This window comes from Magallana gigas, chromosome 9, assembly GCF_963853765.1.
Source record: "Magallana gigas chromosome 9, xbMagGiga1.1, whole genome shotgun sequence".
NCBI classification, from domain to species: domain Eukaryota; kingdom Metazoa; phylum Mollusca; class Bivalvia; order Ostreida; family Ostreidae; genus Magallana; species Magallana gigas.
In genome coordinates, this window is record NC_088861.1 from 43,739,676 (window position 1) to 43,811,764 (window position 72,089).

Sequence of the window (72,089 nt, forward strand, 5' to 3'; positions counted from 1 at the left end):
TATGCACGTTAACTTTAACTTCTTTTTAGATTTAGCATCTACAAAGCATACCCTTACCAACATAAAACGAAAAGTGGTGCAAATGGAACTGCTGCTCCAATAACTGTCCAAAACCAGTCCCTGGTGAAGTATGCGATCAGCTCCAGGTAAAGTCCACCTAATGGTGAAGTAAAACCTAGAACTAGACCTGCATTTGTTCTCTGTGATGGTCCAACCCACTCCATGGCTGTTGAGGCAATAACAAAGACTTGTTATTCATACCATAAGGCATTAATTCCTTATCTTATTTTATTTTTCATTTATGCTAGTATTGAAGTTGTATGATTCACGGGAATATGTACAGTATAAGTGCACAATGTACAGATACACCGTAAACAGAAAATTTAAAACATAACATATACATGTAGAAATGCAAACTATTGAAAAGTCGACCGACAATGAACGTTAGCGCTATCTACAATTATAAGAAAGTTGATACGCGGTAAATAAATTATTCGTGTTGTTCCCATGGTTTTTATTCGACCTATATCCTCTTAATGGTTTTCATAATTTGGTACGTTCCACTACTTGCCAAAGATCAATGCTTGCGAAGTACAACTAGCTAGCGCATTATTATGTCATTTCATCACACATTACAAGAGAGAGAGAGAGAGAGGAGAGAGAGAGAAATGACCTCACAATGCACTGGCTAGAAGTTGTTCTTGGCGGGAAAAGGTTTGAGGCACGTACTGTTTAAGTAGCAGTACGTTTCTAAACAAAGAAGCGTGTTTAAAAAATGTTTAATTATTTGTTGGGTTTATACTGAATAGTGTTATAGTTAAAATTAACGCAAATAAAGAGGAATTACAATGTAAAAACTGTCAAATTTAAATAAAGTCAACAAAAACAGTTTTTAAAAAGTTACATTTTTTAACTCCTTGAAAAGTGAATAATTCCACGACTTTTATTCTATCTTTTAAACCTATTTCCAAAAGAATTTTCCATAAAATTAATAAGACTCCCCACCAAGAGATAAAGACGGAGGAGGAAAAATTTAGTAAGTTGTTGATTAATTTTTTCGTTGTTAGTTTACAAAAATTAAGAATGTGGTTATGGCATGTGGTTATGGCATTTCTTTAACATCAGTTAAGCCTAGTTGAGAGAGTAACAGTTGAAAATGACACCCTTGAAAAAACCATGGTCAGCCAACTGCGTCGCAATCAATCAGTATTTAACATGAAAGTATAATAATTGGAAAATGTATTCAAATGGGAGATACTATTCACTCGTTGATTTATATTTAATGCCACATATTATTTTGAATTCATCATGAAAGGCTAGAAAGTCAACAATCTGGCCTTCAAAATATTTTGGATTTAAACTTTGAATTTTTTTAATTATTTGTATATTGGCCTCTTTATCCAAAGAAAATCAGAATATCCTAAAAATACTGATATTTACTCAAAAGAGTAGTTTGATAGTTATAATGAATTTAATTATGTACCTAGGACAAATGACGTCATGAATACACCAACACATGCTGCACCTGAACAGAAACTTAATACGACGTAGATCACGTAGTTGAAGGACCACGCCAGGGCCAGAGTGGATGCCAACTCAAAGGCTATACAAAACAATATAGTTTTCCGACGTCCGAACCTAAACATTGATTTAAATAAAAGTTAAATTCTTTATTCAAATGGTTGTTGTTTGGGTAAATCAAATCTATTTTGAAAAGCTAACTTTAAACAATTGTTTGACAGATATTCTGTTCCAACAGAGGATGTGCCTTTCATTTTCTTTCTAATAATAGTTCTTTGTTTCCGACTATTTTTTTTTATAATACAATCATCAGAAAACTTAACTTTCACACTGTGTACACGCAGGTATCGATAATTGAAGTGGTTGCAAAAGTGTGATAACACTTGAAGTATGAAAGTATAAACCAAGCTCCTTACAGGTCCGAACATATTCCAAAGAGAAAAGAGCCACTCAGAACGCCAGCAAAGAGTATGGTCTTAGATAGCGATACTTTGTATTTGTAGTCACACACCAGGTTTTCCTGAAACATAAACATTTTCAAGCAAATATTACCACAATTAGCTTAATATAACCACATGCACAGGGCGAAAAACCATCTTTAAGCAAGTCCTTACAGGTGGCTTAAAGGTGACTTAAAGGAGCTTAAAGGCTATACAACCTTTAAGCCGCCTTTAAGTCACCTTTAAGCAAGTGCTTATAGGTCCTTAATGTCCAAACTTCTTTAAGCCACCTTTAAGCATCTTTAAGTGGCATTTACGCTCTCTTTACACTGCCTTTACACTGTCTTTAAGTGGCCTTTAAGTCAATATTGATCAAGCTGAACAATAAAAACATATATTAAATGCAAAAGCTCTTTTATAGAGATGGGAGGGGGTCATCCGAGTGATAATATAATTTCCAAAGAAGGGGGGGTGTTCCAGGCGGTTTTAATCGTCGCTCCATTAAACACAGATCGCTATCATCAGCACCGCTCCGATGGACACAGATTGCCGTTATAAAATTCTTTATAATTTTTTGGGGGTTTCAAAATTATTGTAGGGATGAGCGCAGTCTCTGTATCTTAATATGTGCATAAAACTAATTAAAGTATGTTTGTTTTCTATTATAAATTAATCGTTGAAAAAATCTCTCTCTCTCTCTCTCTCTCTCTCTCTCTCTCTCTCTCTCTCTCTCTCTCTCTCTCTCAGTTCATCCGGTTATCAAACAAAATAAAGATAATGAACCAAAAATGCATGATTTAATTTGTTAATCGGTTTAAGGTTTGTATTTTTTTTTCAATTTTCATTATTTCTAACTCTAGATCTGCTAGATACATGTTAAAGATGAAAAGACTCTCAACTGCCTTTGTTATATCGGGCAGGATATTACTGCTTTGTTTGTCTAGACATAGTTTTGTTCGTTTGTGTATATCTAATTAGAGTCTATTGTTTGTCCAACTTAAGAAAACCCTTGGAACTAACACAGAATATACAAGATATACACAACAGTTGTGTCGTGTGCCCAGGTGCATGTTTGTGTATATCTAATTAGAGTCTATTGTTTGTCCAACTTAAGAAAACCCCTGGAACTAACACAGAATATACAAGATATACACAACAGGTGTGTCGTGTGCCCAGGTGCACGTCAGGGTTTCTAAAGGCGTTGAATCTTAGTATGTACGAGTATACGATAAGTCTAGTGAATAAAAGTTAATTTACATTTGTAATTCATTTTCAAAGTATTATTTCTAGCTCTGGGTTTCAAAGATGTTACGTCTACAAATTAACGATACATGTATATAAGAGTAAAATCTTGAGGCTCATTAATTAATGTACCGGTGATCATAAATAGGGGTTGATTATTTAAATATATGTATAAGGGTAAATATGTCAAATATACCCGGCCTGGCACATCATACAATTGTATGTACAAGTCATTTGCAATTGCCACATGCAGTAAATACGTCACCGGTAATTGGTAAATTTGTTTGTTATAGAATTGATAGTTTATAAATCATGTACATACAATTACATGTAAATATTTAAACATATTGGAACGGCGCCGCGATCATGAAAACCGGGAAATTGCGGGAAATTGAACAAATACCCTAATAGTATCAATGCATTTAATAAAAGAAATGATTTCATTTTCTTTCTTACATTTTTATAGCTATAAATAAGATGAACGTATATCTACTCGGTTTAAATTTATTAACTACATGTAAGAAAGCCTACTATAGTGAACCTAACGGTTTCCATTTAGGTATAATATATTTTTGTTCACTGAAGACCAAGTTCCGTATTTCATTCTAAATACATGCATGCATGTAATTTATAAATTAGATATAATTGATTGTCACAAACTGAATGGTTTGTCAAAATCTTATCAAGTAAACACATTCAATACAGTGATTCAATATCCACTGATATATAGGATATAAAAACGCTCTTATATATGTAAGTTGCCGTGGCGCAGAGGATGTGTGATGATGCTAGTTAACTAAGGGTCCCGGGTTCAATTCTCGCCGTGGCCGTTTTTTTTTGTGTTTTTTTTTTTCATTTTTCTTTCTAGAACAAAAACCGTTTTAATACCTTTTCTTTCATAAAGTTAATACATTTTGTTGGAAATTAAGCACAATATTGAATTAATTTTTTTTAATGGCTTAAAGGTGGCTTAAAGGTAGCTTAAAGGTGGCTTAAAGGTGGCTTAAAGAAGTTTGGACATTAAGGACCTATAAGTTGTCCTTAAAGGTGGCTTAAAGGTGGCTTAAAGATAGTCTTTAAGCTGCCTTTAAGCCATCTTTACGCTTTCTTTAAGCCACCTTTAAGCAATACATATAGCTTAAAGGTAGCTTAAAGGTGGCTTAAAGATCGTCTTTAAGCTACCTTTAAACACCTTTAAGCTATCTTTAAGGAGGACTTAAAGATGGTAATTCATCCTGTGATGCTACCATTATAATGAAACTTTAGATCCACCATTATAACAACTGTTGGTAATTTGGGTTTGCCATTATATAATCTCAATTTGAAGTACTGAAGATTATTGTAAATTTGTTCTTATTGATGTCAGAGTACCAATAAAAAGCATGACATGAGAGTTTCCTCCGTTCGTTATAACGTCGGCCTGCTAAGTTTCTTGCATATTATGAACATCAACTTTAAACAAAACTGTTGTATTACCTTCATTACGAATGTTTCGTGAAACAAAGTTTGGTCATAAACCCAGGCAGAACATTTTATTTTAGATGCATTGATTGGTCGGCTTTCGTTGTCAAACACTGTTTTTGATAGGTCGATGTTATACAGGTAGCATTGGTCATATTCCCCATCACTGTCCAGAGGAATAAACTTGTGAATGAGATCCGTGTGCTGTTTTCCTTGAACTGCATATGAATCATTTTGAAGACCAGGAATTTGGCATCTTAAAATAAAAAAAAGATAACATGTTATTATTTTTTTCATCTAGACACACCAATGAGACAGGGCACTTTATCACAGTCCATCCGGCTTTAATTGGGTACTGGCTTACGCTGGAGTTAACCCATATAGACTGGTGTTACTTTCAGGGGAAGTGATTTAATATCGGCAATCTTTAGCAATTATTCAAAAGAAATAATTGAATAACCAAGAACACATGCATACTCCATTCCAGTACCATTCAATAGAAATCAAATTGCTTTAATGTCACAAAACATTTTAAAAGGGTTGAATAGTCATTGCTAGTTTAATTTGACTATTTCAATCTCCTTCAGTAGAAATGATCTGTTTAGATATGAAAATATTAAAATTTCAAGTTTAGATTGTAATTTTATTTTCTAAATTGATACTCCATAGCTTTAAAATCATGTATAAAATATAAAAGTTTATTTTTTTCCCATGCAGCATTCATTAACACCTGATAGTAACACCTGTTATGGTTAAGTATATAGGTAGAAATATGATCCGTCATTAATTTTCCTTATATTTATATTTTCCAGTGTGTCATTGTAAACGATAAACTATAGATTAAATTTGTGTCCTATGGTTCAATCTATTTCATCACTGATTCAAATGACGTACCGTAGGCTCTCCTATGAAGGTGTTCGGAATGTTTTATTTATTGTTGCTAGTGAATTAATATAATATTTCCAGAATGAGGTAATCTATTGAAAATTTACGAGACTTCCCGGAGATTTCTTCAGTTTCTGTAATTTTTTAGCGGAAGTATAGGTGTTTGAATGATATTCTCAAAATACGTAAGTACCGCTTTGATTAATGTTAAAACATAAAAATCTATTGAGATGATTGACTTATTTCATCATTTAGTGGTTATTTAAATTAAACGATGTTATTCAGAACAGAATTATCGCCTGTGTTCAACCACTATACACGTGGTTGAAAATATAAACACTGGGTTGCTTAATGAAACCATTGCCATTTGTGTTGCTTCTGGCGTGCAATATCATGCTTTTTTTTTTAATAAACGGGTGCTTGATTTCTTTAAAAAGTATGTCGATCCATTCTCAAGGAACATTCTGCATAAAATAGTATTGTCTTTTTCACTATTGATGCTATTACTAGGTCAGGCGCGGATTGAAAACCGATCCTTAGGGGAATTGTTAGTAAGCTTGTTAATTGTTGCAACATCAAGAAAATAACGATATATAAAAAATAAATCGGCACAGTTTTAAATAATTGAAAAATAATAAATAAATATCCAGAATAAAATCACAAATTGATTCTATTTACCGCAAACGTTTTCGCCATTCCTGGCTCTTCAGGCAGTTATGTACAAAAATGTACAAAATTTTTGTAAAAAAAACTTGTTGTACATAACTGCCTGAAGAGCCAGGAATGGCGAAAACGTTTGCGGTTAATAGGATCAATTTGTGATTTTATTCTGGATATTTATTATTTTAAAATTATATATATATATATATATATATATATATATATATATATATATATATATATATAATATTGAGGTGGTTACATATACCATCGATCGTAATCGAATACATCATAAAACCATTCAGGCTTACTTGGATTTAATCACCTCTAGTCCGTGTTTGATCACCTCATGATTACTTGATAATACAATGAGTCCTTATTCCTTAAACATTTTAGCTAAAAAAGAGAGATAATATAAAAAGGGTTGATATCAACCTGATTACCACCCCTCCCCAATTTTAAAAATCATAACGGTCTGACAGGCATCTTCACATGTCTGACCAATCAGGGAAGGGCTTTCACTGCTTCAGAAAATCTACTGGAATTCTTCAAAGATATTGAAAAAATAATTCAAGTTTGTTTTCTATATAACTTCCAAGTTTGGAGAAGTTAAACCTATGTTGCAACCACTATTGAAATAAAACCACTATTGAAATAAATTATTTCAATAGTGGTTAGGAATGCATTTCATTAGAAAAATAACTTTGCAACCACTATTGAAATAAAACCAGTATTGAAATAAATTATATCAATACTGGTTGGGAATGTATTTCATTTGAAGAATCACTTTACAACTACTATTGGAATACAACCACTATTAAAATTAAATCTTTAAATAGTGTTCCGGGATGTATTCCATTTTGAAAATCAATTTACAGACACTGTTAAAGTACAACTACAATTAAAATTATTTTTTCAATCGTAGCTTAGAATGAATTTCTTTATTAATATTTCTTTGAAAATTTACATTTTTTCTTTAGATTTCTCTTTCTACAAACATATCATGTCCTATGATATCATTGTGAACATCTTGTTAATTGCCAGAACTATTATTCAAACCCCCTGTATATTGAATAATTATTTATTGATAACTATTATTATAAATATCACTATTAATATAAATTATTTCAATAGGGGTTGGGGACGTACTTTACTATGACCACTATTGAAATAAATAATTTCAATAGTGGTTAAAGATGCAATTCATTTCAACCACTATTGAAATAATTTATTTCAAAAGTGGTTGGAGATACCTTTCATTTCAACCACTATTGAAATAAAGTATTTCAATAGTGGTTGATGATGCATTTCAGTATTATGTCTATTATTATGTCTGTTTGTAACACTTTCCATTCTGCTAGCGGAGTTTCTTAAGAAAAGAAGTATGTCTTATGATATGATGAATTTCTTTTTGATTATGTTGTTCTTTGATTTACCTCTATATGGTCATGCTTTCCATACCACCTGTCATCTGGAACCGAAAGTGTTATACACAGTCGGAATAATAGGCATTTAAATAACATCCTACCACTATTGAAATATTTCATTTCAATAATGGTTGTAATGAACCGCATCCTTAACCACAATTGAAATTAATTATTTCAATAGTGGTTGTAATGAAATGCATACCTAACCACTATTGAAATAATTTATTTCAATAGTGGTTATAATGCAACGTATACCCAACCACTATTGAAATAATTTATTTCATTTAATATTGGTCTTTATGAAGTACATCCCCAAGCATTATTGAATTTTTTTTATCATAATAGTGATATTCATTATTACATTAATCTATAATGATATATAAGCTATAAATTATTTTTTAATATGCAGGGGTTTTGAATAGAAGTTCTGGCAATTTACAACGTTGTCTTCTAGTACAAATAATTTACAATTTCCAGAAAACATGATATATCTATAGAAAGAGGAAGGTAAAGAAAAAATATGTAAACAATTCTATATGTTAATCTGCGAGGATTGGTTATTTCTGCACAACAGTGGAAATCCTAAAATAAGTACATTTATATCTTAGTCTTAATTACTATTACCGTAAAATATGCAAGTCTTTAGTACCTTAATTGTGTATTTAAATTGTTTGTTAGATTAAAACAAATGTAAATGCATGTTTATCTGCGAGAATTGGTTATTTACTTCTACACAGCAGTGAAAATTGTAACATAATTGTGTATTTGATATTATTCGTTAGATTATTTGCATTTCAAAATAGATTGCAAATATGATATACAACTTCTTTCTTTCCAAATGTGTTACATAATAGTGATTACATAGTTATATTTATAAGTAATTCATTCCCATCTACGATTAAAAAAAATAAATTTAATAGTAGTTGAACTTTAATCATGAAATACATCCCCAACCTCTATTAAAATCATTACTTCAATAGTGGTTGTATTTCAATAGTGGTTGCAAAGTGATTTTTCTAATAAAATACGTCCCCAAACACTATTGAAATAATTTATTTCAATGGTGGTTTTATTTCAATAGTGGTTGCAAGGTGATTTTTCTAATGACATACATTCCCAACCACTATTGAAATAATTCATAATGGTTTTATTACAATAGTGGTCGCAACAAACCTATCATACAACAGATAAAAGCATGCAACTGTGTGATAAATGTAAAGGTCGTTTAAAGATAACCTCTCTTCAATTCCCTGCTAGACCCTGACAAGTGTAAAGAGAGGGGGTAGTTTGATCAGACTGGTTTGATATCACCTCATCAGTACAGTAGCTACAACGTTATTGTTGACATAAGACTTGCATGATTGTGATTCAGGAACGATCACGCACGATACACGAAATCTAACGATAAAAAACGCAAATGAACGCTGGCCTCGAGCAAATAAAAACACTCCGAACTATTCGCTGCACTATCGGGAAATATATTCTTGTCTTTTGACTGCTCAGGCATGCATATAAATAAATGTTTATTGGTTTAATATTAGTTTTTACCCAATTTTGAAGTCTTAGATACTACGAAGCAAATGTGTAAATTATAATATCCGAACACTCAGAACTGACTTCCGAGATTTGTTTTAAGTGCTTACATACGAGCTATTAACCGATCTCCGCTTGCCAATGTTTTCACGAGTCCAGTATCAACATCTGGTTTCCTTCGCTGGCAAACGATACAGACATGTTATTCACTTTCTTACCAAAATAATAAACAGTGTAGTTTAAATTTAACGACCAATGGTCAATTGGTTTGAGCTCATGAAACGTGTGCAGATTAAGCCCGCATGGTCAGAAATAATTCAGCTGTTGTGGTGTTGCATGCAGTGGGAATACTCAAATAACCAACCCACCATCCTCCTCGACTCAGATAATTGGAAATCCATATTGTGTATATATATCTTCTAAGATAATGTTCACCTTGTTTATGTTTTTTTCTGCACTTTTATTTAGATACTTGGTTGAAATTATTGTAAACCAACTTTTGTTCGCATGCGAGAAATTTTTGCAAGGTTCGCAAAGGCCTCATTGTCCTGAATATTTCTCGCCGAGGACCAGTATTTACCATATACATGTAGTTGTAATTAAAGAAGCAGGTGTCGATAAGGTTGAATTGCGAAAATTAGTCGCCGCGAACCAGTTCATCTCGGATAAATCGCGAAATAAAAGTTGGTTTACAGTATAATGTTACTTTTGATTCCGTAAAGAATTACGCAATGATTACATGTAATATGTTTTCATATATATGTATATTTTCTCTCCATATATGGCTACTTGACTAAAAAAATGTAAATCCATGTTTTCTTGCTAACCTTTTAAGCCCCTATTCAAATTATTCCATTTTCACTCTAAGGATATGTTTATTATATTTTAGATAAATTTGTCAAATGTATCTATTATCATAGATCATTTTAATGTTCAGTTTAAATATCAGCTAACCTGCCGCCCCCCCCCCCCCAGGTGCTGTTTTTTACCCTGCCAGGCTCCCCCACGGACGGAAAACTTTAGAAATTTGGAATTCTGTTAATATATTTACCGTTTATAAGTCACCTGCAAACCCGGGTTTGTTTCGTTTTCATCCTCAGTCATAAGATATGGCAGACCCTCGGGGTTTTCTCGCCATAGTTCTTAGAAAATCAAATTACTCGATCAGAACCTGTCGCTCCCTCCCCAAGGTTTCTTTGATATTATTTAGGTTTGTTGAGTGGCCCAAAGAAGCCAATTTAGTTTAAAAATAGAACATTTTGTTGTTGTTGTTTTGGGGGTTTTTGTGGGTTTTTTGTTTGTTTTTTTGTTTTTTAAATCATAATCGTATTTTACCTGTACATGTATTAATTAAGCAAAAGAATAATTAGTTCTTGTACTGTTTAGTTATAGTTTTATATGTAGCTATGTAGATTCACATGATGACAAATGACACGTGGCAATGCATGTTTCTATTAAATCTGGAAAGTTATGTGTATAAATTGTATAATATTTTTCTTTAATTGTATGGCGTACACGCGCTTGCAACAAAAATGGAAACACAACTATTTTTCTTTCTTAATTTTTTTTTTATTATTGATTTTTTTTTATTTAAGCATCTTTCGTATTTCATTCAATAACATTTTAATAAATAATCTTTGTAATTCATTACTTTTAATGGGAACAGTTTATGAGTTTATTTTTATTTATGTTTGTCATTATAAATTTAATAGGGAAATATTAGATTTAGAAAAATCAAAATATATTCAGTTTGCCAATTAGTTTTTGCCAACAAATACATCCTTTGTAGAAATTTGGTAATCACGGTAAACAAAAATTCAATGCTACCGCGGTCTAACCTGTAATTTTGAAAGCCCATGACGAACACAGGGAGAACCATTATCGGCCCTGTTATAATCCAGGCTAACAGTATATAAAAGTAGTTCCTTTTCTGGTACAGACCAAATTCGCCAAGCTCTTTAAAAATAGCATCAAACTCCATTGTATGTGTAGAAAAAAGGTTCGACTTAGGAAAAGTTTTCAATGCTGTTGGTTTTATACATTGTGATATCACATGACCTAAACAAAATGAAGTCTCTTAGTTAAAAAGGCATGTGCAACTCAAGCGGTTCTTTTATCTTGCTTGACAAAACTATGCATACCACTCAAGTCTTACAGATTTTGATCTATTTATCTTAATATCGAGTGATATCTCAAAACATTACGTATAAGTAATTAGAAATCAATTACTAAGCTCAATATTGCATTACACAATGAATGTTTATAAATCGTTTGAATCTATTCAATTTTGTTTTTGCTTTATTTGGGTTTTTCTTTGGGGATATAATCAGATTGGAATATTGATGAAGTGCTTGTTGAATTAATTTTTCTGCGTTGAGTTCGGATAAAAGTGTGCCTCGGTAGTGACCTAACAGTTTAACAAATATGAAAGGAAAACAGGTTCAGGATTTCAACTACGGAAATCAACTCATAACAAGGAGAAAGCTAAAGATATAAAGCAATAATCTTTATTTCATTGAAAATGGAATAAATCTATAAAAACTAATCATATAATTTCTCCTTAATCCTAAATCTCCCGTCGTTTTCAAGTAAACCAAAGATGGATAATATATCACACAGCTTTTTGTAATGACTTTGTGTACCAATATATAAATCAAAAGAGACAGAAAAAACGTTTGATAGCAACCAATATTTTAAAATTTGAATTAAAAAATTGCAGTTTGTTAAGACAATTCAGAACATTTACTTTCTTATGTAAAGATCACTAACTTACTGAATTTTCACGATACACGAACGATAACGATAAAACATGCAAACGAACGATTCTACACCATTAAACATGCAAAATCAAAATTAATATTATATATTCTAATACCTTTTTTTAAGATAAGGATTAGGAAAACGTATTGCTTTAATTTGTACTACAATATGCTTGTGTTTTATCAAAAAGCGGCATGTACAGTAGTCATGCACTGTTTTATTTTTTACGAGTAAACAAGACTATAAGATTCAAACACAATTTATTTTTATTTTTTTGTCTTCATAACGAATATTAATTTATATCATAAGTTAAAGAAAATAAGTGTAAAAAAAAAAAGATTATACATAAACTACACAAAATTATTTACATATGAGTCGATATTTATGTAATCCGATTCCCCAAAGTACTATGTTATCATGCGAAATACAGGTAAATGTGTTACCTTGTTCCAAAGAATTTCGATTTTACACATCCCATATTTTCATAATTTACGGTATATAATTAATTATAAGTTTTGAAAGATCTAAATATCTTGAATTTCTTCCAATTGTGTATACAATGTATCAGGGATTAATATGTATCGTATTCTTATTTGAAAGATTATCGAGGATAATTGTTTTGTTTTAAACGGGGAATGGGTAAGCTTGACCGCTTTCACTCAATGTGTCTCTCTTGCTATTATGATTAAAATTATGTGTCAAGATACAATATATGCTTGATATAGGCTGGTTACAAAAGTTGGCAAACTAACTCGACCCGAGAAAAGGATTGAATGAGTTGTTGAAATACTAACTAAATGTATTTAGCGACGAAAGAGAGAATAGTTTAAATAAAGCAGCAGTGATATGAAACATGAATGTTAACAATTGTCAATGTTCTTCTATAAAAAAAAGTTTTCAATTCTTGTTGCATTTAAATCCTGTCATTCCGTAAAAAAAAGTTTAAAAACTGCACCATCACGCACGGTAAAAAACGCAAACTAATTTTTCTGACACACGCACGATCCTGCACGTTACACGAACGATCACCCATGTTACACAAACTATTTAACACGATAAGCTTGTCAACAATAACGTTGTTACCACTGTATGCTGATATCTAAATTTGGTAAGATACATTTATTTAATAACATTAAATATGAAATATATTGGGAAGAAGTGTAATGTATAGTGTGACCAAATAATGCACATCCAGTAGTTTGACTAAAAATCTAGGTGTGTTGAGAGCGGAAATTGAACTTACGACCTGAGAACGATCAAGCTACATGTTTCCATCATGCCTTTACAGTCCTGAAACGATATACTTTACCATGTTTGTATTCGCTCAGAGTGCATTGTTTACAGTTCTGCGCTCTCCGCTCCGTTCAGCGTTCACAAAGCGTTCACCGAGCCACCCATTGCTTTCCGTGTGTGCTCTGCAGCCGTTCAGCGTTCACAAAGCATTCACCGATCCACACATTGCTTTCAGTGTGTGCTTGGCAGCCGTTCAGCGTTCACTCATCATGAACCAATGTGATTGTCATTTTAATTAAAAAATATTCAAATGTATGTAAATCTGTTCTGGCAGTTTATTTAATTATCCATAACAAAAAACAGGAAATTTACATGATGAAATTTATATTTTTTTTTCTAATATCGTGGAAAGTTTGATGTTTACAACTAAGCTTCAAAATAGGGTCTAAAGATGAAATATATACTAGTTATATTATAGATTAACATGGCATGTACATACAAACAATCATAGTGCATCAAATATGACCAAGGACTAAAGAGGATTAAGGGCTGTTGACAATAAGAAAATCATTTTTTGGAGGGTAAATTCTAAGAATTACTAGAATGACAAGCAGCGATTTTTTTTTCGTTTTCTATCAACACTGAGTTATAATAATTTCCTGGGTTCCTTGAAGATACTTCTTAGATTTTTCTTTATACTCTTTCCTGAAATCAAACAAAATGTTTCTATGAAAAAAATGAAATAAAACTTAAATAGAAAGCTTTAGATGTCGATATGGAAATGAAACCTAGTAATCAATCAGTCATTTATAAACACTAGATAAAACAAACGACAACACATAGAAAACAAGAGATTTTTGTGAAACAATAATGCCCCCCCCCCCCCCCGGAAACATCCACAAATAAAATAAACGTAAACTGCAAATATTTGGAATATTTCTAAGTCCACGGGGCATAACTCCGACGAAAATTGCTCTATCATTCTAAAATCAAACTTGACCTAGATATTATTAAGATAAACCTGAATACCAAATTTCATTTCAATATGTTTATCCCCTGCGAAGAAAATGAGCGAAAACTGCAAATAAATGGATTTTTTAAGTCCAGTGGTCATAACTCTGTCAAAAATAGTTCGATCGTACCCAATATCAAACATAACCTAGATATTATCATGATAAACCTGTATACCAAATTTCATTTCAATATATTCTCCCCCTGCAAAGAAATGAGCGGAAACTTCAAATAACTGAAATTTTTCTACGTTCAAGGGCCATAACTCTGTCGAAAATAGCTCGATCATTCCCAATATCGAAATTGACCTAGATATTATCATGATAAACCTGTATACCAAATTTCATTTCAATATGTTTATCCCCTGCGAAGAAAATGAGCGGAAAGTGCAAATAACTGGAATAATTTCAAAGGTCCAAAGGCCATAACTCTGTCGAAAAAAGCTTGTTCGTACCCAATATCGAACTTGACCTGGATATTATCATGATAAACCTGTATACCAAATTTCATTTCATATGATCATCCTTTGCAAAGAAAATGAACGGAAACTGTTGGTGGACCGACCGACAGACCGACCGACAGACAGCAACAAAGCAATATGTCCTCCCTTCTTTGAAGAAGAAATATAAAAATATGATAGACCTGCCATCTGTAGAATACTAAAATTCTGAATATATGATATTGAAAACTAAGAGATGCCTTACGTTGTGAAATTCTTTCCATCCTCAATAGTTTCTGGTAGCATCTGGTGAAGCGTTTCAGGAAGAATCAATGTTAGCACAGCGGCAAGGAGACAAGCTCCACCAAATATGGACAGAGGTATAGCTGTACCCGATGTTCCTCCCACCAAATCAGCCTACCAGTTGTATAAAACAATTGCATATTTCAAAACGACACATACGTCATTCAAAATGTTCTTTGAGTAAAAACAAAAATTGATGTTATATTTGATGTATGCAAGTCATGTAAAAACACCCAAGCCAACTACATTTTAAAAAAGCAAATTGTTGTAGCGTTGAAGAGCTGATTAGTTTATTATAAAATTTCTTAATTCTTTCATAAATCAAGCTGTAATATGTTTGCTCTCTGATGTTGACAATTTGAATTTAGCTCACCGTGTCAGCAATAAAGGGAGAGATCATTCCACCCACGCGAGCCCAGCAGGAGCTGGAGCCCATCCCAATGTTTCTGATAGCAGTAGGGAACAGCTCGGCAGACAGCACATAGATAGTGGCAAAGGCCGCAGTAGCAAACAGTTTCCCCAGCATCGCTAGAGCTGTAGTTATATACTGCAGGTCTGCAATAGGTGAAAAAGTTTAGAATCATATAAATAAAAGGTCTACAAGAATTTACAATTCAGCACATGCATAATACTGTCGTTGTTTTCTGTACGATAGCAATGTGGGTCATAGAATATGTAAATGTTTTGAGATTCATTACATCGAATACCACACGCATTTTAAATCAAGTGCAAAAACTACACGGAGGATCTGTAGGCCAACAAACTTAATTTTTAAAAAAAAACGTGCACTGTGGTGCAACAATAGCACAAAACGGACCTGGGGTCATTTTAACATTGGTACTCCGCGAAATGAGTCGTAAATACCGATATAATTTAGTATCGATCTACAGAGTCAGATAATCCAGACTTATATATACTGGAAATATGACAAACAATAGGTTTTTTATTACACTTTATGAGCATTTTTTGCATAGAACTACATGTTCAAAAGAAATTTAACTGGGGGACCCTTTTCGCATCCTGTGTCTTATGGTTCACGACAAAGGGGGTTTCTCGTGACACAATATGTAAAAACATCGTGGACTGAAGAACTTACAACGATTTTGATCTCCCATAAACAAATGGTAATCAAAGGTACGCAACATATCGTAAATAACAGCATTAAATTTGCTGAAATGTTAGCTACCTTTTCCGACATAGTTGACGGTAAGAATAGTGCTCAGACATGCTAGGCCACCAAATCCCATGTAGATAAAATGACTCTTTATCCTGCCGAGCCTCTCAATCATGGGTAAAGGTATTACATTTCCTGGGAACTCCACAAGGGTAACGAGAAGAAAGTTGATGTAATAATCTCCGTAGAGAATTCCGGTATTCAGCGATAAACCATAAAACACCATACTAGCTACCATCCTTAAAAATAACAAATACTCTTTACGGGATTAAAAATATTAATCTAACTAGAATTAGAAAGAAAAAAATCTACTTTCATTCAACTCTTTTATCAAATTTATGATTTGTCACAATATAAATGATATTTACTACATTTATGTTCCTTTATTTGGATGGTATTACCGATTTTATTCAATTATTTTATTTTTTATTTTTTTTTATTTGTTTATTTTTTTTGATTTTTTTTGGTTTGTTTGTTTGGTCATTTGGGATGGGTTTTTTTTTTACGAATATACATTATCCTTAGATTGTGTTAAATATTACAGGCGAAAAGGCTGTTTACCTGAGAATGTTTAAATGATTAAAGTTAAAGTAATTCGGGTTATATTAACATTGAATATCGAACAAGATAGCTAAATACAGACTGTTGTTTCTTCATTGATAGCTAATTTCCATTCTGCTTTCCTTAGACTTGAATTCATTTTTTTTTCTCACTTCATCATTTGATGTTTTTTTTTCTTTCTTGATGCATCATATGTCTTATTATCTTCTTTCTCATTGCATCATTTGATTTTATTTTATTTTCTTCCTACTTTATTTGAATTTACATTTCCTTGCATACTGTATCATTTGCTTCTTAACTAATTACATCAAAGCCAGTATACTATCTTACCAGTTATAGAAAATGATGACCGTTCGAACGCCCAGGCGTCGGTCAGAAAATAACATCCATACGTTTCCTGTCTGTTTTGGCCCCAAATCAACATCGTCAAAAAGTTTAGAAGAGATTTCTTTTCCGTTATATTTTGCAGCTTTCACCAACAATTTACACGCTTCTTCCTTTTTCCCTGCACCATACAACCAACGAGGAGACTCAGGAAGAAACCTTAATATATCAACGATGTGTGTATATAAGGGTCGTTTTCAACAAATCAAAACGAATATTTGAATACTTTTGGCAACTTTATTTTCAGGCTTCTAAGAATAAGCACTATTTTCATCCAGTGCACGATAGACGATTGTTAATAAAAGATTTTGACTTTTGATGAGATTGAGTAAACGGATATTTAGATAAAGAAGACAGACTTTAAACACGTTTAATTTTATCTTAATTTAACATCTACAAAGCATATCCATACCAATATAAAACGAAAAGTGGTGCGAATGGAACTGCTGATCCAATAACTGTCCAAAACCAGTCCCTCGTGAAGTATGCGATCAGCTCCAGGTAAAGTCCACCTAATGGTGAAGTAAAACCTAGAACTAGACCTGCATTTGTTCTCTGTGATGGTCCAACCCACTCCATTGCTGTTGAAGCAATAACAAAAACTTATTTTTCATACCAATGACTGCTAAAAAAAATTCACTTGATTGACAATCCCAATACTTCAATTTCCTACTGTATTTTTATCTCAATACCAATAGACAATGTACTGGTAAATCGTAAACGAACAATTTGGAACAAAATATACACCTGTAGAAATTCAAACAATTGAAAAGTCGAACGACAATAAACGATGGCTTTATCTACAGTCATAAGAAAGTTAATACGTTGTAAATTATTCATTTGAGTTGTTCCCCTGTTTTTTTTACCTACATTCTCTTAATTGTTTCATAATTTGGTACGTTCCACTACTTGCCAAAGACCACTGCTTGCAAAGGACCAGTAGCAAGTGCATTGTTACGTCATTTTAACGCACTTAACAATATATACAAAAAATAACACAACCATGCACTGGCTAGAAATAGTTCTTGTCGAAAAAACGTTTAAGGTTTGTACTTGATAGAGAAGCAGTACGTTTCTAAGCAAAGAAGTGCGTTTAAAAAATGTTTATTCATTTTATCAACACAAAAAAAGAATTGCAATGTAAAAACTGTTGTCAAATTTAAATTAAGTCAACAAAAAAGTTTTAAAAATAGTTTCATTTGTTAACTCCTTCAAATAGTGAACAACTCCAAGATTTTACTTCTTTTAAAAGTATTTACAGACGAATTTTGCCAGAAAAGAACAGGATAGGAATAATTTAGTAAGTTGTTCTCAAATTGTTCCGTTGTTGGTTAACAAAAAATAACAATGGGGCTTTAACACTTTTTTACATCTAACATCTGAACCATGCTTTTATAAATAGTGCCTAGTTGAGAGGGTAACAGTTGAAATTGACACCCCCGAGAAAACCATTGTCAACCGACTGCGTCTTAACCAATGAGATTTCAGTATTTAACATGAAATTATAATAAATGGAAAATGTATTCGATTTGGAGATACTACACACTCGTATATTTATAATTAATGCCACAATTAGTTTGAATAGAATAGTTTGAATACAAACTGGCCTTCAAAATTGCCGTAAAATTTTGAGCATGCTTAATATAATCCTTCATTATTACGGGTGTGGAATATTGAAATTCTACCAAGGGGACAAGATTCACAGTCTAGGACGAGGCTTTGCCGAGTTCTAGACCGTAAACCTTGGTCCCGAGGTGGAATTTCACTATCCAACACGAGTATATAATGAATGACTATTTTTCCTGCTTTTTTCACATTATGTAAATTATGTCTAAAAACTTTCAGTTTTACCCTCCGGTGCTTCGAATATAAGTGCTAGTCAAAATAAAATCATACGACAGTTTTATTCTTCACTAGCAATTGATATGATATATTGTAATTAATTAAAGAAAACAATTACTTAATGGATAATCTCAATCCTTCATTTTGCATTTCCCTAAAGCAGACAACGTTTGTTTTCCTTTTTACATGTAACAAGCGTAGTAAAAATACAGTTTTAGACAGAAAAATCTCACACTGCTGCTAAACCTCGACAAACTGATCTCACACTGGATATAATGCTAGAAAGTTTTGGCCATATACTTTTATATGCGTTGTACAGTTCCAAATATGTTGGATTTAAACGTTGAATATTTTAAATTATCTTTATGTTTAGCTCTCTAACCGAAGAAAATTAGAATATCCTAAATAATGATATCTTTTTCTCAAAAAGTAGTTTGATATTTATGATGATTTTAATTGTTTACCTAGGACAAACGTCGTCATGAATACGCCAACACACGCTGCACCTGAACAGAAACTAAATACGACGTAGATCACGTAGTTGAAGGACCACGCCAGGGCCAGAGTAGATGCCAGCTCAAAGGCTATACAAAACAACAAGGTTTTCCGACGTCCAAACCTAAACATTGATTTAAATGAAGGTAAAATCTTCTTTAATAAAATGGTTGTTCTTTGGGTAAATCAAATCTATTTTGAATAGGTAACTTTAACAATTGCTTATAAAATCATTTGACAGATATTCTGTTCCAATAGAGGATGTGCCTTTCATTTTTTTTTTCTGATACTAGTTATTTGCTTCCGAGTATTCCAAATATTTTTTTTAGACACGAACTTCAGAATAATTTAGTTTCACACTGTGTACACGCAGATATTGATATTGAAGTGGTTGTGACAATGTGATAACACTTGAGGTATGAAAATATAAATTAAGCTTCTTACAGGTCCGAACACATTCCAAAGAGAAAAGAGCCAATCAAAACGCCAGCAAAGAATATGGTCTTAGATAGCGATACTTTGTATTTGTTGTCACACACCAGGTTTTCCTGAAACATAAACATTGTCAAACAAATATTATCACAATTAGTTTAATATAACAACATGCTACCATTATAATGAAATTTTAAATCCACCAATATCACAACTGTCGATTATTTCGTTTTGCTATTATTTAATCTCAATTTGAATTCCTAAAGGTTTTTGTAAACTGGTTCTTATTGATATCAGAGTACCAATATAAAGCATGACATGAGAGTTTCCACTTTTCGTAATTACGTCGGCCTGCTAAGTTTCCTGCATATTATGAACAACAACTTTAAACAAAAATGTTGTATTACCTTCATTACGAATGTTTGGTGAAACAAAGTTTGGTCATAAACCCAGGCAGAACATTTTATTTTAGATGCATTAATTGGTCGGCTTTCGTTGTCAAACACTGCTTTTGATCGGTCGATGTTATACAGGTAGCATTTGTCATATTCCCCATCACTGTCCAGAGGAATAAACTTGTGAATGAGATCCGTGTGCTGTTTTCCTTGAACTGCATATGAATCATTTTGAAGACCAGGAATTTGACATCTTAAAATAAAAAAGAGAGATAACATTTTATTATTCATATTTTTCCATCTAGACACACCAATGAGACAGAGCACTTTGTCTACATTGTCACAGTCCATCCGGCTAAAATTGGGTACTGGCTTACGCTGGAGTTAACCCCGACGGACTGGTGTTACTTTCAGGGGAAGTAAATTATTCTCATCCGCTTAGCACCATAGAAACCGAAAATATGCCCTAAAATACGTAAGTACTGCTTTGATTTATGATCAAACATAAAAATCTAATGAGATATTTGTCCTTTTTCATCATATAATGCTTATTTAAAATAAACCATAATATTCAGAACAGAATTATCGTTCGTGTTCAACCACTCCACACGGGGTTAAAATATAAACATTTGGTTGTTAAATAAAACTTTAGCCATGTGTGTTGCTTCTGGGGTGCAATCCCATGCTTTTCAGAAAGAGAACAGGTGTCTGTTGTGTGTAAAAACTTAGTATATCGATCCATTTTCTAGGAACATTCTGCTTAAAACAGTATAGTCTGTTTCACTATTGATGCTATTTCTAGGCCAGGCGCAGATTGAAAATTATTCCTTTTAAGATCGTTACTAAACATGTTTATTGTGGCAACAGCAAAAAAATACCTAAATATTCTATTGTCACATTTATTTCCAGAACCAATATGTATCGAACAATTAATAACGATAATGTATAAAACAAAAAAGTCTTGATTTTATATTGACTACAAGTACCTAGATTCTAGGAAATAGACTTTAATTTAAATTACAATTATTTGCAGTGGTAGTGACGCAAACGTGATTTGCATAATCATACGAAATAAAAAATAACGCAAAAATGTATATAAAAACCACATAATATATAGGTGGTGATATACGATCGACCGTAAACAAATATATCATAAAACCATTCAGGCTTTATTGGATTTAATCACCTCCAGACCGTGTTTGTTCACCTCATGGTAACTTGATAATACAATGAGTCCTTAATTCTTAATATTGAAGCTCAAAAAGAGATGAAATATAAAATGGGTTTATATCAACCTGATTATCCCTCCCCTTCCCCAATTTTAACACTCGCAATGGTCTGACAGGCATCGAGGTGATCATCTTCACACGTCTGACCAACCAGGGAAGGGCTTTCACTTCTTTCGAAAATCTACAGGAACTCTTCAAAGGAGATAGAAAGAATAATTCAAGTTTGGTTTTTTTATATAACCTCCAAGTATTCAGAGGTTAAGCCTCTCATACAACAGATAGAGGCATTTAACTATGTGATAAATGTGAAGGTCGTGTGAAGATGACAATGACCTCATATCAATCCCTGCTAGACCCTGACAAGTGTAAAGAGAGGGGGTAGTTTGATCAGACTGGTTTGATATCACCTCATCAGTACAGTAGCTACAACGTTATTGTTGACATAAGACTTGCATTAGTGTGATTCAGGAACGAGCACGCACGATACACGAAATCTAACGATAAAAAACGCAAATGAACGCTGGCCTCGAGCAAAAAAACACTCCGAGTTGTTCTCTGAACCACGAGAAAAATATTCTGGTCTATTGCCTGCTAAAGCATGCATATAAATAATTATATAATACTTTTCTTTAATTGTATGGTGTAAACTCGCTTGCGACAAAAATGGAATCTATTTTTTTTCTGATCTTGATTTTTTTTTTATCTGAGCCTCTATCTTATTTCAATTATCAATATTTTAATAAATCTTTGTAATTCATAACTTTAAATGGGAACAGTTTTTGAGTTTATCTTTATTCATTTTTGTCATTATAAATTTAATGAGAAAAAATTAGATTAAGAAAAATCAAAATCTATGCAGTTGCCAATATGTTTTTGCCAACAAATGGGATTTATGTACATATTTGGTAATCACGGTAAAAAAAAAAATGTGTATCAATGCTACCGGTCTAACCTGTAATCTTGCGAGCCCATGACGAACACAGAGAGAACCATTATCGGTCCTGTTACTATCCAGGCTAACAGTATATAAAAGTAGTTCCTTTTCTGGTACAGACCAAATTCGCCAATCTCTTTAAAAATAGCATCAAACTCCATTGTATGTGTAGAAAAAAGGTTCGACTTAGGAAAAGTTTTCGATGCTGTGGGTTTTATACATTGTGATGTCACATGACCTTACCAGAAAGTGGTGTCTTCGTAAAAGAGGTATGTACAACTCAAGAGGCTCTTCTGACTTGCTTGACAAAAGTATGCATACCACTCAAGTCATGGATTTTGATCTATTTTTTTTAATATCGAGTGATATCTCAAAACATTACGTATAAGTACACGATAATCTTCAGGCACTTTGACCACCATAAGAAAACAATACTGAATGCATATTGCAGTATACTCAATGAATGTTTATAAATCGTTTGAATCTATTCGATTATTTTGTTTTTGCGTAAATTGTTTGGTTTTTTTGGGTTTGTTTGTTTCGGGGGGTTTTTTTGGTTTTTTTTTTTTGGGGGGGGGGGGTATATAATCAGATGGGAGCATTTTATAAAGTGCTTGTTGAATCAATTATTCTGCGTTGAGTTCGGATAAAAGTGTGCCTTAGTCGTGACCTAACGGTTAAACAAATATGAAAGGAAAACAGGTTCAGAATTTCAACTACGAAATCAAACATAACAAGTAGAAAGCAAAAGGTATATAACAATAATCTATTTTATTAGAATTGGAATACATCTTTATTTTTTTCACATAATTTCTCCTTAATCCTAAATTTCCCGTCGTGTTAAAGTAACTAATGCCAAAGATGGATAATATATCACCCCGCTCTTTGAAATGACTTTGTGTACCAATATATATATATATATTAAAATAGACAAATAAAGTTTAATAGCAAACAATATTTTTAAATTTGATTTTTTAAAAATTGCAGTTTGTTAAGACAATTCAGAACTTTTACTTTGTTATGTAAAGATACAAAAGAAGGCCCTGTTTTTTTTAATACGAGAGCATGATATTAAAAATTTGGTTAGATACATTTTTAAAAAATTTTGAATTTAAAATATATTCAGGAGTTCGACTAAAAATCTAGGGATGTCGAGAGCGGAAATTGAACTTACTACCTGAGAACGATAAAGCTACAATGACATAGGGATTAACCCGACATTTAAATGTCACACGTAACAACTGCGAAAAAAAAATTATTTCTAGATCATATAATAAGTATTTGACATGAAATTAACAGATTAAATTACAAGTATAAGTACAAGTTGATGTTAACGCAATCAAAAATAAACCTAGAACGAATTGATATTTCCAACCCACGTAACTTGGTGTTGTAAAATGGGAGTTATGGGGTTTTTTTTTATTTTACTTCATAATTTGTTACAAAAAATATTAGAATGTATGTAAATCTGTTATGTCAGTTTATTTGGTTATCCATAAAATACAGAAAATTTTACATAATAAAAAAAATATTTGTTTCTTCTAATATCGTGAAAAGTTTTATGTTTGCACTTCAGCTTCATAATAGGATCCAAAGATGAAATACATCATTTTGACATTTCATTTTTAAACCACGCACAATAAAGAGAATAAACGGTAATAGTTGTATTATAGATAAACATGGCATGTACATACAAACATTATAGTGCATCACATATGACCAAGGAATAAAGAGAGGAGGAGGTTGATGACAATTTAAGAATCAGAAAAAACATTTATCGGAGAGTAAAATTTAATATTTTCTATTTTATTTCCAATACTTTATACCAAATTTTATTCACAACGATTTACTAGAGATAATCTGATTCGCAACTACTAATTTTCGCGACCAAGTCTTATATAGACCCGTATTTGTATAATACGAAGAAATATTGGCGACAACAAGTCTCTCACACGCGAATAAAAGCTGGTTTACAATTACGAGCAGCGATTTTTTTCGGTTTTCTATCAAAACTGAGTGACAATAATTTCCTGGGTTCCTTGAAGATACTTCTTAGATTTCTCTTTATACTCTTTCCTGAAATCAAACAAAACATTTTATGAAAAGAAAAAAAAAGAAAACTTAAAGAACGGTTTAGTTGTCGATATGGAAATGAAGTCTAATAAATTAATCATCAATTAGTCATTTATAAACACTACATTTAGATTTTGTCGAGTATAATGCTGCAGGGTTTTTTTCTCCACTTCAGCTAAACAGACGACAATATATAAGAAAAAATGTGATAGACCTCATATCTGTAAAATATAAAAATTCTTAATAAATGATACTGAAAACTAGGAGATGCCTTACGTTGTAAAATTCTTTCCATCCTCAATTGTTTCTGGTAGCATCTGGTGAAGCGTTTCAGGAAGAATCAATGTTAGCCCGGCGGCAAGGAGACAAGCTCCTCCAAATATGGACAGAGGTATAGCTGTACCTGATGTTCCTCCCACCAAATCAGCCTACCAAAATATTCAACATGAAAACATTTTTTTACAAATTATGAAAAAATTACACAAAAGTATGCTTGCATTAGATGAACTGAAGTTCAAATTTAAGGAAAAAAATTGGATACATGTGATTGAAGTATACATGTATATAAGACCATGTATTTTACGTTTCTTGACTTGTGCTTGGCTTTTGTTAATGACCAATCATATCGAAATACATAGCAAACGTTACGTGCGCTGTAGTATATCCCAGTACTATAAAACAATGCATTCTTCAAAACAACACATCGACATTCAAACGTACATTCACTTAGTAAAAACAAAACTTTGTTATATTAGATGCACGCAAGCCATGAAAAAACACTTACGTTATCTACCTTCAAAGAAATTGTTGTAGCATTTAAAAACTGATCAGTTTATTATAATTCTTTTATAAATCAAGTTGTAATATGTTTGTTGCGTACCAAATTTTCTTTTGTTGACAATTTGAATTTAGCTCACCGTGTCAGCAATGAAGGGAGAGATCATTCCACCCACGCGAGCCCAGCAGGAGCTGGAGCCCATCCCAATGTTTCTGATAGCAGTAGGGAACAGCTCGGCAGACAGCACATAGATAGTGGCAAAGGCCGCAGTAGCAAACAGTTTCCCCAGCATCGCTAGAGCTGTAGTTAGATACTGCAGGTCTACAATAGGTGAAAAAACACAAAGGTTGTATTTCTAGATACTATACCAATACAAAATTGTAGATATACACTCTATGTCTTCACTAGTGCATCAGAGACTACGTGAATAGAGTAGACATTATATATATTAGGCTTAGTACATTAAAGGGAAATGGTACCCTGCGAAGTTCAGGCGTGTAGTTTTAGTTAGATACCGACTTAATATGTAAAATATCAAATTATGTGAAGAAAATTTTGGCAAAGAAATTTCATGCTTACAAGATCACATAATAAATGACATGTGCATAGAAGTACTTTGGATACTTAAGTTCAACAATGAAATATCATGTGCATGGATACAGCTGTTACGGTAATGAAATAGTGTATGTTCACAGTAAGTTTGCTTGTCTTTTTATTCTAATAATAGGTCATTGGGCCACATCGCTTACCTATACAACAGTTCCTTGTAACATTCTATTTAAAAAATATGCATTTTATTCTATTTTAAGCTTTGTACTCCGCTTGTGGTCCAAGTTTTGGTCCGGGGTCACGATTTTAACAATCTAGAATTGTCACTTATTATACAAGCTTGTGTGTTATATTTGCATTTCTTGTGCAGTTGTTCTTGAGAAGAAAACTTTTAAATATTTTTCCTACGTATTTCTATGTTAAACTTTGAACCCCGCCTGAGACCCTTATTATGATCCGGGGGTCACGATACATAAGTTAACTTTATACCAAGTTTGGTCAAATTTTGACCTGTGGTTTTAGAGAAATTATAGTAAAAAATGTGGAAAGTTTACAGACAAAAAGGCGCAGAGACGGACGACGGACAACAGATAATCAGAAAAGCTAACATGAACCTCCCGTTCGGGTGAGCTAAAAAACACATGTATTCCGGCTGTTTTTTCTTAATTAAAAATTTAATACTTTTTTGCTAATGATTACCCTCTCCGCCAAAATTAACTGTAAATATTGTACTGAGGCAAGCTATGCCGCCCATTCCCATGTAAATAAAATGGCTTCTTTTTCTGCCGATTCTGTCAATCATAAAAAGAGGAAGAATGTGTCCAGGGAACTCCACCAGCACAATGATCAGAAAGTTGATGTAGTAGTCCCCGTACAAAATCCCCGTGTTGAGGGAGAGACCGTAAAATACCATACTGGCCACCATCCTGATATATTGAAAACTCCGCGTAAAACCAAAGTTATAAATACAGTTTTGTGAATAAATTTCACTCTTTGAAATCTTAAATAATAGCAGTTGTATATTTTGGGCAGAGTTTTAATCAAACGAAAATATTACATCTATATCATTTCGGGAAAAAATCATTGTCAAATACGAAAGGAATAAATAAAATTTACTATAATTCAAAATAACCGTATTAAATAATAAGAAAACAAATATAATGATACAAATTAATAACATTTTACCAATTATAAAAAATGATGACAGTTCGGACTCCTAGGCGACGATCAGAAAACAGCAGCCATATTTTCCCGGCCTCTTTTTTCCCTATATCTATATCATCGAAAAGCTTGGAAGAAATATCTTTTCCGTTGTATTTTGCAGCTTTCTCTAAAAGTTTGCTCGCCTCTTCCTTTTTGCCTGTACTATATAGCCAACGAGGAGATTCGGGAAGAAAACTGTCAAACAATATATAAATGAAGTTAATTTACGACAAAATGTCAAAGATATCTATAATTGATCAACAAAATACCTAAACTTTAACTTACAAAATACAAATTCTTAATTGAAAGTACACAATCTACCCATTAGACATGCCCTAAATTTTTGATATGATGATTTTTGCTTTAAATTTTCATTAAGTATATAAAATTTTTCGAAAAAAAATATTTTAAGCTTTGTAAGACGTTTTTTAGGAAGATAAATAAAGTCTAAAAATAGCAATGATACTTCAGCCCTCAACCAGATGGATAATTCAAGATCCATACCAATATAAAATAAAAACCAGCACAAATGGAACCGCTACTCCGATTACAATCCAAAACCATTCCCTAGTCAGGTAAGCGATAAGCTCCAAGTAGAGTTCTCCCACGGGTCCAAAGAAAGCTATGATCAGGCCTGCGTAAGTCCTTGTCGACGGACCGACCCATTCCATGGCTAAGGAAGATAGGAATGATAATAAGCAGAGCCTGTATTTTAGGTGGGGGAGTGTAATTTGTATATGTATTACAATGTACAAGAGTATTACAAACATTGGCTTCATATTTTGTTTACATCACATTAGCATTTTGAATATATGTTCTTTGTAAATTGTATCTTTCTTTGATCTTAATTTGTTTTGTTCAAAAATCCCATCTTCTACTAGTACGTTCTCTTTTATTCAATTTTTCATTTGTCAACCAATAAACCTAGCTATAAGTAATTATTCATTTTGAATTGCAAAAAATAGAATATTTATTTCCTTCAAATTCACTTTCTAAGCAAATTTATGGAGTTGTACCAAGCACGTAAGTTGTCATGAAGACTCCAACACAGGCCGCCCCGGTACAGAACCGTAATATGACGTACGTCAGGTAATTGTACGACCACGCCAAGGCCAGTGTGGATGCCAGCTCAAAGACAATACCAATGAACAGAGTCTTCTTACGTCCAATCCTAGAGAAGGAACCATAGCAGGTATTATCAATGCATCTACGTAAAACTGTTTGCATATTATATACTCTGACTTCCACGCTTCAAACATAATCGGAAACCCGCATTTAATTAATTCGTTTTGATCCTCTCTCGGTCTTTCGTGGATCGCTTCATTCCTAGTAGATTGTTCTCACCGAAGCAATTTTATTGTGCAATAAATATAATGGTGCTTTTAATGCACGTTCGATATTCAAAGCAAAAAAAAAACATAGTTACTGGACAATTGTGATACCTTATTTTAATATTACAAACTGTGATTTTGTCAAATTCTTGGACTGACCAAGGTGTCTTAATAGGACACGCTATATGATACATTCAGAGTATTTCACAAATGTATATCAACATTACAACTGAACACTTTATGTTAACAACTCCTCTAAGATGTATGTATGTCTCACTGTGTAGATGCTTACAAATCAGAAACCATTCCAAAGAGAAAGGAACCGGTCAATACACCCGCAAAGTAGATGGTCTTGGACAGTGAGATTCTGTATTTGTTGTCACACACTAGATTTTCCTATATAAAGATTAACAGTTCAAACCACTTTACGATCAATACTTATTTTTGCTCATGAAGTATTGCTTGATTCATTTGTTTTAATTATTAATTTAAAGTATATTTTATTTACTTATACATTACATAAGTATCATACAGTTTTGAAAATGTATAGCTTTAATACATCAGCAAAATTAAAACACCATTATGATCTGGGCATTTAAAATAGATGTGTTAAGAGAGAGAGAGAGAGAGAGAGAGAGAGAGAGAGAGAGAGAGAGAGAGAGAGAGACTTCGTTGCTTCTTTGCCTACCTTTGTCACAAATGTATCTTGAAATAAAGTTTGGTCATAAACCCAGGCAGAACATTTTATTTTAGATGCATTGATTGGTCGGCTTTCGTTGTCAAACACTGTTTTTGATCGGTCGATGTTATACAAGTAGCATTTGTCATATTCCCCATCACTGTCCAGAGGAATATACTGGTGAATGAGATCCGTGTGCTGTTTTCCTTGAACTGCATACGAATCGTTATACAGACCGGGGATCTGACATCTGAAATTAGATCATCAAAATTTCTCTTTTTGACATCCCAGATACAATATAGTACTAATAACAATATTTGAAGTGAAGGGACATCAGCCATATATACATATAGAACCATTTTAACAAGAGCTCGGACTTTAGGTAGTTGTGTCAAATGGCAATGTGACGTAGGCCTGTCTAGGCCACTCAGCCATGCCTCTTTGAAATTAACAGGATTTGTCTGGCTTTTGAGCAAAGATCACGCAATCGGTGTATAAATGACGCTGGTTTCAAGCTTTAATAATTTGTTTTCACGCAAGAAATAGATTGTTACATCCTACGTAAAGTCCAAGGTCTTGTTAAAATGGTTCCAAGTAGTTTCAGAGCTTTTGAACGAAACTAGTTAATTTGTATTTGTATGGTACCTTTCACTTATGAAATAACATCTCATAGGAGTCATGAAACACACTTTTATTCATTATATATTGCGGAAAATCTACCATATTATATTCCAAATGACTTTCAAAGAATTAAAAGGAAAAAATCACAATGAATGGGATTCATTGTAACAATACTACCAATATCTTTGAATCACAAACATGCGCAAAAACAATTACATTTGCACTGAAAACGTATCACAAATGTCTAATATGTGTCAAAGCACTAAATGTAATAATTCAAAAGAAGTTTGAATGAAAGTGCACTTTTGATCAGTATTATGAATAATCTTGCAGCTACATGAATGTAATTTGGAACACCAGACGAGGGTTGGGTAAACACTTTGATACTCTGCTCTGTAATCTCCCCAACTAAATATGTACCTCTATGAACCTTCAACGTGTGCAGAACCAGGTACATGTGCACTTAAAGACGTATCACATTTAACCAAAACCATTAATGTATTATTGAAAAACTGAAAAGTTTGTCATATAAGTGTCTTAGTGCAATGAGTGCTGCTATGCAAATTCAAACTCCAAAAGACTTGTAAAACGTTGCTTAATGGTGAACAGTTCGTCTCGGTAATAGCAATGTATGTGTCGTGGGTATGATTCTAACCTGTGATCCGGAGATCCCATCACGAAGACGGAGAGGACCATTATTGGACCGGTCAGGACCCAGCCAACCACCAGGAGCAGGTAGTTCCGCCTCTGGTACGGACCAAACTCGCCTATTTCCTTGAAAATATCGTCGAACTTCATCGTCTACGTTGATTTTGATTCTACCGAGCCAAAGTCTGTCAATACTGCTGGTCCTCCCAGAGACATTGTCACGTGACCATAGTAGTAGAAATCGTCTTGGTGAGGAAAACATGTGAACGTGTAAGGGGTGTTATAGTTTGATAGACAAGGGTAAATAATAAACTTCAGACCATTACTTTTCTAATTGAAGTCTTGTTTTACTATAACTGTTTGGTATCTGCAGTTATTTTACTAAATTTTAATATATATATATAATACATACATACATACATAAAACACCCTATAAGGGTGATTAATAGTAAACGTTCGGGCTTTGCAGGACGTTTGTCGTTTAAGATAAAGTAGTTGTTTTAGTGCAGGTCTTCTATCTATCTTATGTAAACTTTGGTCACAACCAGGGTCTCGTGTCTTCGTTAATCACTCCATACAAGACGACGACCGTCCGAGAAACTGACATCTCGCAATCAAGAAGCTAGGAGACCAATAACAATATCACCTGCATAATCTCAATTGGACTGCACACTATATGAAATAATGTTATATAGCAATAGCGTTTATAATCTGCGTTTATTTATTAAAAAAAAGGAATCATTTTTTGTGTATTATAAGATTATAGTTTTAGTCGCAGCATGATCAATTCCAAAAAAGCCCGAAGGGCTTTACAGTAGATTATCACCTCATTTGAGTTTATGGGACAATACATAACAAATTTGATTCTTGGTGTCAATACAGACAAAGTCACTGAAAATGTAAATATTGTGTATTGATGTATATACATGCATGGTGTTATAAATTGCTGTATAACAATTGGTATTGCTGCCCATAGAACAATATACCGTCATTAAATATCAGAAAAAGCTACATGTATTAAATTAAATTGAACAGCCGTTCTTTAGTGCACTTCCGCGCCTAAAAATATAGTGTCATCACTTTTTCAGGAGAACTTTTTAAATATCAAAAATATTATGTTTATGATTGAACAATTATTTTTCATAAGTGCATATGAAATGTATTATGTAAGTTTCATTTAACTTACCAATAATAAATCTATAATTCAAAACGCGTGTTCTAGACGTTTCCAAGATTTGACGTGCGTCACAAATTTCTAATACATATCAGGGGAGTGTAAATATTTTAGATTGTTCAACATAAATGTTTTTTATAGTGAATGTTCCTCTCATGTACAAAAATATGTTCGTTCTACACTATTAATCCGTATATCCGGTAATCTTCGCGATGATCCAATTTCCGCTTTATTCGCGATCACAATAGTCCATACGCTATTGTTTGCTATAAGAAAAAAAAATCTCAAAAATGACTTACGCAAATAAAAGAAATTACACATTTTCCAAGTATTTGCAATTTTGTGACAAGCAAAAATAACCGGATATGTACGGTTCATTCGGGCATTGTTACAGATTCACTATTTATACATACATTCAAAACATCTGAGGAACGATCAATACTCTACTTACTATACATGTATTATAAAAACTAAATTCTTAAAGGGAAAGACACTGCCCGAGACCCAACGACTTCTAAACCGGCTTATTGCGTAATAACAAAACAGACAATTTCTAGAAATGGCAATTGGTTATGCAAATAATTATTTCGGCATCTGTACTTGTACTTTAGTCATGGACTTTCTAAAGACCGTGCTGATTTTAATATATCAAATTGCATTGCCAATGTACTTTGGTTTCTCGTTTCCAGAGGTTGATGAACGAATAAATTTGAGCTGAACAAAAACAAATTCAGCGCTTGATATTCTGTTAAAAATTACTCTGCATGGGTCACTTAATTTTAGTTTCCTGTCTAGGGGATGTAGACAAATGTGTGTAGTCAAGTAAAGAAGAAGTTTCTTTCGCTGACGTTCACGTATTTTATACTAATTTTAGATACCACAGCTCAATTGTACGATATTCACTAGGGACCATAAGTGTTAACAGCAAAAGCAATGTTTTGGCACTTTTTAAAAACTCCTCACACACACAAAATAAACTTAGGTAGAAAGAGTCGTGCATTGCTGCTATCTATCACCTACTGATTTAACCGGAGAGATTCCATAGATACTATGTAGGGACGGATTATCTTTCCAATGGAGATACTGATAGTCAGGGAATGGTCAGGTATAGAAAGAGGCCAAAAGGTCAACGATAGAATTTAAGGAATTATCTACAATCTATAGTAATCATTAATTATTTTAGAAATACATAACACTCTGTTTAAATTAAGCTTGAAAAATACCAATTATAGTAATACTATTCTACTTTTAAAAAGTACTGTCAAGATAAACGGACTAAACTGAGAATTTTCAGGCCTTGGTTGTTTATAAAATTGGAATTCCGAATTTTTAACTGTCAACCTTTCGACTGTTCATCCTTTGCAAGACTATCATGTATTTATTTATCTATTTCAATGGAGAACAATTAGCAAAATACTGGAGAACATCAATTGTGAATATTATCCTAAACAGGGGTCAGTGAGATTTATGTCAATGGGGCAAAAATGTCTTTTGCTGAAAAGATGGAACAACTAGAAATGTTTACATCAAGCGAGCTCTCATTTAAAGTACATGATAACAATGATTATATAATTGAATACCAGGTGTTTTATATTTATCTGCACTTTTAGTTGGCCATAACATCTTTACACCAAGATAGACTATTTTTTATTGTGAATTATTTCTGTTATTAGTCTATGTCTGAGGAAGTTAAACCACGAGCAAAACATTAACCAGACTTTTAAATCAAAGTACTGAAAGTACTGACGCAATAAATAAATCAAGTGTGCAAAACAGGACTTCACTACGTAAGTATAAAAATTAAATAAAACTGCTTTTAACTTCCTCATTTATTCTTATTGCTTTACATGTGATATAAAGACGAGTCATAATGTATAATATTAAGACAATACAACATAAAATTAACATTACGAATATATTCTATAATATTCTATAATATTCTTTGAAATCGATACACAGTAGAATAATTATGTGGAATATTGTGTGTTTTTTTTGTTTTGTTTTAGTATATTGTTACGACATCTTTCTTACTGGTTGTTTTAAACTCGGAAAAAAAGACTCGGAATACAGTCAACAATTTCCTGTTCATTTATATGCCATATCTGGAAGCTAACCTTAATCATTTCTTCATATTTTCCAAAAAGCCATAAACTGTTAACTAACACTTTAAACTGCTTTTCTCTTGACATTGATATGAGTTTGTACTTTTATAATACATGTATTGGTATACTTTCATTCATAAGTTTTAGAATTGTAAACAGTGTTGCTGAATTTTCGTAAACGTATAATTCCGAACTATTCTGATCCATAACAATTAGCCTGGGTTTATTGCAAACTTTGCATCATGTTTTCAAAGGAAGAAAAGTGTCTTTATCTAAACATGTATATGCATTATGTTGGCAGACGTACAAGAGTCCCTTTTTTATAGTTTTGAAGTGATATTCTCTTTAGAAGGCGGCTCAACTGAAAGAGTCACATCGGCCATTTTGTTATATTCCGTTCTGAAAATAAGAGAGAGAATATAAACAAAAATGTTGCCAGGGTTTTAAATAAAACTATTCTACCATTTTACAAACATTTTTTTTCCTTATTAGAATTATAAAGCTAGAACGTATAAAACTTAAATCGTTTTTCTGGTTCTAAACACTTACGTTCCAAAGGCAATTCCATCTGCTATTGTGTCTGGCATTCTGGTATTGAGGGTCTCCGGTAATTTGAGTGACATCAGTCCCGCCACCACCGACGCGGCGCCGATAATGACCAAAGGCACCGCCTTACCGAACTGTCCACCGATCAGCACGCCCTGTAAAAAACGTTAGGGAGTTTCAATACTTTGATTGTGATCCAAATGATTTTTTAAATATAAAACAATCACTTATTTCAATGATTTAGAAATATATCAAATAAACAAGACAATCTTAATTTCAGTTACTTGCAGAGGTGTTATTTGTCGTTATTAAACAGCAGTAATTGTAGGGAAGTAGTTTGAATAATTTTGTTTTTAAAATTGCTATTATAACATTACACGACAATTTGGAGATTCTCTTGAATGTGACTTCTTCATGAACTTGAGGACAGAATACTAGTATTCTCTTTCTTGAATCGTAATCTATAAATGATATACAAGTAACTCGTACTTTTGAGTATATTATTTGAGACAATGTAAAACCTAAAATTTGCAATACATAAAATTACCGAATCAGCAACGTAAGGGGCAAGAATTCCACCAATGCGCGCGCAGCAGGAACTGGCCCCCATTCCAGCGTTCCTTACAACTGTTGGATAAAGTTCAGCAGAAAACACGTAAATCACAGCGAAAGCAGCGGCGGATCCTAGTTTTCCTATCATCGCTAGTGTCGTCGTCAGCCACTGTAGATCTTTTGATTGAAAAAGAAACTGCATAACCAAAGGTTTGTTTAATATCGGTTTACACTTCGCACTCACTTTTTACCAATTCAGTGGATTGATAACACGGTCATTGGTATCACATGTCATCCATGCACCATCATATTATCACGTTTCCTTTATAACGTTGAAGTATTTACTTAAGCTTGGGTGGTAATTTGAATATTTTATAGAATTTAAGATTGGTAACTAGATGAAAATATATTTCTGAATATAATGTTGAGAACTATGATACAAAACTTGAAGCTTTTGTTTACTTATATTTGCAAGATAATGATTTAAAATACGTGCTTCGTCGCGCATCAAGTATTGCCAAATACAAAAAAATCAAAAAACTAGTAACAAAGCATGAGTGTTTACCCTTCCCTCCAAAAGTGGTTGTTAATATGGTGCTCAGACATGCGATCCCGCCCAATATCATGGCGGAACAGTGACACTTCTTCCGTCCCCAGCGGTCCATCAGCATCAGACACATCGTGTAGGCAGGGAAGTCCATTACAGCGGTCAGGAAGAAGTTGAGGTAGAAATCCCCGGCCAGGTTCCCCGTGTTGAGGGACAGACCGTAGTAGGTTATGCTTACGACCATCCTGTTCAATACAGCACATGTACAATAATGGACTGTCTGTATACACCATACTGCCCTCCTAATTTAATGAACATAGCTGGACATTATGAAGACCTTATACTGCCCTCTTTTTGAACATAGCACAGTATTGGACAATCTCTATACGTCATACTGCCATCATAATAAACATAGCACAATTTCGAACAGTCTGTATTATACATATATTACATGGCTTCGAGGGCGACATACCAGAACACTCCCCGAGGTGACAGGAAAGCCCTGGAGTGTTATGTTGCCCGATGCCGAAGGCAGAGGGCGACATAACACTCCAGGGTTTTCCTGTCACCGAGGGACAAATATTCTGGTATTCATGTAATATAAGTTATATAACATTTTTAAAAATAAAAATCTGTTCAAGAATATATTTACTTCATTAACATGTGTATTTTTAATTATTAATGCATCTTCATATCTTACAAATCAATTTTCTTGTAAAATGTCGATCGATGCTTTCAAAAATTAAAGAACATAATTATTCAAATTAAACAATTTAAGTTTACTAAGTCTCTCTGAATAGGATACAATGTCATGACAATTTAATTTTCTAGGAACTGTTTACGTTTGCTTTGCTAAATTTCTAACCCGACGTAATTAATATGCAGAATGATTGCACGCGAGGATGATATAACAGTTTCGGGGGGCAATATTACTATTTACTGTTGTCCACCATTCTCCTAGAGACCAGGAACCAGAAACCACAAGCAATCTAATTTTTAAAACAAACATACTATACTGCAATTAAGGTTTATCGTTGAAAAATATTAACATACATATTATTTTAATTTTATTAATTTCCTCCAGGGTGTTTTTCGTTTATCTCCATTGTTTTCTATTGATTGGCCTGGTGGATCATCGGCAATCAACTATATTCCAAAGTCTGAATAGCACGTGATTGTTTTACGTGGTATGGTAAAAAAAATTGTCAAAGTACAATGTTGGGGAACAGGCGGGGTTTGCATGATGAAAATAATAAAAAAAAAAGTAAAGTATTTTATGTTACTTACAATCTTTGAAAAAAGGGCTAATTCAACATGTAAGGATTCATTTAATTTTAAGAAAGGAAGGGCGGGTGGTGGGGAGTTACAGGTTAATAAGGGATCAAATCTACAGTAAATTACTTCGCGCTTTTTGGGACTCGACCACGTGATAAATTACCAAATAAAAATTCGTTTTTCCATATATGAACCTTAATTACCAATTAACAATTCCTTAATCAATAAATGAAACTTATTTACCAATTAAAGAAGAGGATCAAGGTTCTCGTGAGAAGAGCTTTCGAGGAGAACAGACTCCATATTCGTACTGTTGATGGTGTGTACTGTGTTTCTTCGTCAAATAACTTCTCCGGAAGTAAAACCTTATTGACCTCGGCTGCCCTACGTAATATCATTTCCGCTTCCTCTTGTCGTCCTCTCCTTAACAGCCATCTTGGAGACTCGGGTATTATCCTATAATAAATTTCGCTTTATTTTGAAAGTACGTTTAACAGTTTAAATTATTCATGGGCTGTTAAAGAGCCTGTAATTGTACTTGTTGTATAAATGGCCAATTTTACATAACAATGCTTTCTGTCTACATTGTAAAATCTTATTGACATCTTTTAATACAACAGGCGAAGCGTTAAATCTCAATATCTGTAGAGATTGGAGCTTAGTTTTATCAACTTTGATGATATATCGTACAATAAGCCAAATCTGTCTAGCGAATATTTAAATCAATGGGAAGCGACTCCATTTTGTTTAAAAAATTTACAACTGAGTTATATTTCCTAGGAAAGCTAGGCCCGAGAAGTTACCAATGTTACTAAAAATAGCCTACCACCAATATGACAGGTAGAAAACTGTTGGAATTGAAAGACACAGTTCGATCCAAAACCAGTCCTTCAGAACATAGGCTATCCCTCCCAACAGGATGAAGCCGAAGGCGAAGAAGTAATTGGTCACTATCCCAGCGTACACTCGCTTCCGGGGACCCACCATTTCCATCCCTGAAAGTTAATATACACTCACAATTAATGATCCTAAGTTGTCTTTTTTACAAATTGTTCATACATATCTATCTACACGTCTTTATTTACTATCCAATTTCTATGTTTTTGTTTTAAGATTTTATCCATTAAGTTTGGACCCTCTTCCGCTATATAGTGTACTTGGAATAAATTTGAATTTTGAAATAAGCGTCAAAAATCTCGATAGTTAAAAATAAATTCAAGGCATGTCATATCTGTAAACTAAAACGGAATACTGTGAAAACATCTTAATATGTGAAGGCATTTATTAAGGATTGTTTATTTTCAAAAGATTGATTAGTGTGTATTTTTTTTAACTTGATTTTTAAGACAATATACATACACATGTATTATACTTAAAGAAAATAATAAATTTCATGATTCTTTGAAATGTTAGTAATAATTCCTAGGCACGGTGTCACTACGAAATCCAAACATCTCGGGTCCCGGTCCACGAATATAAACAAAAACAGAGTGTGTATACCTATAATGAATCCACAACTTGTGCCCCCATAGGAAGCTCCCATGCAGAACCGGATAAGGACATAAGCGACATAGCTAGAAGCCCAAGACAGGCCGATAGATGAAACCATCATCAATATGGCTGCGCTGCACAGCGTCTTCTTGCGACCAATTCTGCAGCATCAAACACAAAACAAAATCAATCTCATTAAAATCTTATTTTAATCAAAAACCACTTGTCATTTTCGTTTTGAAGACTTGTATGATTTACACGATTAAATGAACTTTAAAAATGTTAATCTATCCAAAATAGTGATATTGTTAATTAAAGATTTCCAGATCTATAAAATGCACGAAGTTGTAATCTTTTTAAATGTCATTATATCATATAAATCCTTACGCGTCCGAGAGATTGCCAAACCCAAAGGCTCCAAATAAAACCCCCACGAAAAACATGGACTTTGCCAACGATATTCGGAACCGATCTTCGCACACGATATTCATCTTCAAAGAATCACATATTTAATTTTTCATGGCCTCATAAAAACTATATAATGTCTTTAACTACAGATATATACATGTAGTAATATAGAGTATTGAGTGTAGAAGTTCTACCTTTGTTGCAAAAGTTTTGCCGTGTATGTCGTCACTATACACCCACTCTGAACACTTTGTTTTCTGTTTTGAATCCTTGGTAAAATTTGTGACTGTATCATTGGTATACACAAAGTAATTACAGCGATCATATAAAAGCGTTTCATCATCGGGATCGGTATTGGGAATATATATTTCCACCAGTGATCTGTGCGCTTCATTTTGAATTTCGTATGTATCGTTTTCAAGTGCCGGCAAGGCACACCTGTAAAAACAAAGTTGTGAAATAATGTTATACAAGAAACTCTAAATAAATGAATGTATATGTACCTTATTTATAGGCGATATATGTATAGTAATCCAATAATAAAATTATTAGGGTGGAATAAAAAACACCAGGGGCGTAGCTTGAGATAATATTCTAGTGAGGCAAATTTATTGCGGCAGTGGGTCGGGGGTTGCCTGAGGCCCCCAGCAGGTCCAGGACAGGTTCAGGGGGGAGGGGGAAGGCCCCCCTACAAAAAATGAATTTTGGAGTTTTAGAATGTGAAAAAAAAACATCGTCCGGAACGAAGTTTTGTTGTTTTACATTTCAGACCAGCATCTATTCACAGTATTGTCGTATACAATTTTTTGAATTATAAGACATTCTTATTCAAAAATTGAGACGCGGGGGTGTTAAGGAAGCATATGGCCAATATGCCGTCTTATTTTGACTGTTGTATTCAAAATCGTGAAATTAAATAATTATTTTGAATAAGATCAAAAACTTAGTATTATCCTTTAAAATAGATTTCAGTGCAATAAAATCGGGTAGTACATCACTGCCACATTGGTGCATTATCACGTGACAACTATAAATAGCTTACGTATATTCCTTAACATAAAATGTGATAGAACAACACTACCCCGCGGTTTCCAAAATAAAATAAACATACGAAGTGAAGGCAAAACATCTCAGTTTAATCAAAACCGCTGCTAGAATCCTATGTTTTTCCTTATTAAAAAGTTATTCATCCGGTTCTCGTAAAACCTTCCCAACTTTTTTAACGTTTGCACGGAAAACGGCAAATTGCATTAAAACAACACACAACATGGGATTCTAGCAGCACTTTTCAATTTAAACATTGATCAAACTAACGATACGTATAAAATTTAAAGTTCAATATACACGGGGTAGTGTTGTTCTAGTCAGATTTTTATATCGTAAACAACGACAGAGGAAAGCCTGGCCGAGAAATAAAAGCAAATTTACTTACCTTTTAGCGAATGATTGATAAAACGAACATCTCCCCCAGTATTCTTATGTTCAATTCTCAATAAATCACACCACAATACTTTATTAGAGTTCTTAGATTAGTTATATTTTGAATATGTTTACGATGCTTTCCGATCAAATTCACACGACATTCAGCTTTTAGTCATGACGTCATCAATGTGTAAATCTACGTAATACAAACTAATTTCTGGCAAAAATTGTCTTCAGTGTTTTTTATTTGTTTTTGGTCTACGTTTCGTTGCTTATATATTTGAATATGTACATAATAACTAAGATTTGTGATTTCACGGAATTACATGTAACTCAGATTCCATATGCTTCCTTAACACCCCCGCGGAGCACGATTGTCGTGTACTCAATTTTTGAATTCTTTATGATTTAAAAATGTGAGAAAGGGCTCCATATTGATTTGTTTGAAAGTATTTGGTATTTTTCACTGTCATCTAACACATTTTTAACGAAATTCACAGGATCCAATGAATCTGTTTTGGATTTTTTCCTCTCATTATGCTCGGGTTATGTAATATCTATTTCTGATATTACATGTTCATCTCCTGGTGAGAAAATATTGGGGTAATAAATTACTAAACTAAGAGAATTGGTGTTATTTTTATTTATTTTTTAAATCTGAAACAGTGTTGGGCCTTAACTGCTAAAATTTATTTTTGAATTTGAGTATTTAAACATTAATAAAATAATTGAGTGATTTATATGTGTTTCTGTAAAGTACCTGATGCCGATTCTGTGTTGTAGTTCTTCCTTTTCTTTATAGACGATGTAAGCTTTGTTTGTTTTTTCTCTTTACCTAAGTTTCTTTTTATCCATATTTTCCCATATAAACAACTCTAAGATTTTATTGGATCAAGAGCCGATCTGATAAATTTTGATCCTGATCACATTGAAATGAAAGTATATTATCAACATTTTTATTTATTAGATTTGTTTACTTCTTAAATTTACAAAAGAAAGAATTTCTACTATGTGGGAGGGGAAATCCCATTGATGGTCAAAAAAATTCTAGTGAGGCAGTTGCCTCATTGCCACAATGGAAGCTACGCCCCTGAACACACCTGGAAAAAAGACACATAAATAAACAGTATTTTTTTTTCAAGAAGGATGTAATGATATATAAACTGTATATATGTCAAATAAGCGAAAAAAATTTAAGTTTGGGGGATGAAAAAAAATCTTCAAAAATCTATTCAGTAAGCAACAACAAAAGCCACTGCGTGATTCGAACTTGGGGTGTACGGATCACAAGTCCGACACTTTATCCACTTGGCTGTGGAGTAAGTTACACGTTACCGTCGATAAAATCCTTTCAATAAAAAGAAATTTCGTTTCCATCAGAGGTCAGCCGTTATGTGAGAATGTATTATTCCACCTTAAATGAAACCATATGTCAAATTCTTGCTTTTTTTTAAATTATAAAGAGGCCGTCTGATTTACAATTAACACACATATATAGATATAGATATCGTATCTTCCAATAGACAACTGCATATTACCACAATTTTAGATACAGTTTATTTCATCCATTTATTAAAAAGCTAATATCAAAACAACAAAAACAAATAAAAAGTTTGTTATATAAAGAGGGTGTTGCTTAATATAATTTGTCAAAATAAAGATCATTTAATTACACAGTAGAGATACTAGTAATGCTTTATTTAAAGACTGTAGCGACACTTCTGTTTGTTTTCGCAGATAGGCTACACACCTGTGAGCAGATAGACTACACACCTGTGAGCAGATAGGCTACACACCTGTGAGCAGATAAAACTACACACCTGAGAGCAGATAGGCTACACACCTGTGAGCAGATAAAACTACACACCTGTGAGCAGATAGGCTACACACCTGTGAGCAGATAGACTTCACACCTGTGAGCAGATAGGCTACACACCTGTGATCGGGAACCCCCAAGAGGAACACCGAGATCACCATGAACGCCCCACCACTGACCGAGGGCAGGCACACCGCCAGGAAATACACGATCTTCTGGTAGCGCCCGAACTCCCCCAACTTCTCCAGAATCTCGTCAAAGTTCATGGTTCGCTTCAGAGTCGGCCACTTTTCCTATCCAGTCGGACCAATGGTCAAATGTGAGAATCTTATTCCAGTACCCTAATACGAGAAAGTGTTGTTAACCACCTGAAATACATGGCCTTTCTGTTCAACTTAGACTTCTTTCACCTCCTGATAGCCAATTCAAAAGTTTGTCCTGGTTAAGAGTGTAGATGATTGATTGATCGGCTCTGCAAACATCTAATGAACTGACCAAATGATAAGAGCGTTAAGGAAGAAAAGAAAGAAGTCAAAGTAAAATCATCTCTTTTTGCGGCTATATATATTCTGTTTACTCTGATCTTGACTGGAGCTATTAAACCACATTCCCTTATACGCCTAACCCAATTCACAACCGGTTCTCGGTAGTATCATAGATTCATAGATATTTTTGGTAAAACACTAGGGTTGGGTATAGGGTATAGTTCATATATTATTTGTGAATGCATTATTTGTTGGATGTCTATAATTTATGAATTATAAAATAAAAATAAGTTTTCACAACTTGGAGAACATGTATTTTAAACATTAGCATCAAACTCACTAATAGAGTTTTAAACTGAATAATTATGTACATGGTAAATTGTTTGAACATAGTAATTAGCTAGAAATGAAAGACGGTAAAATGAACTACAGATCAATTTATAACTTGTGCACAAAATAATAAGATACATGTATCATACAACCTGACTACATGTATATAGTATTTATCGAATTGGTCCGATAATGACACTTAAAGATTTTTTTTTCCTTTTCTCTTAGGAACCTAAATATTTACATAACATTTTAAGAGGACTCTTTTCCTTACTCTTTATAAAGTTTGCCATCTGTCTGGTCGTATGGTTCAGGTTTTATATTCCACAGAACATTTTTCAACTGAGCAGAGCACTGCATTAACGCCTTTATTACCAGTTGTTATCTTTGACGTCAAAATTACGTAACTTTACTTCTTACCGTAAACTTAACGCTAACTTGTTACCAAGCATAACAGGATACTACATGAAAGTAATCCAACATGATTCACAGGAACACTGAATCTCACCCACCTCTGAAGAACGACTATCTTCTCGTGTCAGTTGGCGGAAGATGAACAAATTCATCTCGGCGGCTGCAAGACACGGTCTACAGTGCATAGATGTCCAGTTTTGCAACACCTTTCATCAAAGAATTAAGGCGCGGATCTAGGATTAATGGGAGAATTTCCGATCAAAATTACACTGTAAAGTTTTGCATTGAATACCCGCCCTCCTTTCGCAAATAAAAGCTTTCCTCAGACCCACTCTTATGGAAAATAGTTCTAGATCCCCGTGTGACATATATGATGATGAATATTCGACTGAGTCAGCATAGTACCATTATGGTAAAAGTTGAAATAGACTATATAGAGAATTTATAAAAACAACGTTTTTATACAAAGCTTGGTGTTTCTTCGTTACGATGAGTTTATGCTATGTTTATAACATTAATGCCATCCCCCCACCCCCGTGAAAATTACATTGTGACATTACCGAAGATATACCTCGGACCCCTCTGGCAAACTGAAATATTCCTCCCCCTGGAAAAAATTATGGATCCGCGCATGATGTTAGCAGGGATAAACCGGCGGTATGAATACATTGGTGATTATAGATATACACACAGATGTACTCGGGTCACGTGTTCATGTTACTTCGATGTTTCCTCGATGGAGAGCTTTATCAGTTGTCAATCAAGTAAGAACTGTCCCAGACCTACTCTGCTTGCAGAAAAAACTGTGTCATGTGTTTGAAGCTCAAGTATGATACGCCTGGACTATATACCTTGCGCGGATCCAGGCTTTCTTTTCCGTGAAAAGGAGGAGTTGATGGAAGAGGGATATCCGAGTTTGCCGGGGGGAGGGAGGTCCGAGGTATATTTATCAAATTAAATTAAGGAATTTGCATTTTCAAGGGTCATCCATCTCATAGATCCTCGCATACATGCAATATTTTACATAATATTGTACAATCTGTTTATTGACATTTACATTATAATTCATTCTTTAGACATCTGATGTAATGTATTCTTCTAAAAGAAAGAAATCGACTTTCAAAAACTACGTTTACGATGATTTATTAGATGGTAACCATTATTCTAAGGAACAAGAAAAGTGTTCATGTTTTACGAGGCTTTTAGTTCGTTGATTTTGAGGGTTTGTGATTGTTGATGCATAACATTGAAATCGTCTTAAGACTAAGTCTTCAAGTTTCATAGTCTCATGATGTTTTGCAATCATTATGAATGCAGAACAGACACTCTCCTTTATATTTGTTTAACTGGTTAATGTACCGCATACCTAAACTACATATCATTATGTAAATAGTGCCTGTTTGGGAGGATAACAGTTAAAATTTACACCCCGAGAAAACCATTGTCAACCGATACGAAGCGGAGGTTGACAATGGTATTCGAGGGGTGTCAATTTCAACTGTTATCCTCCCAAACAGACACTTATCATTTATTTCATTATACTGAATGTCGTAGTTTTAAAGAAAATCTAGTTAACTGTTTTTCTTTAGCAATGACTTGAATTCTCCGGCGAACCGTACGCGCATTATTTACGCGCATGTAACAATTCGTTTTGTTATACTTTTATGTTAAATACTGAAATCTGATTGGTTAAGACGCAGTTCATAATCCGTTCTATTACCCTCAGCGTTAGCAACGCACTTAGCAACGGGTAACATTACAAATTGTTACATGCGCGAAAATTATGCGCGTACGGTTCGCTGTAGAATTCACGTTATTCCTATATAAAAGCAGTTAAATTTTCTTTAAAATTAAGACATTCAGTATAACAAAATAAATAGTGCCTGTTTGGGAGGATAACAGTTGAAATTGACACCCCGAGAAAACCATTGTCAACCTCCGCTTCGCGTCGGTTGACAATGGTTTTCTCGGGGTGTCAATTTCAACTGTTACCCTCCCAAACAGGCACTATTTATATAATGTTAATCGTTGCCAAGTGTGTTGCTAACGCTGAGGGTAATAGCACGGATTATCAACTGCGTCTAAACCAATCAGATTTCAGTATTTAACATGAAACTATAATAACACAAAGGATTGTAGAATATGTTTAAAAATAATTTGCGAATGCGTAACAATTGACGTCATAATTGTCATATATAACGACCAACGCTGAAAGTAAAAGTAGTTCATCTTTCAAAACAATAAGCATACAATGATATATAGAAGAAAAAACTCTCCTGAAAATGATGAACTAGTTGATGTTTTCTTCGTTCACTGTTACATGTAGTACTAGCTTCCTGTTCGATGATTCGTGCGTTTAATTTTAGAATAATGACATTTATTAGTTAAAAGTTTGATAAAACAAATGTTTATTGCGTCCTTCTCAACATTAGCAGCCATATGCACTGATCTTATTCATCTTAATGATAAATGTAAAAAAAAAAAAAAAAAAAAAAAACATAATTATAACCTTCAGATAAAACCCGGCCTGCACATACAATTAAATATAGGAACGCTTTAATAATTATTATTTAGATTGTCACAAACTCTGTTAGTAAGTCGAATGTTCATGCAAGAGTTTTGTCTTTCGGTCGCTGTGTATTATCAAAGTTGCTTCAGTCTGGTGTCGTCGTTTCTTTCTCTGTGTAATTTGAGTTTCGTGAACCCGATGTCTTTTAAATTCTATCTCTGAGGTTATAGTTTGGTGAGCCCGATGCTAGCTGACGGGGGGTCTATAGTCAGTGATAGTTTTGATCTCTTCCTATACTCTGGTCTGTTAACAAGAAAAAAATCATATAGTTTGATCACACGAGTTTTTAAATGAGTTAATAGGAAAAAATATCGAAACATAAAATTAATAAGTTAAAAATTGAGTTAAACTGTGAAATGGCTAACTTAAAAAAGAGAAACTTTAGATTTGGTATATTTATATTTTGCATCACTGCATAAATTTGGGTAGGACATTGAACAAACTCAAAAAGGAAACATTTAATCTGTAGCCCTATGAGATAAACTTACGTTCCAAACGCCACACCATCGTCTATGGATTCCGGGAGACCTTCGTCCAAGGTTTCCGGCAGTTTTAGGGACAATAATCCCGCCAACACGGAGGCGCCGCCAAATATAACCAGTGGGACAGCCTGTCCATACTGACCCCCGATCAGCACCCCCTAACAACACAATAGTTTTTGTCATAAAATGTAGGATGTACTTATAAAACATCAACATCAATATTTTTAACAGCTACATAATATGTGGGGAGGGTTCTTATTTGTTAGATTTAATTATTTGAGTACCAAATATTCAGAAGACAAATTCTTATCATCAAAAAAAAGTTTTACCGAATCTGCGACGTAAGGCGCAAGAATTCCGCCAATGCGCGCGCAGCAGGAACTGGCCCCCATCCCGGCGTTCCTTACAACTGTTGGATAAAGTTCAGCAGAAAACACGTAAATCACAGCGAAAGCAGCGGCGGATCCTAGTTTTCCTATCATCGCTAGTGTCGTCGTCAGCCACTGTAGATCTTTAAAAAATCGTTTTTAAAAAAAATGAAAAACTGATATGCCTTTAAAACATTACTGTGGTTTATGTATAATTCAATTGCATTAATTTTCTCGGAATTAAAGTAAACAGTACGTACACACAGTTTTGACGCGGAAATCAGTGGCATTGGTGTTATACCCATACAGTTTGTTGTCAATTTGCAATTATAGCTCTTATTTTAAAGAACATTTCATTTCGTTGAGCGGATCAACAACGATTTCATGAAAATTGATACTCAATGAAAAAATGTTCAAACCACAAGTAGAGATCAATTACCTTCCCCGCCAAAGCTGATGGTGAAGATTGTACACAGACAAGCGATTCCACCGAGGAGCATGGCGGAACAGTGACATTTTTTCCTTCCCCAGCGATCCAACAGAAGCAGGCAAAGGGTATAGGCAGGAAACTCGACCACACCGGAAATCAGGAAGTTGACGTAAAAATCGCCACCCAGGTTCCCCGTGTTGAGAGACAGTCCATAATACGTCATACTAACTACCATCCTAATAAACATAGCACAGTAATTACATCTTTCAGTGCCTTTGTCAGTAAAATCTCAACGAATCGATCTTGTATTGTACAACCCAGTTAATTCAAATGACGTAATATTGAGGCTCAATCAAGCACCACGATTAAAATAAATGAAAGTCACACAAATATGTCGATATTCTAAAATTTTGTCGTGAAATTGCTGAAAATTACATAAATATAAGTAACAAGGAATCATCTTTTATATATGTGTTATGAGGTTATAATTTCGGTCTAAGCGTGATCATATATATCATAAAGCCCTAGGGCTAAGGTTCAATTCCGGATTAAGATATAAATTTATCTCCAATAATGGTTTGCTAATTCTTTCAACATCAAATACAACTCATGCAGTTTTAATGTTTGGTTTTTATACACCTGTAGTCCAGAAATATGAATTATTATTATATTGATTAATAATTATGCTACATTGGTTTTGAAGTGTCCTAGCTTGTAAACTCGTACAAAACTTACCAGTTGAAAAAGATGATTAATGTTCGGATGAGCAAAACTCTTGATGTAAACAGATTCCACAAGGCGGCTGTTTCCGGTTTTTTATCGAAGTCGTCTTCGTCAAATAACTTTTCCGGAAGTGTAACCTTGTTGACCCTTGCGGCTTTACGTAATACTTCTTCCGCTTCCTGTCGCCGGCCCTTACTCAGTAGCCATCTTGGGGATTCCGGCAAAATGCTGAATAAATATTTAAATTGAACATATCCCATCAATATGTAAATCGAAGATATTTCATGTAATAAAAAAAACCGTACAATTATATCATATGGTCGTGATAGTTTCAAGTAGTAGTATAAATAAATTTACATTGTATTTATTAAGACGATACTATATTTATTTAATCAAGGACCCTTTAAAATAACTAGAAATTCCCCCAAGAACTGTATACATGTACAGGCCTTTATGTATACATCGCTCATCTTCCTTATCAATATAATTGTAACATAAATTTGTTTTCGTTCCTGAGGGTTTCAACAGACGACCTGTAAATTTGGAGAGAGAAAAATTCCCCCTTCATCGATTTCAATTGTTCTTAATCGACAGGTATGTTTATTTTCGTTAAAAATAGTCAAAATTAAAATGACGGAAACTTGGAACAGGCTAAAAGTTTTATTGCCCGGGGAACTGACGCCTTGTCGTGACCTTGTCTAAGTTTCGGGACTAAGTTGCCTCGGGACCTGGCTCCAGGATCATGAAGCAATATTAGACTTAAGTTAAAAAATTGTACACAGTCTTAATGTCTCTATATTGAAAACACTGACAAAATTGAAATGCTACAAAAATTTGCATGATATAAAGCTGTTCATTACGAATTTCAATAGGCATATTATGATAAACAATAATTCTACTGACTGACTGAAATTTAGACTTAAGTCTGAAATTCCTTCATGACCCTGTGGCCTGGCCCCAAGCTTTGACTTACCACCAAAAGGCCATGAAGACAACAGTGGGAATCGAGAGGGACAGCTCGATCCAGAACCAGTCCCTGAAGGCGTACGCCACCCCCGCTAATAGAACCAGACCCACGGCAAAGAACACCTCGTTAATGACGCCGGCGAACAGTCGCTTACTGGGGCCAACCAGCTCCATACCTACAACGCGGAATGAATCATCAAAGAAAGCATTCTTTTGTTTATATTTACAACATATTTTTCACAAACTAATAAATTGATTGTAAAAAAGGTAAGAAAAATTAACTATATTATTGTTAATGTACATCAGGACGTTTGGTTTTTCTTAGGCTTTTGATGGTTTCGACCAATCGATATATGGGACGTGTAGATTTCAGTCCTGTCAGTTTTATAAGAGCTATGAAATACAAATAATTTTAGTATGAAATAAAGGGAATCATACTTGGTGGATGTAAATTTTTCAATGCACGATAGCCAGTCGTGAATTATGACAATAATACACGGATGCAGACAGTTTGTATAATTTCTTAATAATTAACATGTACTAAATCAATACTTAAGTCTAGAAAGAAACCTCTTAAAACATTAACAACACCTCATTTTTTACTATACTATAACTTTGCTTGCTTGCAAGATACGGGTTTTCTTATGCTCTTCATGGAGCTCTGTCAATTCCATTTTTATCTAATTCAAGACAAAACGCATAAGTTTTGATCTTTAACTTTTGCATTTTGGAAATTAAAATGATAATGTACTGGGCAAAAGTTTTGACAACCCACGATTTTAAACTCACTAATGTAATCTATTGTTATTTTTATAGATGTTACAAAAATTGATCTTTTATACATCCATGGATAAAATGTATACATGATATACTCAACTCGTGCGGGTTGTCTTATACATGTATATGTGAAAATCAAACAATATGTAGTTACAACTGGCTTAAGTCAATAGTTAAAGAAATATTACAAAATCAATTTGTACAAGATCGGAGAAGTATAGTAGATAACTCATCAAAATGTATTAATTATAGAATTTTTAAAACAAATCTCAATTTAGAAAAGTACTTGTTGATTTTACCTACAGATCTACGGATCACGTTTACAAAATTACGAACATGTAATCATCGATTCCCCATTGAAACAGGTGGATGGCATAATATTGAAAAAAAAATAAGAAAATGTACAATGTGTGATTCTAATAGTATTGGGGATGAATTTCATTATTTTTTAGAATGAACACATTTTGTAAACGATAGAAAAATGTTTTTACTCAAGAGATATTAAGAAAACCCAAATATTATAAAATTTAACGAGCTCATCAATACTTTTAATGTAGAAAAACTAAAAAAACTTGTCAATATTTATTAAGAAAATTTTCAAAGTCTGTTCTTCCAGAAACCAACTTTAACAACCTATTGCATTGTGATTTTAACTTTTTTTCGTCATTATTACTCCTACTGTACATGTAATCCTTGACTGTGTTCGTGTACATTTGTATATTCTGATTTTGAACCTCAAATACCAGTGAACTGGTCTTCAGTGAATAAAGAATTGAAAAAATTGGACCTCATAGTCATTTACTTTGAGGATCTATTTAATAATTCGATAATTAAATGAATTAATTAGAGATGGTAGTTTAGTTTTCACCTATGACGAATCCAGTCATAAAGACACCGGAAGTGGAAGCTCCCACGCATATCCGGATGAGGACAAAAACGATGTAGTTTGGAGCCCACGCTAGTCCAATGGAGGACGCCATCATAGCGACGACGGAAAGACTGAGGGTTTTCTTCCGTCCAATGCTGTAGAAAGATATATGCATGGATGCAAAAAATTCAATTTTGCGCAATGTGGCAACGCACTTTGAAAAATTAACGCACTTTGAAATGATTTTTTCTTCAAAGTGCGTTAAAGGATGACTGCACAAAGCGCCGAGTTTTTGGTTTTTTCGGTCGCTTCTGTTGCGTTTAATTTTTTTATTTCACTTTTATTTATTTTATCAAAGAGTCTTGGCAATTTTCAACTGACATAAATTAAGATTTTAGACTGAAACAATAAACTCATTCTATGTTTTTCTCCTTAAACTTTCGAAAAAAAATTTTCGCTTATTCGCCCTAGATCGAACATAAGATTGATGTTAATATGTATGAGAAGTGGAGCTGATTTTATCAGAATAGGACTAAAACAAGACTAGCATGAATAACTATGCCATGCATGAAAAATTATGTGATCACTCTTTTACCACAATAGCTCTCTTTTATTCTATATGGTACATGTACAAGTAAATTATTTACTATGGTTTTAACAATAAGACCATTCCCGTACGATTTAAGTACAGAAGACTTTAAAACAATGGTTGACAACTTAACATGTTTGAAAACAGAGAAAGACATAACATTTTTTATGGGTCTAGAGTTGGTGAAACGTTTATTATAAGAAGCATGTATATTTCCTCTCAATCTCATGTTTAAAATTTTACTCCAAATACGCCACATTTACCCATAATATCGACCATATCAACGCACTTTGAAAAAAAAAATTAAAATGTGAAGAGTAAGGTCGGGAATGTAATACTTACGCATCTGACAGAATCCCGAGCCCGAGAGCTCCAAGGAGAACGCCGACGAAGAACAGGGATTTGGCCAGAGAAGTTTTGTATCGATCATCACAGACCAGATCAATCTGAAAGAACATATTAATAGGATATATGATTGATTTACATCTTACACGTCAAATACTTTCATATTACATTAACAGTTCAATCATCGATGACTCCGTTCGCATTTTTTTCAGTTCGGCCTACTGTTAGACATCGTCTCAAGCCACGGGTTTTGTGTCCATTCTATTTCCGTTCTATTTTTGTGGAAATAGAATGAACACAAAACCTGTGACTTGAGACGATGAACTGTTAGAGTGCTAATTTAAATTTGAGCTTTTTCAAAGATTAAATGGAATCTCTAAAAATGATTTCATATTTAATCAGATTTAAAATGGGGCAAAATCTAAATAAAAGTGACTAGAAAAAAATTAAAAGTGACAATAAAAGGCGCCAATAAATCTGTGTATTTAATAGTAACTCAAAATAAATAGCATTTGTGCGAGTTCTTCTATAGATGTCAACTTAGCATGTCTTCCTGTATCTTTCTAAGCACTCAAGTGTTAGCTATTATAACCATATTACAGTTTAAATACATCAATAAACAAACCATATTTTGTCTGTGGAAGAAAATCAAAGATGTATCAAATTTGGAAAGCTTAGGAATAAGCTAAGCCTAATATTTAAACAATCTAAAGGATTTTATGCAAATATTGTAAATGTATACAATTTAATAAATTTTAAATGAAACTTCTGTATACAGCAAAATTGTTTTATACACTCATAAAAGTTGTCACCACAACCAGTATAGAGAGGTGTAAATTATGTTATTCCGTGGTTTCTTATTATTTGGATACTGCTATCAATCACTTTAATTGGGGTCTACCGTATATCCGATTTTTTCGCCTGTCACAAAATTTGCGAAAATCTTACTGAAACATTTTTAATTTGCGTCAGTCATTTTTGTGAATTCAAAAGTTTCTTTTTTTTATGGAAGATGATACAGAATATAATTTCTGTGTATTCAATTATTTGCGATTTAAAAGAGATTGCGGGGGGAAAGCGAAAATTAGATCATCGCGAAAATTACCGGATATGATGTATGTCTCGTACACACGAACCTGTTTAGCGAAGGTTGACTTGTAGATGTCCTCGCTGTAGACCCATTTAGAACACTTCTCAATGTGTCGCGACGCGTTACCCTGAACAGCTGCGCTGTCGTAGACATAGTACTGGCATCTGTCATATTTCAGCGTACTGTCATCGGGATCGGCGTTTGGAATATACTGATCTATCAACGTTTTGTGGTAGTCGCCTTGAATGGCAAATGTGTCGTTTTCTAGTTGTGGTATTGCACATCTAAAGATCAAAAGGATAATTAATGATAAATCAGGCAAAAATGCATTATGAGGGACCTTCTAAAAGAAAACTTAGTAAATTTGAGATGTATTCTAATTACTTTTCACAAATTTGTAAATACACTTTTTAGGGCAAAAATAAACCATTCGGATTCCTATATGGTAATCTCAAAATTCTCATAAAAAACTCAATTCGACTAATAATTATGTATCATGCAGATGCTAAATTAAAAATCAGTAAAATCTTTCACCCGATAACTTGGCGAAAAACAGATATTGATGGAGATTTTAAAAAAGCGCAAAATTTTGGTATCGGAAAATACTTTGTCGCCTAAAGTTCAAATCTTTTATCCATCAGATCACGATCCAATCTAGTGTTTATCGACAGTCATTCGTGTTGATTAAGAGTTAGTGAATTGGAGAAGATAAGAAATGAGACCGGCCTTTTTTAATAACTCTATGAGGGAGGTGCCAAGACAGTAACCAAATTAACAGACAACCTGTACACATACACCTCCTTGTTGTTAATTTTGGTATCGGATAAAACATTAATGAGGATCTCGTGTGTAGGTAAATTCCATACTTTTGAAAAGCAAACTAGATTGATTAATTGAAGGCCACGTACAGACTTTAGGAAGTCTCGATCATTTTGACATACTACCAACAGCACTGCACCTCAGTGCGTGATTATCACGCTATCTACTTTTTCATATCATTATTTCTTTGGTTGATAGAAATTTCATATGGACTTATGGAATTTTTTCGGGGCCATAACAGGAGATGACGTCAGTAGAGAAAATCCCTTCATTGGTGTTAACTCAGTACCCCCCCCCCCCAACACACACACACACACAAGGAAAAAATGGTCTTGAATCAAAACGCAGATTAAAATATATTTGATGTCTTTAGTATCATCTATATAGATGAATCCTAATGTGTTTTAAAAACGTTGCTGTTGTTAACTTGTGTATAAGTGACTGAAAATATACATGTAACTTGTAGTTCAAATTGTCTTTAATTTTTATGAATTTTCGTGATCTGAAAGAACGAAAAGTTGTTACGTCTATATTCATAAGATCATGTTTCTGATCCTATTGATTTATTTTCATAAAAGTAATTTTTATGCATTAATGTAATAATAATTTTTACGGATTCTTTTATAAACTTAATATGAATACATGTGCAATTTTCATATTGAAAAATTGCATTATATAACAGAGGAATAATGTTTATATACCATATAGTTATACGTAGATTTTGTTATAGTATATATTCATCGAAAGATTTTTCTGTACGATTTTATGCACGCTTCTTTCAACAGAATGCAATATAGTTTATCGTAGGAAATTTTCTATGCGCAAACTAACCGTGATATACCGATAAATTATCAACGTTAGTCAATGAAATATATATAAATAAATGAAAGTAAATAACAACAAATCTGACCTGTGTTCAGGGACACCCATTAAAAAGACAGAAATGACCATAAAAACCCCACAGCTGATTCCGGGGAGACAGACGGCCAGAAAGTACAGGATTTTCTGGTACCGCCCAAACTCCCCCAACCGAATCAGAATATCGTCAAAATTCATCGCTGCTCCGTGGTGACACTTCCTTACCCCGCCGATGCCAGACTTCAGGGGCCGAGGGGACAGCGGACCCTCGATTATCTTATCAACCAGTGTTTGTCGATGATTTTGAATCCACCATTTGAAGAGACCGTTTATCTTGAAATTTTTAAGATGTCACGAAAGGTACTCCACGGTGGAGTGGGTGAATGTTGAATAGAAGTGTTTGTATGGTGCGAACACAGTCTTTGATAAACAAAGTCACATGATAGAAGCCCCCCCCCCCCCTCATCTCCTAGATTTACTGAACTTATATTTTGTTTAATGATTATAGTTTATATAAATCCACAAACACTAGATAAGAAATAACATACAAATATATGTAACAAATATATACACGTAAATATATACATGTATCTTATGTTTACATAACTTTATACTATGAATTTATTTATAAAACACTTCATTTGATATTCGGTTTCCATATTTAAGCAAACAATTAGGGGTTTGAGACAGATAGCTGATGTATAGGAATTGTCTTTGTCATTTAACCTACAGGCAATTCATTTTTCTGACCTTACAAAGAATGTGTGCCCGTGTACATATCAACCTTTTTGTATCGACGAGAAAGGAATTCAGGTCCCCAACCGACGGCTCAAAGACTTAAACGGGTGACCCAAAGAGATATGACCCAGAAAAAGCCGATCTAATCAAATAGGTCATAGAATTTCTCTCTCTCTCTCTGTCTCTCTCTGTCTCTCTCTGTCTCTCTGTCTCTGTCTGTCTGTCTGTCTGTCTCTCTCTCTCTCTCTCTCTCTCTCTCTCTCTCTCTCTCTCTCTCTCTCTCTCTCTCTCTCTCTCTCTCTCTCTCTCTCTCTCTCTCTCTCTCTCTCTCTCTCTCTCTCTCTCTGAGTCAGCAACATTTTAGGGGAGCGAGGTAAAATTAAAATAATCGTTCGGTTTTCTTGATATTTCTTGCTTAAACTGTTCTTAACCGAATTCGGTTCGCGTTCAAATGAATAATGACCTTTGTTAAGGTCTGTGTCATTGTACTTTATCTATTCATATATATATGACGGTATGTAACAATGTTAGCAGTAAAAGAGTATCATTTATTTTACACGATTAATTGTGCCTCACATTTTCTCAAATGAATTTTGTCGCATGGAAAAGCAACTAAAATAATTTCACGTGAAATTTTCTGGTAATATCCCTTCTCATGAATTTCTAATGAATTTTTCTCACGTGTACACATTATTATTGATTTCGGAGCGAGTATGATTGTATTTGGACTTTGTCAATCGCTAACGGTACTGAACATAAGCTTTCAAAAATGCTTTAAATTTTTTTTTAAAAATCACAATTTATTATTAATCTATCAGCATTCTTGGATAATTAATTGGTAGGAAAAGCGATTTTGTACTGAAATAGCCAAACAATTTGACTAAGCATCATAAAGGAACTTGTACACGAATTGATCAAAATTTTCTTTTTCTTTTTTTATTTATAAAATGGTTTACTTGCTCATTTTGAATGATCGACCAAATAAGAATGTTAGAAATCAAGTTATAAGAGAGATACAGAGGTAAGAAATCATTGTTTTGTTCATGTTATGTATTATAATTGTTTACAAAATTAAATTGAAATTATGTAAAGTAAGGAATTACCATTTCTTTGACCAAATGACTCATGAAAAGGAAGGTAAACTGATTTAATGTGTTCATAGATAATATGATAAACAGAAAAAAGAAACATTTGATTGACACTCATACCAATAAAACACATATGTAAACCATAACAAAAACAAAGATTTTCAAACTCTGTATCTTGCACATAACTCAATATTTGACTTTCAAATTCTGACAAAGCATTAAAAGTACCCATATTAACCATTCTAAACATTAAAATTGGAAAAATAAATTTTTTAAGTTTTAGCTCAAATCGTGTCCAAGTCCCTTTAAATTCATAATACAAATGTAAGTATGGAGAAAATGTTAAAGTTTTACCAGGCCTTATACGCAACTTAAAACATTGATAATAAATTAATCGATGATTACTTATCGGAAATCAACTTACCATTAACAAATGAAAATAATAAATATATGTTAGGTAAATTTTCGACGTTGTATGAATGTACGGAAGCTGTTACATGTAATGATATGAAATATGATAAAGAAGATGGGTGGATAAGGCGTGTAAAATGCCCATGCACGGTCGGACAAGATACTGAAAAATAAAAATATCAAATCAATCTGATATTTCTTAAAACATCATTTAAAACAATATATATTTAACATATCATTGATTTTTAACCTATATATATGTTCAATACAGGGAATATGTTGACTCAAACATGTGTTTATGTATCAAAACCTGCAAATACTGTCATATTTTTGAACTTCAAGGCATTTATCTTTTTATATGTTTAGCGTCCGCGGACGGATTGGTTTTGAGATGTAAAAATTTAAAAAAAAAAACAACAACACACAATTGTTGTTCATAAAATGATATCGCTTTTTCATATGTCGGGCTCAGGATCGCATTTTTAAATCCTGATCAGAAATCAAATATAACAACATTCAAAATGGAAATCATGTACATGTAGTAGGTATTTGTTATTTTTGTATTTTTTTACAAAATGAAGAAAATACTTCAAAATATCTAACAAATTTTATTTTGATGAACCTTTAAAGTTGTGGGTTTTTTTCTAAGGTTTGTGGTGGGGGGTTTTTTCCTGATAGAAAGACAGGTTTTTGAGTTTTGGGTGGACGCTAAACAAAGAAAAAACTTACAATGGCCTAAGGTATAATGGAAATCAAACCGATTTCAAGAAAAAATAATAAAAGTCCGTAAATTTGAGGCCAAAGTAACACATATAGTTTTTAAACATCTTTTTTGTTGTGTCTGAAATGGCTCAGTTGTTAGAGCATCCGACGTAATCTAACCTTATATGTTCGGGGTTTTTATGTTATGGGTTCGATACCACAAAAATTTAAGATATATTTTTTTCTTCAAGTTATCTTTTGTTAGATATATGAGAAACTAAATATATAGTTAGATATTGTGCTTTTGTAAACTTGAATTATAATGTATTTGAATAGATTCAATTGTGAAAAAATAAATTCAAAATTGTATTTGACGACTAAACTGAATGGGCATTTGCGCTATCTTATCCCCCCATCTTCTTCCTGGCTTGATGGATTACCAAGTGATTTCTACCAATGTTTTTGGAATGAATATGATCTTTCTTTTTGGAATGCTCTCAATGATATACAAGAAAGAAATTATAAATAAATCTTAACAGCTTGTTATTGAAAAAAAGGTTTTGTAAGCCTTGTTATCAATCAATACGAAGTAAAGAATTTGAAATATACGATGAGAAAAGTTGTGAAAATATTAATGAATACAAGATTAGAAATATAAAAGATAAACATGTAGCAGTTTTCACTTACAAGCTTTTGAATAATATATTATGTAATAATGCATATGCATGTAAATGAAAAAAAGATATATCAAATCAGTATGTACACTGTAAGCAAATAGAAAATGTTTTTTGAAGGTGACAATTTAAAAACATATGGAATGCTGTACAGTAAGTAATTTTTAAAAGAAGTTCAGTATAAAAATATGAATAGACGATTGTTAATGGCATAATTTTATTAATGCATATTCTAAATTACAAAATAGCGACTCGTTATTTACAACAGCAAAAAACAAAAACAAAAAAATTACTTACTTCTGTGGGTTTCTGCCTTCTATAAGTACTTTCAGAACTTTGATTATATACGTGGTTTTACGTACGAGTTAGCAAGTATCCAACAAAAAACAAATATGGCGGATGTTGAACACAATCCATCAAAACGAAAAATATGGGTTCAATTGAAGCGTTTAGATTTAGACGAACAAGGTAAACTATATATTCTTCACACACATTTATTTGAGTGAAATTTGAAAATTAAAAAAACAATAACAACAAACCACTAAAATCTAGTTGTAATTGCTTAATTATAATTTATATCAACAGCTGATCAAGGGCTTACATGTAACAGGTCCAGTACAATCACTATAGATTAGCAACGATGCTTGCTTTATTTGCGGTACCCCTTTATTTGTACTTTAAACCTATCTGAAGTATGTTTATTAAGTAACCTTCATTCAATTTTGCATTTTGTATAAAACAGACAAATAGTCAGATAGTCGCAAGTCTGAAGGAACTTAGCTGCAGGTCTGTAGCTCCCGGTCTGAAAAAATTCGGATGGAAGAGCTGGGAGCTACAGTGCCTCCCATAGTAAAAAACTGCAATTTACGGCGCACAAAAAATTGCGCTATTTTTGGACTGATTAATCTCATTTCTGAACACATTCTGTACAAATGTTTGATTCCAAAAAATTCCTCGGACATTTTACTACAGATATCGTCACTTCACTTGCCTCTGATATTCTTTTAAACACCATCACCAGCCCTGTAAAGTGAAGTGGCGCAGTTTGTTTACATGTAAAAATGGCGACTCTCGATCTCGACGTGAATAAATATACTTCATTTACCATGTTTACCGAGGTCGGATAGCATGTATAAGAGATAGTCTGAGGCAAGTGAAGTGACGATATCAGTAGTAAATTGCCTGAAAATTTTAATGGTACTAACTGTGTGAGAATAAGGTTAATCAGTCCAAAACTAGCGCAATTTTTTGTGTGCTGTAAATTGCAGTTTTTTACTATGGGAGGCACTGTAGCTCCCAGGTCGTCCATCCGAATTTTTTTCAGACCGGGCAGCTATAGACCTGCAGCTAGAAGGAACTACGAACTGTCAACCTGTATTTGTACTATGTAGTTTTATAAAAGCAACCCAGAACAAAAGTAGTTAATATATTTTGCTGCTTTTGTGCAGTTTAACATGCATTTCTATTGTTTGAGTAACTGTATGTCATCTTGTGTGCGATGAAGCATGGATAAGTGTGATTACTTCACATTGTGCTGAATTATTACCAATCAATTATCCTGTTAACCAGAACTGTTCTTCTTTGTTATTCCACAGAAGAAGTAGCTGTTTGGTAACTTATAAACAGTTATACATAGCCTCAAGATTTTAAAAATGTGCTGAAAGAGCAACATTTTCAAGAGTGCATTTTTTATGAATTGTTTTCAAATCAGTTTTAAGTTGAAAATTAAGTAAGCTGTTTATATAGTTTATATCTGCTGCAAGGATTGTTACCCGTTTCACCCACGTGAATCATCGGAGATAGGATTTTATTATTTACATTTACATTTCCCTTTTTAGCTCACCGAGACGAAGTCAGGGGGAGCTTATGCTATACCCTCGGCGTCGGCGTCGGCGTCCGGACCTGGTTAAAGTTTTTGTTGCAGGTCCTGTATCTAAGCTATTACTTGTCCTATCTTCACCAAACTTGCATGGATGATGCATCTGGACCTACTTATGGACTTGAAAGACTTGGATGCTGAATCTGAGTCCTAAATTTCAGATGCTGGAGGAGGTTAAGGTTGTTAGACCAGGTTAAAGTTTTTGTTGCAGGTGCCCTTTGATAGCAATATCTAAGTTACTGCAGGTCCGTACTTCACCAAACTTGTATGGATGGTGTGTCTTATGATACTGATGCACCAGACAGGCTTGAGTGCTGAATCTGAGCTATAGGTTTCGGATGCTGGAGGAGGTTAAGGTTTTTGGAGCAGGTTAAAGTTTTTGTTGCAGGTGCCCTTTGATAGCAATATCTAAGTTACTGCTGGTCCATACTTCACCAAACTTGCATTGTTGGTGTGTCTTATGATACTGATGCACCAGGCAGGCTTGGATGCTGAATCTGAGCTATAGGTTACAGATGCTGAAGGAGGTCAAGGTTTTTAGAGCTGGTTAAAGTTTTTGTTGCAGGTGCCCTCTGATGATTATATCTTAGTTACTACTTGTCCTAACTTCACCAGACTTCCATGAATGGTGCGTCTTATGATACTGATGCACCAGACAGGCTTGAATGATGAATCTGAGCCATAGGTTTCGGATGCTGGAGGAGGTTAAGGTTTTTAGAGCTGGTTAAAGTTTTTGAAACAGGTGCCCTCTGATGATTATATCTTAGTTATTATTTGTCCTAACTACACCAGACTTCTATGGATGGTGCGTCTTATGATACTGATGCACCTGACGGGCTTGAATGCTGAGTCTGAGCCATAGGTTTCAGATGCTGGATATGGTTAAGTTTTTTGGAACAGGTCACATGTTTAATAGATAATAGTACTATTTCAAACTTGCATAGTTGATTAAACTGTAATATGAATGAATCACAGAGGAAGCTTAAGATGCAGAGCTTGATTTCCATTATCAAGGATGCTAAAAAATATATCTTAGTTATTACAGGTCCTAACTTCACCAAACTTGAATGGATGGTGTGTCTTATGATACAGATGCATCTGATAGGCATGGATGTTGAATCTGAGCCATAGGTTGCGGATGCTGGAGCAGGTTAAGGTTTTAATTGCTAGTGCCCTCTGATGATAATATCTAAGTTATTACTGGTCTGAACTTCACCAAACTTGCATGGAGATGCGTCTTATGTATACTGATGCACCTGACAGGCTTGAATGCTGAATCTGAGCCATAGGTTTCGGATGCTGGATGAGGTTTAGTTTTTTTGGAACAGGTCACATGTTTTATAGATGATAGCTTGCATAGTTGATTTTACTATATTATAAATGAAACGCAGAGGTTACTTCAGATGCAGAGCCTGATCTCCATTATCAAGGATGCTAAAGAAATCTCCTACCTCACTCAAACCTGCTCGATAGATAGATGTGTTTGTTGTTTAATGATATAACATGATTCCTATGATATAGTATTGTATGGTATGAAACAATATTGTTTAATATGATACAATATAATATCATATGTAATATGATAAAAAGTTATATGATACGATATAATATTGTATCAATTTTTTGATATTTAATGTTATGATATTGTAACATGATATCGTTATGTAAAGTATTGTATATTATGATACAATATTGTATAATATTATATTGTATTATTAATTTATTATTTTATCACATGATACTATTGCATAAGATATTGCAAAATATAATATTGTATCCTATGTTACAATATTGTATATTCTATAATATTGTATCATACGATATTGTATGATATGATATAAGTTTCTGTAATGTAGAATTATATCACATGAAATTGTATAATATGATACTGTAATATTATATAATATCGTATCATACAATATATTGTATAATATGATATTGGTTTATAATATGATATATTATCACATCACATGAAATTGTATTGTATGATATTGTAAAATATATTATTGTATCATGATACAATATGTATAATTTAATGTTGTATTATATATTTTACTTTATCACATAATATTGTATCATTTGATATGATACAATGTTGTATCAAATTATATTTTATCATATGATACAATATCATATTATGTTTCAAAAATGATACAGTATCATACAATATCATACTATATTATACAATATAATATTATATGTTTCAATGTTATGATGTATTATGTAATATGATATTATAATATAATACTATATTGTTTTATATATTATGATATTGTATTATGTGATCAAATACAATAATGTATAACACAATACATTGTTATACTTTCATGTTAAATACTGAAATCTGATTGGTTAAGACGCAGTTAATAATATTTACTATTACCCTCAGCGTTAGCAACGCACTTGGCAACGGGTAACATTAAAAAATGTTACATGCGCGAAAATTATGAGCGTACGGTTCGCTGTAGAATTCACGTTATTCCTATATAAAAGCAGTAAAATTTTCTTAAAATTTTTAAAAAAGACATTCAGTATAACAAAATAAATAGTGCCTGTTTGGGAGGATAACAGTTGAAATTTACACCCCTCGAAAACCATTGTCAACCTCCGCTTCGCGTCGGTTGACAATGGTTTTCTCGGGGTGTCAATTTCAACTGTTACCCTCCCAAACAGGCACTATTTATATAATGTCATATCATACGTAACAATATCATATCTCATCATTGTTTATTATGGTATTTTATTGTATTGTATGATATATGTTGTAAATATGATAGGATGCAATATTTCATTTTATATTATTGTATTGATTAACATATGAACATATGATTATCATACAATTTTTTAACAGATGATATATGATATTGTGTCAAAACAGAATCCATGAATATCCAAGATCATAAAGTATGATTTTCATTTAATATGATAAAGGTGGTCTCATAAAGGTGAAGTCTCATAAGGGTGATGTCTCGTCTCGGTGAGCTTTGTAATCTGTGATTACCTATGTTTATGTTAATGAATTAATCATATAGAGTAGGTAAAAGTAACTAAATTATTGTTAATTTCCATCAATATGTTAGACAGAAGAAATAGCCAGTTCTTCGTATGTGGGAATTTGAGTCCAACATCATCATGATAATTTTTAGCAGTCTGTGATTTTGTTAGGCTCCTGAATCAACTAATGAATAAACTGGTAAGAACTGGATTGTGTAGATTTTAGTCCTGTCAGTTTCAATAGTGTTAGGAATTACAATTAGTCTACTAAAAAAGAAAGAGAAAAAGTACTTGGTATGTATACAGTGTAATGCCATGATTGTTTCATGTTTACCTAATGTTAATGAAATAAATTCCTCTTATCTCATATGTACACCTCATCATGTTATTATTAGCTGTCTGTTTCCCTTTTTAATATATTTATGAACATTTCTACTTCACCAGAAAACATCCTGTAAGCTAGAAGATTTTTCATAAGCTTTTATATAGACAGTATTTTCTTCGTTTTGCAGGTATGGAACTGAGTGATGAGGATGACCACAGAGTTATACAAAGTATACATCTCCGCGACAAGGATCATAGCGATGAGGTCAAAGGTCGGCTTTGTGAAGCATTCCAGATTGATGAGGAGGGGGTGGTATTTAAGGTAGGAAATACAGGGTCCAGGATAGATAACTCATTACCCTGTATCCACAACACTAACTATTCATTGAATCATGTGCTTATTGATAAAAGAAAAAAAGATTGCTAAGTCTGATTTCCTTCTAACATATATATATGAACATGCATGACTTAAAGGGTCCACCATACATGTAAAGATAACCCTTATACAGATAAATAACCCTGTAACGTAATTCTAGCACTTTATGATGTAAAAAGAAAGATAACTCTGATTTCCTTCTGATGTATGAACTCTAACATACTCTTAATAACCTTCTTGCATGAACATGTGTTGCAGTGCAAACCTGATTTCTGGTCTCTTTAGTTACGAAATAGCCAAATAATTTCTGGTCTCTTTAGTACCGCAAATAGCCAAATAATTTCTGGACTCTTTAGTACCGCAAATAGCCAAATAATTTCTGGACTCTTTAGAACCGCAAATAGCCAAATAATTTCTGGTCTCTTTAGTACCGCAAATAGCCAAATAATTTCTGGACTCTTTAGTACCCGAATAGACAAATCATTTCTGGACTCTTTGGTACCGCAAATAGCCAAATAATTTCTGGTCTCTTTAGTACCGCAAATAGCCAAATAATTTCTGGACTCCTTATTACCGCAAATAGCCAAATAATTTCTGGTCTCCTTAGTACCGCAAATAATTTCTGGACTCTTTGGTACCGCAAATAGCCAAATAATTTCTGGTCTATTTAGTACCGCAAATAGCCAAATAATTTCTGGTCTCTAAAGTACCGCAAATAGCCAAATAATTTCTGGTCGCTTTAGTATTGCAAATAGCCAAATAATTTCTGGACTCTTTAGTACCGCAAATAGCCAAATAATTTCTATACATATACATACTTGATTAGTAATTGAAATTTTAGGACTCAATTTGATCAGCCAGACTGAGACCAAGCTTGAATATATTTGAATAATTAAATAATTTAAAGTTTTTAAAAGTAAACTTATTTTACAACCATTAATTAATAAATAAGTTCTACAACTGAATGGGAATATCTCTCATTGGCACTGATGTTAGTGCAAGGGGGTCATTGGTGTGTGGGAGGAAGCCAGTGTACCTGGGGAAAACCCACATGTCCAAGCAGTCGACCATCATACCCCTTCACATACAGCGACTGATGACCTCAGGGATTGATCACGGTTCACAGCAGTGAGAAGCGAATTCTCATGCATTGTCTGCTGTGCTACATTGTACTTAGACACCCAAATTAATTAATTTAGTTTATGACACAGAAAATCTCAATTTTAACAGCTAGTCCACATCTATGAAAAGTTGCTGCTACTGTGTACATGTACTTGACGTATGCAGAATGCAGTATGATTAGCACATTTCACAGTGCGCACATACAGCAAAAAGATTGATTTATTGTACGATAAGCAATTTCAACAGATTTTCTATGAATGATGATTGTTTTTCATTTTCAGCTGAGAAACCACAGAGGGTCTTTGATTCCAATCAAAAGGAACATTCCAGTCAACTCCAAGTCCGTGTAAGTTACAACCTGTCAATGTCATAAGGTGAACAAGTCTGTGTAAGTTACAACCTGTCAATGTCGTAAGGTGAACAAGTCTGTGTAAGTTACAACCTGTCAATGTCATAAGGTGAACAAGTCTGTGTAAGTTACAACCTGTCAATGTCGTAAGGTGAACAAGTCTGTGTAAGTTACAACCTGTCAATGTCGTAAGGTGAACAAGTCTGTGTAAGTTACAACCTGTCAATGTCATAAGGTGAACAAGTCTGTGTAAGTTACAACCTGTCAATGTTGTAAGGTGAACAAGTCGGTGTAAGTTACAACCTGTCAATGTCATAAGGTGAACAAGTCTGTGTAAGTTACAACCTGTCATTGTCATAAGGTGAACAAGTCTGTGTAAGTTACAACCTGTCAATGTCATAAAGTGAACAAGTCTGTGTAAGTTACAACCTGTCAATGTCATAAGGTGAACAAGTCTGTGTAAGTTACAACCTGTCAATGTCATAAGGTGAACAAGTCTGTGTAAGTTACAAATACAATGCAACCTGTCAATGTCATAAAGGTGATTCTATACTGTAATCTATTGCGTGTACAAAATGAGGACATTACATTTATTTAGCTGCTTTTCAAGGCTGATAACTTTTAGTTGTTGAACTCATTTTTTTGCATTGTCTCCCTTTCTTTGCTTCTCTCTCACATAATCTTTTGATGCAAATCAAAAATATATGACCATAATTTATGTTTATTTCTATTTTTAGCCCTTACATCCTAGAGGTTGTAAAGTTTCATCAGAATGGTGAGAAAGTGATTTATACATGTACAAGTAGTTACAATGTAATATAATTTTAATAAAGGACTATATATGATAAGGGCCTAAAATGGCCCCCTAAAATAAACATCATCATTTTACTATCATTCTTTGTTTTCTTAATACAGATATGTATGTGATGTGTTTACATAATATTCATTTTGGTTCAAGTGCCCACAAATTAGAAATATGACATCGTAAAGACAACCTTTTCCCGCCATTTTTGCATTTTTAGCGTAAAACAGCTTGTTTTCAAGCAGTTTTTCCTTCCGAAAACATAGAGCGCATTCTTGAACAAATAAAATATTTTAATCAGAGATGTATCTAACCAAGACTAATAAGTGACAAAAAAATTTTCCTTGTTCAAGCATGCGCTTTATATTTCCCATTCGTAAATATATAAGAAAAATGTCATTTTTTGGCCGATTTTGATTGAATTATAGAAATGGCGTCACTTCTGACGTCATATACTGCCAGTGAGTGCATATAAATCAAATAAATAGATGAAAAATATATTTTATATCAACTCTTCTAAAAAATTAGTTAATATTTTATTGTACCCGAAACACTTAAGAAATGGTAAATTATGGGGGCCAAATTTAACTCTTATCATATAGAGTTCTTTTATAAGTTTGCTTTTTTTTAAATACAATGTAAACAGATAAATATACTTGACTTATTTGATATACACATTAGTTTAATTCCTGTTTTAAGGTTAAAGGCATACACTTTTTACCAGTCTCACAAGCATAACTTGTTTAAACATATACATATGTATTCATAATTTATATACAGTACATCTATAACTATTAATTTAACAAATTAATGTCTTATGTCATACTTTTGAAAAAAAAAAGTATTTAATAATTTAAATAGAAGATGTGAGATAAAATTTGATTTTTGGCAAAATGTCATGGTTTGATGATGAGAATTAGTGTATGGTTTGCATGCAAGAAACTTTTTCCTGATGACATTCAGCTAGTGAAATCTGTTTCTTGTCATTTCAGTGACACCTAAAGCAAAATCAGTGAAAATCTCAAATCAAACGCAAACCATGAAGAAGAGAATAGAGGACATCTTGAGGAGGGTATGAATCTTTAAGGTGGCTCACTACACCTTAAGGTGGCTCACTACACCTAGAAATAGTTTATTAAATATAGGCATCGGAAAAATGGGGTAGGGGAGAGGGGGGATAGCCCCCTCCCCTTTTTTTGTTAAGTTATCCATATAACCTAAACCTAGGACCCTTTTTTAATTTATTTTTTTTTGGCTTGTTAAGATTTTGATAAGTCTAGCCCCCCCCCCCCCCCCCCCAGTTTCAACATACTTCTTCTGATATCTCTGTCAAATCAACAGCAAATTAATTGATTATGATAGGTAGCATGATGGATAAGAAGTATATAATTCAAACAGGCAAAACAATGTGTAATTTTAGATAAAAAATTATATTTTCAAAAATCTAGTTCTGTAAAATGTGAACAAAAGCCCAAGGTGGATTTGAACTCATGATCTGCAGTTCACAAGCCTGATACTTTAACCACTAAGCTATGACAATATTCAACCAAATCAATCAACAAAACACTTGTATCTCCATCTTGTGATGTAGTGTGTTAAAAAGTGTAGGTGTAGTAAGTTACCTTAAGCAAGATCAACCAATATTGCTAAACAGTTAAGGAGGATATGGTTGAGCAACAAATTATCCATCATATCTACCTTAGCATTTTTCTAAATTATTTGTTTAGTTACATAAAATTAAACTAGTATATGTATTAAGTACATGTAACAACAAATTCCATATCTTTTAGCTCTATAATTTATATGTTTTCCTATATGTTCAGACAGAGCTCTTCTCATAAAGGAGTTCTATAAAGTTTTAGGACACACAATATAAAGTTTTCGCACACACAAGATCTACATGTACATGTATTTCTCAAATTAAAATAAATTTCCACGAAAATTATTTCCTTATTTATTTGCATCTTAACTTATGCTAAAAATTCAAGGTACATTAATCCATAGTACATATTTTCCATTGAAACCATGTATCCAAATAGAAAAGTATTACCGGTATATAAAATGAAATTAAAGTGGAATTTTCACTTTGTGGAGGTAGAAAAAAATTAGAGAAAAAATGGAAGATAAGTTGTGCCTGATCTTATGAATGGCAGCAACCATCCAGCTCTCGTAAGGATTATTGATATACATGTAGTAAATAAAGTGGCATGATTATATGTGGCATTAGATATTACTTAAACTCAACTTACAAGTTCATGGATATTTTAAATTGAAACATCTCTCAATGTAAATATCACTTTCCTCTCAGTCAGGTAAAATGTTGAAATTGAATATGTTGAGAATTTTAAGTCTCATTTTCTTAATATATTAACCTCAAAGAGAATGCAGTCACTGTATTTTTTGTTTATATGTATAATAAAAGGAACGTACATCTTTGTCTTACCATTTCTTTGTATATTCTGGTTTAGGTGGAGAACATAGAATCTGTCACACCGGGCCTAGACATCAGAAGAAACGAGAGAGTGGGCACAGTAAGATTGTAGTTAATTCTATCAATGTAGAGAGTGGGCACAGTAAGATTGTAGTTAATTCTATCTATATAGTGGGCACAGTAAGATTGTATAAAACTCTATCAATGTAGAGAATGGGCACAGTAAGATTGTGTATAATTCTATCTATGTAAAGAGCGGGCACATTAAGATTGTAGGTAATTCTATCAATGTAGAGAGTTGGCACAGTAAGATTGTAGTTAATTATATCAATGTAGAGAGTGGGCACAGTAAGATTGTAGTTAATTCTATCATTATAGAGAGTGGGCACAGTAAGATGGTGTATAATTCTTTCAATGTAGAGAGTGGGCACAGTAAGATTTGGAATAATTTTATCAATATAGAGAGTGGGCACATTAAGATTGTAGTTAATTCTATAATTATAGAGAGTGGGCAAAGTAAGATTGTAGTTAATTCTATCTATATAGTGGGCACAGTAAGATTGTGTATAATTCTATCAATGTAGAGAGTGGGCACAGTAAGATTGTGTATAATTCTATCGATATAGAGAGTGGGCACAGTAAGATTGTGTATATTTGTATCAATGTAGAGAATGGGCACAGTAAGATTGTGTATAATTCTATCATTATAGAGAGTGGGCACAGTAAGATTGTGTATAATTCTATCAATGTAGAGAGTGGGCACATTAAGATTGTAGGTAATTCTATCATTATAAAGAGTGGGCACAGTTAGATTGTGTATAATTCTATCAATGTAGAGAGTGGGCACAGTAAGATTGTAGTTAATTTTATCATTAAAGAGAGTGGGCACAGTTAGATTGTGTATAATTCTATCAATGTAGAGAGTAAGCACATCATGATTGTAGTTTATTCTATCAATGTAGAGAGTGGGCACAGTAAGATTGTAGTTAATTCTATCATTATAGAGAGTGGGCACAGTAAGATTGTGTATAATTTTATCAATGTAGAGAGTGGGCACAGTAAGATTGTAGTTAATTCTATCTATATAGTGGGCACAATTCTATCAATATAAAGAGTGGACACAGTAAGATTGTAGTAAATTCTATCATTTTAAATAATGGGCACAGTAAGATGGTGTATAATTCTATGAATGTAGAGAGTGGGCACATTAAGATTTAAGGTAGTTCTATCATTATAAAGAGTGAGTACAGTAAGATTGTGTATAATTCTATCAATGTAAAGAGTAAGCACATCACGATTTGAGGTAATTCTATCATTATAGAGAGTGGGCACAGTAAAATTGTAGTTAATTCTATCAATATAAAGAGTGGACACAGTAAGATTGTAGTAAATTCTATCATTATAAATAGTGGGCACAGTAAGATGGTGTATAATTCTTTCAATGTAGAGAGTGGGCACAGTAAGATTTGGAATAATTTTATCAATAAAGAGAGTGGGCACATTAAAATTGTAGTTAATTCTATAAATATAGAGGGTGGGCACAGTAAGATTGTAGTTAATTCTATAATTATAGAGAGTGGGCACAGTAAGATTGTAGTTAATTTTATCAATATAAAGAGTGGGCACAGTAAGATTGTAGTTAATTCTATCTATATAGTGGGCACAGTAAGATTGTAGTTAATTCTATAGATATAGAGAGTGAGTACAGTAAGATTGTAGGTAATTCTATCAATGTAGAGAGTGGGCAAGATTGTAGGTAATTCTATCATTATAGAGAGTGGGCACAGTTAGATTGTGTATAATTCTATCTTTATAGAGAGTGGACACATTCACAGTAAGATTGTATACAACTCTATCAATGTAGAGAGTGGTAGCAGTAATATTGTATATTACTTTATCAGTTTTAGAAAAGCAGCACCAACATTTAGCTGAACAATATAAGAAGATCATTTATGTTTTAGAAAATGATCCAATAGTGGTGATGAAGTATCAAGCTATTTGTTACTTCATAGCAGGAAATCGTGTGATCCAACAAAAACTTCTTAGAAAAGAGTGTACAGGAGAGAGAGAGAAATTAACAAGGGGAATAAGAGAGATGAGGAAAATTAAACCGTATATAGAAAATGATATGCTGATAGAAAATAGGCCATGGACACCCCTCTGGCAAACAAAACTTTCCCTGGACCCCCACCTTCCTCCATTAGAAAAATAATATAGAGGGGAAGAAGAGAGAGAAGAGAAAAAGAGAGGGGGAAAGGAGAGAAAAAGGGGTTTTAAGAAGAAGATGGAGAGAAGGAAGGAAAGATGTTAATGGTTGTGGGGGAGGGGGGAGGGGACGGGGGAGAGATGATGGAGATTTAAGTGATTGATTTTAACATCCAAATATATCTTGCAGGAAATCAGAGAGCTGGAGAACAAACTGGTGTTCCTACAGAGGCGGCTGAATGAGGCGGAGATCTCGCAGTGGAGGGGGATGTTCCGCAAGAACCCTCTCTGGTGATGGACACGCATCATGGATCAGTAGTGACCCATATCGAGCATGTTAAAGAGATCATGGGACTGGCCTGGAGAAAGCAGAAGTTGAATTAGATGCTAACATAATGTAGACATAATGTAGATTCGTTATTTTACGCGAGAACTTAATTCTGCGATTCATCGTTCTTTTATCAAATCACGAAATTTATGAAAAAGAAAGTTATCATAAATTTTCATCTTTATTGAATATAGTTCACAACTGACAGAAATTTTAGAATCTGCGAGGGGTACTTTTTGCAATTTTATGTGAGGAGTACTTTTTGCGATTTTATGTTGCTATTAAGTCCTTGTGTTTGGTTAAGAATCTGCTGTACCTAGTGGGGTGTAATTTATTTGTACGTACATAGAAATGTCACACTACGTAGCTAGATGTTATAACAGTTAAGGATAGATGTTGTTTGAAATGATATAGCCAACAGTCAACATGTTGTAATTATTGCTTAAATGATCATGCAAACAATGAAACTTTTGTTAGGCAACATAAGTTTCTATGAAATTTTTAGTGCTTAGAATGATTTTTATCAAATGAAGCCTTGAATCTTTGGGCCCTGAAATTGTTTGAATAATTATTAAACACTTGTGTTGTGTTTCATATCAGTTGATACATGTAAACCTGCTCAAATCATCATTTGCTGAAATCTTGTACTTGTAGAGTTATTTTATACATGTACATTTGCATAAACCTTTTTGCATAATTGTGTCTAAAAACGTATCCATATGATCTACTTTTAGATTTTTGGTACACATTTTGTCGTTAATTATGTTCTTGTTGTGGTAGACAGAATTTTAAGGAATAAATTTTATAGCCACTCATTTTTAATAGTGGTTACTAAGGCAAAGACTCCCAGCCAATTCATAATCCAATAGATCTGTATGATGCCGGTGTACATGTAGACATTTTGAGTTAAATAATGTAACATGTAAATTGATTGAGAAGTTTGCGGTTTTGATCTGCTGACTGTTCTGTGTGAACTAGTACCAGACAAATTAAATGGTAAAAGGGCATTTTATTCTCAGTCAGCTCCACTGTGATATCATTTTGATTGTACAAAATTTTCAATTTAATTTTGGATAATCAGCATTATTTTATTGATGCTGGTTGTAAATATTACAGTATGATATTATATTTATCTTATGAAATATTTAAAGCCATTTTCATTGTTTAAACCTGTAGTTCTGTCTTGTCATCAGTGAATAAAAAAATTCTTTAATTCTTTGCATGTGTGAATAATTCAACACAGATAGCACAGCTAAATCCATGTGTTTCTTTTAATGTGATTTTATTCTGATAATACTGTGCGGTAATAAAGAATCTTGTTATGAAACAAAGATCGTAATGTGTTTAAGAATAATGTTAAACAATAAAGTTAAAAGCTGTTGATATCTAATACATGTTTACCCCCCCCCCCCCAAAAAAAAGGGGGTGTAAAGGAAGATAACTCTCCCACGCTTATGAGTTCCATATCTTCGTGATGAAGGAATCTAATAAAATTGATTAAATAAGGAAAATCGCAGAATTTTCTTTCAATGGGAGAAAGATTCTGTTCGTTATATAAATGTTGTGTTTTCCGAGGTTTTTTCATTAGGTGTTTCTGCATGTCGTAAGAACTGCAAGAAATGAGTGACCTTACATCATTGAAGGTCACACAATTATTACAAATTATTTTACCTGTAAAAATAAGTAACAAAAGGATAAAAGAGTTATTTAATATTGAGCGTTGAGAATACACTCGTACAATCGTCTTTGAACTCTTCGTGCGAGCGTTTGAAAACGGTACAGATATTTATTTAAAAAATAGACTAGTTTTTAAATGACGTTTTAATAAGACATTGTGTTCCTCTAACAAAAAGATTTGAATGCTACAGTGATTTCAAGTCAGAAGGGGGATTGCCATTTCTGATATCGTCTTATGTGTCAAATGTGAATGGGAACCATGTCTGGCGAGCATTAGATGAACAGATCTATACATACAAT

The 72,089-nt window shown here is 33.2% G+C and overlaps 5 protein-coding genes across 7 annotated transcripts; 1 reads left to right on the forward strand and 4 right to left on the reverse strand.

The window, feature by feature from the left end:
- Positions 1–53: 53 nt before the first annotated feature.
- On the reverse strand, positions 54–11,160 carry LOC105332924 (solute carrier family 22 member 7). Its single transcript, XM_066072504.1, has 5 exons — positions 11,008–11,160; positions 4,680–4,920; positions 1,938–2,041; positions 1,484–1,638; positions 54–226 (listed from the first exon to the last, which is right to left on the reverse strand). Exons 1-5 carry the CDS (start codon positions 11,148–11,150, stop codon positions 54–56), a joined length of 816 nt encoding a protein of 271 aa, XP_065928576.1. The 5' UTR covers positions 11,151–11,160.
- Positions 11,161–13,728: 2,568 nt separating this feature from the next.
- Positions 13,729–30,466, reverse strand: LOC105332923 (uncharacterized). The gene is made up of 21 exons (XM_066072505.1): positions 30,251–30,466; positions 28,984–29,224; positions 28,588–28,691; positions 27,981–28,135; positions 27,469–27,637; positions 26,947–27,159; positions 26,461–26,687; positions 25,352–25,533; positions 24,711–24,862; positions 24,383–24,437; positions 23,539–23,602; positions 22,380–22,566; positions 20,211–20,451; positions 19,816–19,919; positions 19,341–19,495; positions 17,447–17,615; positions 16,981–17,193; positions 16,102–16,328; positions 15,289–15,470; positions 14,878–15,029; positions 13,729–13,867 (listed from the first exon to the last, which is right to left on the reverse strand). Exons 1-21 carry the CDS (start codon positions 30,391–30,393, stop codon positions 13,798–13,800), a joined length of 3,405 nt encoding a protein of 1,134 aa, XP_065928577.1. The 5' UTR covers positions 30,394–30,466; the 3' UTR covers positions 13,729–13,797.
- A 3,238-nt stretch (positions 30,467–33,704) lies between these two features.
- On the reverse strand, positions 33,705–43,096 carry LOC105332926 (organic cation transporter protein). Of its 3 annotated transcripts, none has more exons than XM_066071396.1 (11): positions 42,904–43,096; positions 41,697–41,917; positions 38,533–38,776; positions 38,318–38,421; positions 37,940–38,091; positions 37,266–37,434; positions 36,683–36,895; positions 35,183–35,409; positions 34,613–34,794; positions 34,069–34,220; positions 33,705–33,918 (listed from the first exon to the last, which is right to left on the reverse strand). In XM_066071396.1, the coding sequence occupies exons 2-11, from the start codon at positions 41,840–41,842 to the stop codon at positions 33,840–33,842; spliced, it is 1,668 nt and encodes a 555-aa protein (XP_065927468.1). In that variant the 5' UTR covers positions 41,843–41,917; positions 42,904–43,096; the 3' UTR covers positions 33,705–33,839. The 3 variants fall into 3 exon arrangements, with proteins under 3 accessions (XP_065927468.1, XP_065927469.1, XP_034334409.2); XM_066071397.1 differs by having other exon boundaries at positions 42,812–42,927; XM_034478518.2 differs by lacking the exon at positions 42,904–43,096 and having other exon boundaries at positions 41,697–42,315.
- A 2,098-nt stretch (positions 43,097–45,194) lies between these two features.
- On the reverse strand, positions 45,195–53,973 carry LOC105332925 (organic cation transporter protein). Its single transcript, XM_034478511.2, has 10 exons — positions 53,742–53,973; positions 52,059–52,296; positions 50,920–51,023; positions 49,989–50,143; positions 48,351–48,519; positions 47,390–47,605; positions 46,664–46,890; positions 46,186–46,367; positions 45,863–46,014; positions 45,195–45,617 (listed from the first exon to the last, which is right to left on the reverse strand). The coding sequence occupies exons 1-10, from the start codon at positions 53,885–53,887 to the stop codon at positions 45,539–45,541; spliced, it is 1,668 nt and encodes a 555-aa protein (XP_034334402.2). The 5' UTR covers positions 53,888–53,973; the 3' UTR covers positions 45,195–45,538.
- Positions 53,974–57,669: 3,696 nt separating this feature from the next.
- LOC105320166 (uncharacterized) lies at positions 57,670–71,330 on the forward strand. The gene is made up of 7 exons (XM_011417983.4): positions 57,670–57,770; positions 62,688–62,821; positions 64,279–64,343; positions 65,084–65,121; positions 66,141–66,220; positions 67,617–67,679; positions 69,975–71,330. Exons 1-7 carry the CDS (start codon positions 57,695–57,697, stop codon positions 70,077–70,079), a joined length of 561 nt encoding a protein of 186 aa, XP_011416285.3. The 5' UTR covers positions 57,670–57,694; the 3' UTR covers positions 70,080–71,330.
- The last annotated feature ends 759 nt before the right edge of the window (positions 71,331–72,089 follow it).

Coding starts and splice junctions, on each gene's coding strand:
- LOC105332926 (XM_066071396.1), bottom strand. CDS start 41,842: ATGAACTTTGACGAGATTCTGGAGAAGTTGGGGGAGTTCGGGCGCTAC. Junction 38,422..38,532: donor GCAAAACTTTTGCAACAAAG/GTAGAACTTCTA, acceptor GATTCTTTGAAG/ATGAATATCGTGTGCGAAGA. Junction 34,795..35,182: donor AACCACTTTTGGAGGGAAGG/GTAAACACTCAT, acceptor TTCAATCAAAAG/ATCTACAGTGGCTGACGACG.
- LOC105332925 (XM_034478511.2), bottom strand. CDS start 53,887: ATGAATTTTGACGATATTCTGATTCGGTTGGGGGAGTTTGGGCGGTAC. Junction 47,606..48,350: donor GTCTTCATGGCCTTTTGGTG/GTAAGTCAAAGC, acceptor ATATTTATTCAG/CATTTTGCCGGAATCCCCAA. Junction 46,015..46,185: donor CGCCTTACGTCGCAGATTCG/GTAAAACTTTTT, acceptor TTGTGTTGTTAG/GGGGTGCTGATCGGGGGTCA.
- LOC105320166 (XM_011417983.4), top strand. CDS start 57,695: ATGGCGGATGTTGAACACAATCCATCAAAACGAAAAATATGGGTTCAA. Junction 62,822..64,278: donor AGGAGGGGGTGGTATTTAAG/GTAGGAAATACA, acceptor TTTCATTTTCAG/CTGAGAAACCACAGAGGGTC. Junction 67,680..69,974: donor GAAACGAGAGAGTGGGCACA/GTAAGATTGTAG, acceptor TATATCTTGCAG/GAAATCAGAGAGCTGGAGAA.
- LOC105332924 (XM_066072504.1), bottom strand. CDS start 11,150: ATGGAGTTTGATGCTATTTTTAAAGAGCTTGGCGAATTTGGTCTGTAC. Junction 4,921..11,007: donor ATGGGCTTTCAAAATTACAG/GTTAGACCGCGG, acceptor TTTTATTTTAAG/ATGCCAAATTCCTGGTCTTC. Junction 2,042..4,679: donor ACGAAACATTCGTAATGAAG/GTAATACAACAG, acceptor TTTATGTTTCAG/GAAAACCTGGTGTGTGACTA.
- LOC105332923 (XM_066072505.1), bottom strand. CDS start 30,393: ATGAAGTTCGACGATATTTTCAAGGAAATAGGCGAGTTTGGTCCGTAC. Junction 19,920..20,210: donor ACCAAACATTCGTAATGAAG/GTAATACAACAT, acceptor TTTATGTTTCAG/GAAAACCTGGTGTGTGACAA. Junction 17,194..17,446: donor CCACTTTTCGTTTTATATTG/GTATGGATATGC, acceptor TGATATATTAAG/GTTTCTTCCTGAGTCTCCTC.